The sequence below is a fragment of the Schistocerca serialis genome, chromosome 8 (assembly GCF_023864345.2).
Source record: "Schistocerca serialis cubense isolate TAMUIC-IGC-003099 chromosome 8, iqSchSeri2.2, whole genome shotgun sequence".
Lineage (NCBI taxonomy): Eukaryota > Metazoa > Arthropoda > Insecta > Orthoptera > Acrididae > Schistocerca > Schistocerca serialis.
The window spans coordinates 225,082,924-225,155,012 of record NC_064645.1 but is presented as its reverse complement, the minus strand read 5'-3'; the positions used below and the strand labels follow the sequence as shown (position 1 = coordinate 225,155,012).

Genomic DNA, 72,089 nt, shown 5'->3' with positions numbered 1-72,089 from the left:
TCCAACCTTCACAAACTGAATTTTGTATAAATATATAATATACCCATGAGTCTCCTGTGATGAGATCCTTCCTCTCCAGCATAGAGCAACCAATTTCTATACATTCTGTACACTGCCTTGAATCCCATAAATTGCTTAAATAAGAATATTCCACACACTGTCTAAATTGTTTAAACAATATTCCGTAAATTGTAATCGACTTCGTGACAAATTCTTCAACTAAATAAATAAACTATATTCCATACACTGCCACAAATATGTAAACAATAATCCATACATTGTATAAATTGTTTAAACAATATTCCATACACTGCAATCGAATTCCCTCCAAATGACCAAAAAACTGAGTCTATTTCCCACAAATTTATGGGTGGGAGTGTGGGTTTAGCAGAGGGGCAGAGGTTACTTAATTGATCACTTTAATTAAGTACCAATCAAACTGATAAGAGTGAGTGGGGCTATCCCAATAACTCAGACCAGAAAGGTACCTGTAGCAGCGAGGGGGAAAGGGTGGGTAGGAGGTTTCCTGAGTGCTGGGAGGGAAGGGAAAGGGCTTAAGGATCTGTCAATGAAAGGGAAGGGTCCTTTTAGCTGAACAATAGGTTAAGAACCTGTCAATCAAAAGCAAGGATCCTCTTAGCAGAGCAATAGATTAATGACCTGTCAGTCAAAGGAGAACAATAGGTGTGCCCCTGAGTTCACACCGGCCCTTGATGTAAGCAACCCGCATTAATAAAATGGTCTGATGTCCTTGTTGTCCTACTACTGACACTGACTGGAGATGGAGGTGGCAATGGATGTCACCTCATCATGTGTCAGGGAATCAGAGGAGAACGCACCATCAGTAGCAGGGTCATCATCCTGTGCAGACTTCTGATGGACGCAGTCATCAGAAGGGATGCAACGTTGTCTCTTCCCTTTCCTCAGAGACCGTCGCTTCGGAACATGTTGTTCTGTGTCAGATGGCGGGCAGCTATCATCTGACACGTGGCCATATGGCAGAAGGGCAGAGGTAGATAGAACTCCATGATCAACAATCATCAGTAGTCATTCAGTTGTATTGGCTCTGGAAGGGGTGTAGGAGATTAGATTAGATTATATTAATACTAGTTCCATGGATCATGAATACGATATTTCGTAATGATGTGGAACGAGTCGAATTTTCTAATACATGACATAATTAGGTTAATTTAACAACATACTTACGTTAATATAACAACTTTATTTTTTTGTGTTTTTTGTTTTTATTTATTTTTTTATTTATTTATTTTTTTTTCTTAATTTATATCTAAAAATTCCTCTATGGAGTAGAAGGAGTTGTCATTCAGAAATTCTTTTAATTTCTTCTTAAATACTTGTTGGTTATCTGTCAGACTTTTGATAATATTTGGTATGTGACCAAAGACTTTAGTGCCAGTATAATTCACCCCTTTCTGTGCCAAAGTTAGATTTTATCTTGAATAGTGAAGATCATCCTTTCTCCTAGTATTGTAGTTATGCACACTGCTATTACTTTTGAATTGGGTTTGGTTATTAATAACAAATTTCATAAGAGAGTATATATACTGAGAAGCTACTGTGAATATCCCTAGATCCTTAAATAAATGTCTGCAGGATGATCTTGGGTGGACTCCAGCTATTATTCTGATTACACGCTTTTGTGCAATAAATACTTTATTCCTCAGTGATGAATTCCCCCAAAATATGATGCCATATGAAAGCAATGAGTGAAATAGGCGTAGTAAGCTAATTTACTAAGATGTTTATCACCAAAATTTGCAATGACCCTTATTGCATAAGTAGCTGAACTCAAACGTTTCAGCAGATCATCAATGTGTTTCTTCCAATTTAATCTCTCATCAATGGACACATCTAAAAATTTGGAATATTCTACCGTAGCTGTATGCTTCTGATTAAGGTCTATATTTATTAATGGCGTCATACCATTCCCTGTACGGAACTGTATGTACTGTGTCTTATCAAAATTCAGTGAGAGTCCGTTTACAAGGAACCACTTAGTAATTTTCTGAAAGACAGTATTGACAATTTCATCAGTTAATTCTTGTTTCTCAGGTGTGATTACTATACTTTTATCATCAGCAAAGAGAACTAACTTTGCCTCTTCATGAATATAGAATGGCAAGTCATTAATATGTAATAAGAACAACAAAGGCCCCAAGACTGACCCTTGTGGAACCCCATTCTTGATAGTTCCCCAGTTTGAAGAATGTGCTGATCTTTGAATGTTACGAGAACTACTTATTTCAACTTTCTGCACTCTTCCTGTTAGGTACGAATTAAACCATTTGTGCACTGTCCCACTCATGCCACAATACTTGAGCTTGTCTAGCAGAATTTCATGATTTACACAATCAAAAGCCTTTGAGAGATCACAAAAAATCCCAATGGGTGGTGTTCGGTTATTCAGATCATTCAAAATTTGACTGGTGAAAGCATATATGGCATTTTCTGTTGAAAAACCTTTCTGGAAACCAAACTGACATTTTGTTAGTACTTCATTTTTACAGATATGTGAAGCTACTCTTGAATACATTACTTTCTCAAAAATTTTGGATAAAGCTGTTAGAAGGGAGATTGGACGGTAATTGTTGACGTCAGATCTATCCCCCTTTTTATGCAAAGGTATAACAATAGCATATTTCAGTCTATCAGGGAAAATGCCCTGTTCCAGAGAGCTATTACACAGGTGGCTGAGAATCTTACTTATCTGTTGAGAACAAGCTTTTAGTATTTTGCTGGAAATGCCATCAATTCCATGTGAGTTTTTGCTTTTAAGCAAGTTTATTATTTTCCTACTTTCAGAGGGAGAAGTGGGTGAGATTTCAATTGTATCAAATTGCATAGGTATGGCCTCTTCCATTAACAGCCTAGCATCTTCTAATGAACACCTGGATCCTAATATATCCACAACATTTAGAAAATGATTATTAAAAATATTTTCAACTTCTGACTTTTTATTCGTAAAGTTTTCATTCAATTTGATGGTAATTCTGTCTTCCTCTGCTCTTGGTTGACCTGTTTCTCTTTTAATAATATTCCAAATTGTTTTAATTTTATTATCAGAGTTGCTGATTTCATACATGATACACATACTCCTGGATTTTTTAATAACTTTTCTTAATATAACACAGTAGTTTTTATAATTTTTGATAGTTTCTGGGTCACTACTCTTTCTTGCTGTCAGATACATTTCCCTTTTCTGGTTACAAGATATTTTTATACCCTTAGTAAGCCATGGTTTGTTACAAGGTTTCTTACGAGTATATTTAACTATTTTCTTGGGGAAGCAGTTTTCAAATGCATTTACAAAAATGTCATGAAATAAATTATATTTTAAATTGGCAGCAGGATCACGGTACACCTCATCCCAGTCTAACTGCTGTAGGCTTTCCCTGAAATTTGCAATTGTTAAATCGTTGACTGAACGTACTATTTTGGAGGACTGTTTAGTATTGCTGAATGGAGCTATGTCATATATTGTAACTAGCTGTGCACCATGATCAGAAAGACCATTCTCAACAGGCTGAGCATATATCTGGTTAAACTTATCTTGGTCTATAAAGAAGTTATCTATCAGTGAGCTGCTATCCTTTACCACCCGAGTAGGAAAATCAATAACGGGTGTCAAATTGAAAGAACCGAGTAATACTTCAAGGTCATTTTTCCTATTACCCTCTTTCAGAGAATCTACATTGAAGTCCCCACAAATAATAATTTGCTTCCCCCTGTCTGACAGATAGCACAACAAGGAGTCCAAATTTTTCAGAAATAGATGAAAATTTCCTGATGGGGACCTATATACAGTTACAATTATAAATGTGCCTTCATTTAATTTAAGCTCACAGGCACATGCTTCTATATGTTTCTCTACACAAAACTTTTTTGTTTCTATACTTTTTGCACAATGATAACTTTTGACATATATGGCAACTCCTCCTTTCTCCATATTTTCTCTCATTACATGTGCAGAGAGCTTATATCCACTTACATTTACCTTATCCATATCAGTAACAATGTGATGCTCAGACAGGCATAGTATATCTATTTCATTCTCAGCTTCTAAATCTTCTAAACAAATCAGAAGCTCATCTACTTTATTCTTTAAACTCCCAATATTTTGATGAAATATACTTACATTATTTTTAATTATACTTTTATGAGAACCTTTCCTTATTCTAACATTTGCAGTACTCTCCTGTCTGAGTTTCTCATTGTGCTTAGGCCTAGTTCCTATACCAGTGGTCACATGGTGTTCAGAGAGGCAGATTATGTCAACTGGGTTGGGTGACTTTAATTCATCAATGCAATTACCTAGGACTGAGATACAACTTGGTGGAGATAAAATTTCTGGTGATTGGTGAAAATTTATAATTGATAGCTGTGATTGGTGATCAAATGTGCTAGAATTGTGCTGTTTAATTTCTTTCCTAAACTGAAGATTTGTTTCAATCCTGACCTCTCGTAGAACTTGACATCTTTCTGTCTTACCTATCCTAAAAAAGGTGCTGCTCCAACACCTGTAACCCTGGTATTTTACCATTCATGGCAGTGCCTCCCCCCCTTAAATTTCATGCTATTACCCCAGCCAGTTTCCCCTTCCCTTTCCTGTTGAGATGTAGGCCGTGCCTGGTATAGTCCCACCTACTGAGATAATCAACAGGAACCACACCAATATGAGCCCCCGCACCCGACCCAAGCAGCTGTTCCAACTCCAAATTAACTCTCCCAACAGAAGAGTTCAAATGAGGCCGGTCATGGCGTCTCAGGACGGCTACAAATTCAACATTGGTGTGTCTCGATGCCAACGCAATCTTTACCAGGTCACACTCTATACTGTACCCAGGATCTCTGTCGATGCTGTTCCCTGGCCCTCCCACAATAACCACGGTGTCTTCCCTGGTAAATCCTTTACAGAGTGAACCTAAATCCTCTGTCACCTGATCCAGACTAGCACTTGGTTTGAAAAAATTTGTGACCTGATATTCTGGTCCTAATTCCTCCTGCAGAAGTTGGCCTACACCTCTGGCATGAGAACTGCCTAACAACAAAACTTTCTTCCTTTTCGATGACTTTCCTGCATTCTTTTTCAATTTCCTATTGAAAGTTTGTTGTGTCCTGTCTACACCTACCTCTGCTTGAGGCTCATCAGTTTCTAACTGAAGCAACAGGTCAAACTTATTTTTGACATTCACCACAAAACTGTCAGACTTAGTTCTAGGCCTGTTCCTTCTGCTACCTGTTGCCACTTCCCACCTCTCTTTGCCCTTCTCCCTCCTTAACCTGTCCAGATCTTCCCTAGCCTGATCTAGCTCAGCCTGAAGGGCAACAATTTTCCCCTCCTGTTCCACTATCTTCCTATCTCTGCTGCAAATCCTACATAACCACTGATGAGCCTGATCCACTTTCCCAACACCCACGCCACTGCAGTCCCCCCCAGTGAAAAAAACTACTACATCCATCACACCAAACCCCGGAACTAACAATTCTACGGCAAGTCAGGCACTTCTCACTCATGACAAAAATAATACTTTAGCTAGAATAAATCAATTAAATTACCGAAAATCAAAAAAGACGTTACAAGAATTTAGCCTATTCACAAATGTATATAAGCAAGTTTCTGATTTAAAATTCCGCTGTTTTTCTGAGATCTGTATTAAAACAATGAAGGTATACGCTATTTACACTCCTGGAAATGGAAAAAAGAACACATTGACACCGGTGTGTCAGACCCACCATACTTGCTCCGGACACTGCGAGAGGGCTGTACAAGCAATGATCACACGCACGGCACAGCGGACACACCAGGAACCGCGGTGTTGGCCGTCGAATGGCGCTAGCTGCGCAGCATTTGCGCACCGCCGCCGTCACTGTCAGCCAGTTTGCCGTGGCATACGGAGCTCCATCGCAGTCTTTAACACTGGTAGCATGCCGCGACAGCGTGGACGTGAACCGTATGTGCAGTTGACGGACTTTGAGCGAGGGCGTATAGTGGGCATGCGGGAGGCCGGGTGGACGTACCGCCGAATTGCTCAACACGTGGGGCGTGAGGTTTCCACAGTACATCGATGTTGTCGCCAGTGGTCGGCGGAAGGTGCACGTGCCCGTCGACCTGGGACCGGACCGCAGAGACGCACGGATGCACTCCAAGACCGTAGGATCCTACGCAGTGCCGTAGGGGACCGCACCGCCACTTCCCAGCAAATTAGGGACACTGTTGCTCCTGGGGTATCGGCGAGGACCATTCGCAACCATCTCCATGAAGCTGGGCTACGGTCCCGCACACCGTTAGGCCGTCTTCCGCTCACGCCCCAACATCGTGCAGCCCGCCTCCAGTGGTGTCGCGACAGGCGTGAATGGAGGGACGAATGGAGACGTGTCGTCTTCAGCGATGATAGTCGCTTCTGCCTTGGTGCCAATGATGGTCGTATGCGTGTTTGGCGCCGTGCAGGTGAGCGCCACAATCAGGACTGCATACGACCGAGGCACACAGGGCCAACACCCGGCATCATGGTGTGGGGAGCGATCTCCTACACTGGCCGTACACCACTGGTGATCGTCGAGGGGACACTGAATAGTGCACGGTACATCCAAACCGTCATCGAACCCATCGTTCTACCATTCCTAGACCGGCAAGGGAACTTGCTTTTCCAACAGGACAATGCACGTCCGCATGTATCCCGTGCCACCCAACGTGCTCTAGAAGGAGTAAGTCAACTACCCTGGCCAGCAAGATCTCCGGATCTGTCCCCCATTGAGCATGTTTGGGACTGGATGAAGCGTCGTCTCACGCGGTCTGCACGTCCAGCACGAACGCTGGTCCAACTGAGGCGCCAGGTGGAAATGGCATGGCAAGCCGTTCCACAGGACTACATCCAGCATCTCTACGATCGTCTCCATGGGAGAATAGCAGCCTGCATTGCTGCGAAAGGTGGATATACACTGTACTAGTGCCGACATTGTGCATGCTCTGTTGCCTGTGTCTATGTGCCTGTGGTTCTGTCAGTGTGATCATGTGATGTATCTGACCCCAGGACTGTGTCAATAAAGTTTCCCCTTCCTGGGACAATGAATTCACGGTGTTCTTATTTCAATTTCCAGGAGTGTATTATATATTTCACTAGATGGAATGAAAAAAAAGGACAATTAAACAAGATACTTTAACTTTGATTCTCCAAAAACGTTACGAGAATTAGGCCTATAAACAAATGTATATAGGCAAGTTTCTGATATAAAGTTACGCTGTTTTTGTGAAATCTGTATTACAACAATGAAGTTATACGCTATTTACGGTAGTTTACTTATTTGTTACCGGGAAACTAGTTAAATTACCGTGAAACAAGAACAAACACGTTTACAAAATTTAAGCCTAAGTGCGACTTCGCGAAGTTACGATCTTTTCGTGTTTTCTGAAAAAATACACAAAGAAAAGTCAAACCTTTAATGGCAAGACTAAACGATACACTAATGCACGTATTTAATTTGTTGTCGGCGTTAAACTAAATTATATTCCTGTCTAAATCACTTAACTTTCTGGAAATGGTTTCTGGCGTCACTTACTCGGCGGTCATCGCGTCCATCGCGTCATCGAGAGGAACCGACACCAGTACCAACTGATTCAGAGGGGGCATAGCAGGAAGCAGAGGTAACACAGAGGGCGCCGCAGGAACAGCGATGTCTCCAATCGTCCTCTGAACCAGTCTACATCGGAGACATTCAGAACGGACATGGCCTTCCTGGTCACAACCTGAACAGGTGCGTGGCTGGTTGTTGTACATGCCAACAGCCCTGCTGCCGGCAATAACTAACTAGAAAGGCATGTGTTTCTGTAGTTCAACTTTTATCTGACAGACACTATCGGTATGTTTCGAACGTCTTTAGCGTTTCAGCCAAGTGACTGACGACGTTGCTGTAAAGTTTAAAGGCGGCCGCCACAGCATCCGAAGGTAATTCAAACAGGAGTTTGAAAGCCTGCAGTGTTCAGAGGCTAAAACCAGCGTGATCAACAACGACAGTCCCTATATGTCAGTCACAGTATTTGAACTTGAGATCATTGGCGTGGCGCCGCACAACATCGGCAAATATCTCGTCATTCACCAGTTTTATGTACACAGTAATTATGAGGATCACAAAAGGAATTCCGAGTACTTCTTAGAGTGCGGGACGCATTTCATCCCGTATAAAACGTTCAACTTCATACGCCTTCAGTCGTTCGTGATCTAATGGAAAAGTTCGTTTAATTGTGGCTTGGCGGTATGAAAACACTATGATGGTCGATGAAGTCAGTCTCTGAGACAAGCCGCTATACGGAAGTAAACAAACACGCGCTCGCTCGCAAGCAGTCCAACAGGCAAGGTGCGCACCTCACCACAGCCAAAGGCCTGACTAATATGATAGGAATCTCTTATCGACGCACCTAATTTGGACATCTGATAAGTGAGTGAGATATGCCTCATTGCACGATATAGGTGTTCGTATGAATGTGAATGTGATCACTCCCTAGGAAATAATTTAAACATGATAGTTTGTCACGTAAGCTGCATAACAATCGACGCAACAGTCGTTTTTGAAGTTGCGTGACATTTTGGAAGTCTTGACTCTTCAGTTCCTTTATCGTAACATAGTTCACTCATCTTTATTTGTTGTTTCCATGTCTTTGAGATGTCTATGTGATATCTCACCTGCTCTCACTATTCATCACATTTACTTCCAATGGTAACGTATTCTTACCACATGACTCATATTCTATAACCAATGTATATTATGACTACTGCCGAGACTACAGAATGGGAACTGGATGGACAGTTCAATGTCATGAAAAAAGAATAAAATAAAATAAATGGCATGAGTGAGTTCTGAACACGACTCGCCCAGTTGATATTCCAGCACCATGACCAATTGCCGACGACCTCGTTGCTGAGTTGGTTGGCTCTTTATTGCAGATCTGGTTGTTGGACCGTTCACTATTTCTATTTTGCTTTTTTCTCACAGGCTATCCACTGGCCCATCTTACTACTAAATCTCAGGGGGTGCAATGGGGAGTTTCCCTTGCAACTAAAGGTGGTGCAGTAGCATGGTCACTGCGGGCCTACAGAATATAAGACGGTACAGAAGACTCACGGGCGTGTGCAACTCATACCGATCAGCTGCAATGGTATAAACTTCAAATGGAAGTAACACTGATTCGTGAATGTCTTGAAAAGCTCTACATATTTCTAGCAAGGAAAATTGCATCCATTTAAGGCAGTTGTAGTTCAATTCAATGAATAGAAAAATATGACATTTGAAACGTTTAGTAAACATTTGTAACAGTGTGTCATACTGTGTGTGTGTGTGTGTGTGTGTGTGTGTGTGTGTGTGTATTGAAGGGACCTAGAAACGACGGAGAGGCTAAGTCCTGCAGTAGCCCTCAGTTGTTCACAACCCCACAACAGGCCCCAGCAGTCCTCCTACCCCACTGTCACCCCACAGCGAACCCAGGGTTATTGTAAATTACTGTTATCCATCAGTTAATCAGCTGCTCACACAAACAAACAACACTTCATCTGCCAGTTACAGGGTCACAACTTGGGGCAATCTAAAACAGAGAACAGTCAAAACGAAGCATTCTGAATGGTGGTGACTTTTTAATGATCAGCAGTTGGAGGCCAGTAGCCAACATACAGCGCACCTACTGTAGCTAGTTTATTGGGAGCTCATCATATACTAATTTATGTAGGTTACCAATTGATAATAAGGTCGTTACATATGTTGCCTGAGGTGCCACCTCAAAACGTCAGTACCAGCTCTTGAACAATGAAGTTTGACGAACAAGGCGAAGCATTGTAGTAAGTAGGGTGGATACAATGTTGATTCCAGTGTTTTGTCTGCCATTCGAGAAAGAGGCAGGGAGTGGTTTTCCACATTGCTCCCTCCCTCAATCATCACTCAACTAGGAATCGATCACATGCTTGTGCTCCCACTGTCCCCTGAAATTTATTTATTTATTTATTTTCTGTCCATATAACAAAAAGTTTTCGGACATTGTCAGGAAAATTTAGATTACGTTACACATATACAGTAAAATATTTACATTATACACTCCTGGAAATTGAAATAAGAACACCGTGAATTCATTGTCCCAGGAAGGGGAAACTTTATTGACACATTCCTGGGGTCAGATACATCACATGATCACACTGACAGAACCACAGGCACATAGACACAGGCAACAGAGCATGCACAATGTCGGCACTAGTACAGTGTATATCCACCTTTCACAGCAATGCAGGCTGCTATTCTCCCATGGAGACGATCGTAGAGATGCTGGATGTAGTCCTGTGGAACGGCTTGCCATGCCATTTCCACCTGGCGCCTCAGTTGGACCAGCGTTCGTGCTGGACGTGCAGACCGCGTGAGACGACGCTTCATCCAGTCCCAAACATGCTCATTGGGGGACAGATCCGGAGATCTTTCTGGTCAGGGTAGTTGACTTACACCTTCTAGAGCACGTTGGGTGGCACGGGATACATGCGGACGTGCATTGTCCTGTTGGAACAACAAGTTCCCTTGCCGGTCTAGGAATGGTAGAACGATGGGTTCGATGACGGTTTGGATGTACCGTGCACTGTTCAGTGTCCCCTCGACGATCACCAGTGGTGTGCGGCCAGTGTAGGAGATTGCTCCCCACACCATGATGCCGGGTGTTGGCCCTGTGTGCCTCGGTCGTATGCAGTCCTGATTGTGGCGCTCACCTGCACGGCACCAAACACGCATACGACCATCATTGGCACCAAGGCAGAAGCGACTCTCATCGCTGAAGACGACACGTCTCCATTCGTCCCTCCATTCACGCCTGTCGCGACACCACTGGAGGCGGGCTGCACGATGTTGGAGCGTGAGCAGAAGACGGCCTAACGGTGTGCGGGACCATAGCCCAGCTTCATGGAGACGGTTGCGAATGGTCCTCGCCGATACCCCAGGAGCAACAGTGTCCCTAATTTGCTGGGAAGTGGCGGTGCGGTCCCCTATGGCACTGCGTAGGATCCTACGGTCTTGGCGTGCATCCGTGCGTCGCTGCGGTCCGGTCCCAGGTCGACGGGCACGTGCACCTTCCGCCGACCACTGGCGACAACATCGATGTACTGTGGAGACCTCATGCCCCACGTGTTGAGCAATTCGGCGGTACGTCCACCCGGCCTCCCGCATGCCCACTATACGCTCTCGCTCAAAGTCCGTCAACTGCACATACGGTTCACGTCCACGCTGTCGCAGCATGCTACCAGTGTTAAAGACTGCGATGGAGCTCCGTATGCCATGGCAAACTGGCTGACACTGACGGCGGCGGTGCACAAATGCTGCGCAGCTAGCGCCATTCGACGGCCAACACCGCAGTTCCTGGTGTGTCCGCTGTGCCGTGCGTGTGATCATTGCTTGTACAGCCCTCTCGCAGTGTCCGGAGCAAGTATGGTGGGTCTGACACACCGGTGTCAATGTGTTCTTTTTTCCATTTCCAGGAGTGTACATGGAGTACACCGTAAGAATTTTATATTTTCTAAAGATGTCTCTACAAGGCTCTGTCTTCTTTACCTTGGCTACCATTCTTACTGCCTTTTTTTGTAATCTAAAAAGTCTATCTATATGAACTGCTGATGCCCCACCCCATATCTCAATACCATACTGAAGGTGCGGATGAATTAATCCAAAATATATTTGCCTTAAAGTATCATGGTCTAAGAAGGCTGAGACTCATTTCAGTAGATACACATTTCTACTGATTTTCTTGCAAATATTATCTACATGGTCTTTCCGTGATAAGTGTTCATCAACAATGATGCCCAAAAATTTATGTGAATTTGCATATGCAAGACCCAATGGAGATGTAAATACAGTATCAGTTATGGCAGCATTATAACTGTGGATGAACTTCATTATTACCGTTTTGTCTTTATTTACAAGAAGCTTGTTTGCTGTAAGGTATGCAGACAGAGTATTGAAACTGATCTCAGTACTGTTAGCTGCAGACTGCATGTCACTGCCACAGCTGATGAAGGATATGTCATTGGCATAGCTTACAACCATGCAATTTTGAGGTTCAAATAAGTTATTTACATATACAAGGAACAGAAAAGGCCCTAGTATGCTTCCTTTAGGCACGCCACATTGAAGTGTCCTGAAGTTTGATTTGGTTGTTAGGAGCTGCTCATTATTTTGATAAGTTAGCTTTACACACTGTTTCCTGTCTTTCAAATAGGAGGTGAGTAGTTTCAAGGCTAGTCCTCTCAACCTGTACTCTTCTAGCTTACACAGAAGAATGGTATGATTCACAATATCAGAGGTTTTACTCATATCTAGGAAATTGCCTATTACCTTGTCACTTTTGTCCAGCTTATTTAATATTTCATGTTTAAAAGATGCTACTGCTGTTGTAGTAAATCTCCCTTTTCTAAATCCATGTTGTAGGTTGTTTAACAGATTGTGTTTGGTGAAATATGATTCAACTTGATTTAGTATTACTCTCTCTAACAATTTGCCTAGTTCTGAGGTTAATGATATTGGCCTGTAGTTTTTAGTGTCAGTTTTTAATCCCTTTTTATGCACTGGTATAATTTCAGTAATTTTCAAAAGGTCAGGGAATACTCCATTTCTGAGGGAGGTATTTATCAAGTGAGTCAGGGGTTTCACTAATTCATCTATGCATTCCTTTAGCAGTTTAGGTGAAATGTCATCCCAGCCACAAGACATTTTTGGTCGAAGTGCTCATATTATTGCTAGGACGTCCCTCTCAGTAATGCCGTGGATATAAAAGGACTGGCTAGATTTTCCAAGACTAAAATTATGTGGCTTGACATGAGCTTCGTTTGTACCAACTGTGCTGAACTTTTGTATAAATTTCTCACACACTTCTTTTGGGTCATTTATTTCTTCACCAATTTCTTTTAATGTTATGTTGCTGTGTTCATAGGAATTCTGTTTCCCACTTTCTTTATGCATTATTTTCCAGGCAATTTTACTGATACAGCTAGAGTTCCTTATTTCAGAGGTATATTTCTGTGCTTTTAGGTTAGTCAAGGACTTTGTATGTATTTCTGAACAGTTTATATTTTGTTGAGAAATATTGTAGTTTAGTATCTCTAAAAAGTATATAGCAATCTTTCATTTTCTCCCTCAGTTCAATAATTTCAGAAGGGAGATTCTCGGCTTTGTAGTTTACAGCTTTATTTACTTTTTTAACTAAAGGACAGGTTTCATTTAAAGTGTTACTGAATAACTTATAGAAATATTCCCATTTTTCATTCCCTTCAGTTGCATTGTATAAAATAAATAAAATAAATAAATAAAAATATATTGTTATTTAGATATTGATTATTCTATCTGTATGATGGTGATTGTGATTGCAATTGTATTTGCTTATCTGGAACGTGGACGCTTAATTATTCGGTATCAGACGCTTGACAATGGCTTTTTCGTAAAGGCAATGTTACTCGTAGTTGACCGTGAAATAAAACTGAATAATCGGACTTCATAATTAAATCGTTTCCAAAGACTGCTGCGGTAGGTACGGACTCATAATCTAAATCTCAATATTACAATAATTTGCCAGCCATGCCAATACGTCGTACAGAGGTGATTGTCTACTAAACATAAAAGAGTTACACAGTTAGTTAAATCAGATATATTCAATGAATAAGCCTACAGTTCATAATCCTACTTACTTTTATAAATATAAATTCTTTACAGAATCGAGTGCCTAGTGTGGTTGCAACTCGCAGTATTCTTCTATAACATGAAATATGGCGGTGTGCCAGACAATAAAATAAAATATGTGCTTCTCACACCACTTCAACCAGAGCTCTCCCTTCTTAATCAAACATAAGAGTAACGTAATTGTGCTTTTGTTTTATCAGCGACACAGCGCTGCAGTTGTGTGCCATAGGCTTTATTTATTTGTCACTGATTATTTATTTAATTAATATTTCGCGTTTCCGCGGAAACTCACGCTCGGCATGCAAATGTGCCTTTATATTGCCCCCTGAATTGCGAGACGAAAGGACACACCTGCAGGCGAGCAATTCACCTAAAGGCACAAGAAAATCTAAGTTATCTACAACTATTTACATGACTTACATTACACATTATACACATTATATACAAAATTTGATTGACGCGGGTGCGCCGTAAAAGTTCTAATGTTGGCAGATAGAGTGCGCGCATGCGCAGAAGCGTCTGTGTAACTGTGGCACTGCCGTTATATCGTACAGTTAGATCACGCGGCACAGTATTGCAGATCATATTGTTCGTGTGCGCGCGTTTTTCAGTCGTTGCACAAAGAAAATATTCAACCAAGATTACATATGAAGACTACATTCTATGACAGGTAACTTAGTTTTAAATTTACAATATTTGTTATAACACAATACAATTTAGATTGTTGAATGTTCTTAGTTACATAGTATTGTTTTGAAATACTTCAAAGAAAATGTCCGTATTTTTCAGGTGCGTTGACCTATACACATCGTGTCGTTATTACAGTTCATATTCATCCGCTGCACAATAATTTTTTTACAGGTTAGTATCGTCGTGGTAAAGTTTTTTGATCACCGTAACATCGTTGTATAACAACGTGATTAATACATAAGCGTGTCCATTTCCCATTTCCATTATAGTCGTAGTGATGCAGTTCGTTGTGACTAAAAGCATTGCTTATTACAGATCAGACGTGACCCGTCGAGTAATTGGTCCACGTGCAGTTCGTTTTTTACATTCCGTGGAAGCTTGGTTGCAGAACCTTGGACGGCACATAGCTGGCGTCGATCCTTGGACAGTCCAGGTAAGAGTGTCCGTCACATTTCGAGAACATTTCATTCCCTGAAGTTCCAACCAAAATTCTTCCACCCGTCGTGTTGTTTTCTGGACAGGCACTTTGTGTCCATTTAATCCAGTTAACATCTTGAAGTTGGGTACTGTAGTAATGTCACTAGACGATGCACGAATTATGCACTTCACATTTTCAGTTTTTTTGCTGAATATAGCTCACCTAAATGTTCGTAGTTATTAATCAAGGAAATCGTTCATCGCGTTTACATTGATACGCTGCATAATGAATGGCATTAACAGTTTCTTTCACATAGGTTTCCGCGTAGTTGCAGAGTTAGTAATGTTCGTTAATGTCCGTGAACAGTGGTTCACTATGCAATGTCTTTTTGGCACTCGTTTTGTTCAAATTTTTACATAGTAACAGTTACACTATACATCAGTTAAAAAAATAAGTAATTATACATACACACGTCACATATTTTCTTAGCATAAACATAATATAGTTGCACATAAACATGTTTACATCATCATTACATCGCTATAGGTTATTACATTGTGCCACATTTGATTACATGAATTGCAGATATTTACATCCTCTTTAGCGGTTTTGCTGGGATATTATCGATGTCTTTTTGTGATGTCATCTGAAATTAAGATAGGTTAGACACAACATTCATTACATCAGTAGGCAAGACCAGGCGTTTTCACTACTCAATAAATATTCAAAATAGTAAGAGAGAGAAAATGTTCGATTCCTCGCGTTTTGTGCGTGTGTGTAGAGTGTCTGTGTGGCCTTGACTACTGATAGATGCTTTTCGTGTTGAGAGATGTGCGTCTAATCTATTTCTCAAAGTAAAAGATCGCTTCACAGATGACGTCTGTCAGTTCGTCAGGTGTCACACCAAGTCAGTGGTACCTTCAGTAACAAATGTTCCGTGAAAAATTAATATGTCATCCACTGCTACGTAATCATAAATTTTACTTTAATATTCCGTCTTTCAGGTGGAGGCGCGCGCTGAAAGAAGAGTTCTTCTGTCTTCAACTGCGTCACTGGAACCGCTGAAATGAAAATTTCTATACTACTTATTATCTGTGTTGTAACAACAGAGTTTTTCGAGTTGCTTAGCAATATTTTGATGGGTATGACTTTGACATTATTCAGCATGAAATGCTCTAAGATCTCGGTGTGCGTATAGCCCAATAATTTTGTTAGTTCTAGGATGTTGTAACAGATACGCACCAGGATGGGGTATGTTAACAATTATATACGGTCCTTCATATAGCAGACGCCACTTAGCGTTGCGTCGTTTGAGTGCTACAGATTTATGATGAGTACGAAGTAGTACAAGCATTCCTACCTCGAATTTTTGTTTTCTTTTTATTATGTTTCTGTGATGTTTGTTTCGTATTTGTGCGTGATGTGTCAATGTAGTCAATACTTCTTTTATTTTCTGTTCAGGTGTGATTTCCTTGTCTGACAACTTAGGTAATGGTTCTATCCACTGATCGTTCTGTTTGCAATTGAACATGATCTCGTTAGGTGTGTAATTCGTATCGTAAATATTTAAGTTATTGTGTACGTCTTCGAAAAGACTTAGGTAGGACACCCAATTAGTATGTTTTGATGAAATATAGGTCCTCATGAATCGATTTAATTCTCGGAAAAGTCTCTCAGTCGCGTTACATTGTGGACTAAACCTCGAAATAAATATACTTTTAATGTTATTGTCCTTCAAGAAATTTCTCCATTTGTACCCAGAGTAGTATGCTGCATTATCTGATAGAATTGCTTTAGGTTTTCCCACGTGCGTCAGGTAATCACTTGAGAATCTTCGTATTATAGCATTTGCAGTGGCGGATTTTAAAGCATAAAGTTTTACATGTTTAGAAAATATATCGTAAAAAGCTAAGATATATTTGACGCCTCCAGAGCTTGCTGGATGCGGTCCACTGATGTCAGTACACAGAATTTCCAGGGGTTTACTGGGTAAAATAGAATGTAAATCTGTTTTTGTGGATAAATTCTGAGGTTTTGATTTTTGACATATGACACATGTTTTCAGTTCCCTGTAAATTTTTCTTCTCATATTGCTAAAATAACAGTATGTGCTGAGCTTTGCCAAACACTTTTTCGTCCCATAATGACCCCAAACTAAGTGTGTGTGCCAAATTAGATTACGTTCAGACTCTTTGGGAATGCATACACACCAGTTAGTAGCATTTGGATGTCGGCGGTAAAATAACACATCATTGTGTAACTTGTAATACTTAGTCAAAGGATGATTGTGTTTTTCTACCAGTAATGTTATTATCTTATACCAGTGAGGATCAGATTTTTGTAATTCAGCCATGTTTCTGCACATATCAATATAATATTGGTGATACTGCTTGTCTTGCATTAAGAGAATCCTGTAGTCATTTATATTTTCTAAGTCACTGTTGGTATCATTCATACCTTGTGGAAGTCTAGACAAAGTGTCTGCAATGGTGTTGTCCTTACCTCTTATGTACTTAATTTCAAAAGAGTAGTTCTGAAGTGTAACTGCCCATCGTGCTAGTCTAGGATGTACAAGTTTACAAGTTAACAAAAATGTCAGGGCCTGGTGATCGGTGTAAATTACCGTATGTTTTCCAAATAAATAATAATTGAATTTCTTGAATGCCCATACTATGGAAAGTGTTTCTAACTCAGTAGTGGAGTATGTACGCTCACATTCAGTTAGAGTGCGACTCGCAAACCCAATAATTCTTATCTGTTCCTCCTCTTTATTCTTTACAACTTGAAATAAGCAACAGCCCAAGCCAGTACGTGAAGCGTCACAAGTCATACAAAAATCTAAATTGAAATCTGGATGGCTCAATATGTTAGCACCCACTAAAGCATGTTTAATTGTATTAAAGTCATTCTGGCACTGTTCCGACCAGATCCAAACTTGATTCTTTCTAAGTAGATTTAGCAGATGTTTACTGTTCAAAAGTGGTTGTGGCAAAAAACGTCTGAAAAATGAACATAGCCCAAGGAATGATTTTAACTGCTTTTTAGTTCGAGGGCTAGGAAAGTTTCTGATAGCATCTAATTTACTGGGATCCGGACGTATGCCCTGTGAATTAATGATATGTCCTAAATACTTTATCTCACTGCAACCAAATTTTGATTTTCTTAGGTTGGCTGTGACTCCAGCTTGTGCAAATTTTTCTAAAATTCTTTGAAGAGTGTCAACGTGTTCATTCCAAGATTGTGTAGCTATCAGTATATCATCTACATAGTGTGTGACTGTCTCAACTAAATCGTCGCCAAGCACGGTATCCAGGGCTGTAATGAATACCCCAGAGCTGACATTCAGTCCGAAGGGTAGAACACAAAACTGATAGGTTCGCCCCCCGAACATAAATGCAGTATATTTCCGAGAATCAGGAGTGATACCCACCTGCCAAAACGAATTAGCGAGATCTATTGTGGAAAAATATTTTGCATCTAGAAATTTCTGTAATTGCTCTTCTAAATTTTCAGGTTTTGTGTGAACCGGTAAAATTATTTCATTAATAGCTCGTGCGTCTAACACTAACCTAATGCTTCCATTTGATTTTTTGACAACAAGTAGAGGACTACAATAAGGTGAGGTGGATGGTCCAATGACCTTCCAGTCTAACATTTGTTTTAATTCTTGCCACACAGCAGGTCGTTGAGATAATGGTACGTTATATGTCTTATGGTAGAAGATCTTGTGAGGCTTAACTTCAATCTTGTACACATACGTGTTGATAACACCTAATCGTTTGGTAAAAACTTGTAAATATTTGGATAACACTTCCTGTAGTTTTATACGTTCATGTACACTGAGAGCTGTAGCTTCACTTATCTTATGATCAAGCAATGTTTTCAAGTCCATTATCTCTGTGTCAGATGAGTGTGTTTGCATGTCTTGAATGTCATTGTCAAGTACTAACTGAACCTTGTACCCTGTACAGTGTTTGTCATGCTTTAGAGTTCTCCTGTCCAAATCAATAATAATTACACTGCCTTTATCATTTAAAATACATTTACCTTTGGAGAAGTCTATAATGCAGTCCTTCTCGCTCATAATATCTATTCCTAATATGCAATTTGTCACAAGGTTTTGTACAACCAGGAATGGCCATTGTACGGTTCCATTACCTATTTTAACGTTTACAAAAACTTGCTTCGTAACCCTACATGACTTATTACCTAGTGCAGTAGTTATTTTACAGTTTTGGGCAGGAAACTCAGGCACAGGTTCCAATTCACACATCTTTTTATAGAAATTAAAAGACAAAACGCTCACAGCTGCACCTGTATCTAGGATAATAGTAGTTGGAATCCCACCTACTACACCAGTAGTAGATGCTAAAACAATTTCATTTGTGTTTAAACGACATTGTGTACTGTCTTGTAAAAGTTCATCTGATATATTGTTATTGTGGTTGTATCTTATAAATAAAACAGGTAGTTTTTGTTTAGAATTATTCGGCATATCATTATTCTGTTGTTCAAGTGTGGTGTCAAATAACTGATTAACATTGAAGTCGCCCCCCAAGAATTCTTCAGCCACGACCTGGGGCAAAGTAGTGACTGTTTCTAGTTTGTTGGATTATCATTTGTACTAGGTACTGACACAGATTGAGGTTGTGCATCAGGTGTCATTTCTATTATATTCACATTCGGATATTGCCTATTATGATCTCCAAACTTTTGCGGTTGTTGTTGCTGTTGCGCATTATAACTTACCTGTCGGTCGTAAGGTATGCTCCAATTTTGACCTGGTGGCTGCTGTGGTAAAGCAGAGTTTGAATGAAAGTACTGATCGTTACGAGTCCAACCTTGATGCTGTCTTGGCTCGTAGTTATTATTATTTCTATTTCTGTTTGTGTTTTTGTTATTACCTTTGTATCCGTTGTTACCGTTGTAGTTATTACCGCGGTGCCTTTTGTATGGATTGCCGCATGAAATGTTATTACTGTTGTAACTATTGTTTGTATTGGAATACGCGTGCTGATTTTGATTTCCGTACTGAGACGGCATGTGAGTTTGCTGTTTTTGTTGTACCGCGTATCCAACTGTGGGCGCGCCAGAATTGTGTTGGCAAGCCTGCATGTTTTGCATACCACTAGTGTAAACATTGTGGCTGCTGTTTTGCCGCGCGAAGCACTGATCTTCAAGTAACATGTCAACCGAATCTAAGGCTGTTAAAAAATAATCTGAATCGTCATCCGGGATATGTAGGAGTTTTTCTTTAATGTTGAAAGGCAATTTGGCCTTCAACGCACGGAGTATATCACGCGTTGCGACTGGTTCGTCTAAAAAAATGTCCCATGTTCAAGTATTTTTCAAAATATCTGCGTAAGTTACCATTTTTACTGTTAAAAGTTTCAGGTTCTAAAATTTGTCTTCTGAGTCGCTCCTGGACGGATTGCGACCAGAATTTGTTCAGAAAAGCACGCTCAAACTCACTGTACGTGGTACATACGTCAGCTTGACTGTATGCCCAGACAGCTGCATCACCTTGGATGTAACCGACAATATATGAAATCTTTTTCCGGTCACTCCAAGTGCGTGGAAACGCGTTACTAAAAGATTTAAGAAAAATCACCGGATGAATGGTTCGTTTTTCTGGGATAAAAATCTGAAATTGCCTGTGTTTCATTAAGCTTTCATCTTCCTTCGCATTGTGATATGGATTTATTCCACTGTAATTACTGGTATGTTCAGCTGGCGAGTAATTACGATAATGTTGCTGTGGTTTACCATGATAATAGCTTGTGTTTGTGTTTCCACATCGTGGTATGTGTTGTAGTCGTGGTGTGTTTTGTTCTTGTGTATTTGTCGTGTGCGGAATGTGTGTATCATACTCGAATGTATATTGGTTTCTGAACTGTACATTTTGACTGATATTTTCGTTACATTCAGACTGTAGTTGATCGGTGAATTGTCTCATGGGTGCAGTGACGGATTGTACTGCGTCACTGATCAGCTGTTTGTTATTAGTAATGTATTGCGCTACGGAGTCGTGCACAATTGTTGGTAAATTTTCACGTAAGCATCTATCAAAATGTTTGTCTTTTCTCAACCCAATCATGAAATTCTTTATTAATATTTTGAAAATGAGCTGTGGCATCTGATTGTAAGATGTCAGTCAGGTGTTGTTCAACATTGTCAAATTTATTCTGTACGTCAGTAATTCGTTTTTCAAGGCTGTCATGTACTGAAGGATATGTTTGAATTTGTTCAGTAAGAACTTCACACGTGACGTTAAGGTTTTTTACTTGTGTCTGTATAAGTGCTACGTCAGTTGTAGTCTTTTCTTGTCTCGTATTGAGCTGGGAAAATTTAGTACCGAGTTCGGTCATCTGTTTGGTCAGTGTGGCGTCTATAAGTTCCACACGTTTACACAAAGTGTCATTACCTATCTTGATTGCTATGAGATCAGATTTGATTTCGTCATTTTGTGTTTTTAACTGTTCATTTTGTGTCTCTAATTGTGCCTTTAAGGTTGCCATATTTTCGGCGTTCTGTTTCCTTATGGTTGCCATATTTTCTGCGTTTTGTTTCATTAGCATTTGTAACATGTCGGCAATGTTTACCGTTTGCAAGGTCTCTGCCCCCGCCGCGTCATTAGACGTGACGTCATGCATTAACATGGGCTCTGATTGAGATTTTGAAATTTTTGTAGTGGACGGCCTATCGTCAAAATTTTCGTCAACACTTGCGTCAATGTTTGATGAATCGTCACTACCGGTTGCTGTCGTAAAGTCATTTTCTAACACTTGTCTCACGTCCGAGTCGGATTGCGTCTGAATAGTACGTCCTTGCTGTTCCATTTTTGCGTATTGTTTTCTAGTTATTACCATGCCACACGTGATATATGTTTCAAGAAAATTTTTGACACTGATTTTAAAATAAAATGTAGTTGAGCATGAATCGCTCGTAGCAACAATGGCTGTCTGTTAATTTAAAAATATAAACTGAATTTGAGATTATTGGTAATGGCTGCTGGCCATGTTACATGATATCGTACAGAAGTCGGCCATATTGTACACTCGTGTATTGGTATTGTTGCATACGTTATTGTTTAGGGAAAAGTACTGAGAATGAAATTTATCACTGAAACTGTTATGCGGAAAAGAAACACTACAGAATTTAATGAAAAGCTAATACACTGAATTATACGTCTGGTCAAGCCTACCAATGCAAAGATGCTGCGTCTTACCTTATTTTGCTGGAAGTTTCATTGCGTCTTCCCGCAAAATTTCAGAATTGGAAAATATCTTCAGATTTTGTTATCTCTCATACATTGACGTCCAGGTCCAGAAAGTTGATTTTTTACATGAAACAAAGAGAACAATGTAACAAATGACAAAATAACAAGTCCGACACGCAGTCGCCAATATAAAATAAATAAATAAAAAAATATATATTGTTATTTAGATATTGATTATTCTATCTGTATGATGGTGATTGTGATTGCAATTGTATTTGCTTATCTGGAACGTGGACGCTTAATTATTCGGTATCAGACGCTTGACAATGGCTTTTTCGTAAAGGCAATGTTACTCGTAGTTGACCGTGAAATAAAACTGAATAATCGGACTTCGTAATTAAATCGTTTCCAAAGACTGCTGCGGTAGGTACGGACTCATAATCTAAATCTCAATATTACAATAATTTGCCAGCCATGCCAATACGTCGTACAGAGGTGATTGTCTACTAAACATAAAAGAGTTACACAGTTAGTTAAATCAGATATATTCAATGAATAAGCCTACAGTTCATAATCCTACTTACTTTTATAAATATAAATTCTTTACAGAATCGAGTGCCTAGTGTGGTTGCAACTCGCAGTATTCTTCTATAACATGAAATATGGCGGTGTGCCAGACAATAAAATAAAATACGTGCTTCTCGCACCACTTCAACCAGAGCTCTCCCTTCTTAATCAAACATAAGAGTAACGTAATTGTGCTTTTGTTTTATCAGCGACACAGCGCTGCAGTTGTGTGCCATAGGCTTTATTTATTTGTCACTGATTATTTATTTAATTAATATTTCGCGTTTCCGCGGAAACTCACGCTCGGCATGCAAATGTGCCTTTATAATTGTACACTGGTTCCCATTTTTCATTCCCTATTGCCATCTTAAGTTTAGTATATAAATTTTCCTTTATATATAACTGTATCAGTTTCAGTTACATCTATGCTCCCTACATCTGTGATCACAAATGTAGTTTTCTAAGGTGTTTACATTTACTTTCTCATTTCCTACATTTGTGAGAACATGGTCAATACGTGTCTTCGTATTTGCAGTGACTCTTGTAGGTTCTGAGTTCATTTGTTTAAAGTTATAACACTGTAATACATCCATATAGTGCAAATAGTTAACACTATTATTTAATGAGTCTATGTTGATGTCTCCAACAAGCAACAAGTGTTTTTTATACATTGCTGTCCCCTCCAGCAAGTCCTCTAGGCAACTTAGAAACTCTTCTGTGTTACTTGCAGGTGACTATACAGTGCTGCTATAACAAGGCTGTTGTTTACATACTTCAGGTTTACTGCTGCAACCTCAAATACCATTTCAGTACAAAGAGCATCTATCCATTTAACTTTTTCACGTTTTACATCATTTCTACTATAAATGCCTACCCCACCACTTTTGTGTGTCTTTCTGCAGTACAAGTTTGTAAGTTTGTAATTTTTTAGCCTGTAACCATATGCTTCCTCTTCCTTGCATCCCAATTGACTTGCTAGGAAGAGGTGTGGCTTAGTTTCATTTAGGTAAACACTCAGCTGCTCTGTTTTATTAGTTACATACTGGACATCCTGATATGTGAGGGTTAATTTATTATGCTTTCCTCTAAAAAAAACATCATTGTCTACTTTGTGACTGAGAATTCTGTTTAAATTGTATTTTTCTTTGATAATTTCCCATATTTTGTAACACAAGAATTTTTTGCCTTCAAAATTTAGGTGCATACCATGTCTGGTATGTAGGCTTCTTTTCAGTTAGCCAATATCTAATATTTTACATTTGCCAAAACGAGCACACATTTGTTTCATTTTAATGTTTGTTTTTTGAATCAACTTATTTACACACGAATTGTACATGAGATCATACCTGTGAGGCAGCATTGTAATAATGGTGTTTTGTGATTTATTTGCTTCTAGGAAGTTTTCCAGGCTTGCTAGGCAATTTCGTTCTTCATTTCTTCCGATGTCATTGGCACCAGCTATACACACTACATATTCTTTCTCTTCTTTCTTGTTTCCCTACAGGTCGACATCAGTAACAGATTTTATACTTGCTCCTGGTTTCACTATTCCTATTGATTGGATATCTTTGTAATTGTCCTGTAAAACACTAGCCAAATTTCTGCTGTGGCCATCTGTTAATAAGAGAACGTTGTACCTTTTTTCGACGGTTTGACGATCGTATTTTTTACCGTTTTTTTGTTTGTTTCTCCACTGCATAGTTTGCGAAATTCGTTTTTGCCACATTTCACACTTTCACATTTATCACTATTGGTTTCTGGTAAGAGCTGAGGCACAGGTAGGGCAAATCTAACTGTTCTGCGTGAGTTTTCACCTTTTTTGCTGTGAAGATTACTTTTTGTAACGTTTTCCATAGACACACTCGAATTTACCTCATATTTTGATCTTGTCACTTTACCACAGTTTTTGGAATAAAGGATATTAAAATTGTTTTCACACTTGAAACTTGGTTTACTCACTGTAGGTGACGTTTTTTCGCCTTGTGCTTTACATTTGCCGTTCACTGTCTTCCATTCCTTCGGTAGTGGTTAGAGGTCCGATGTACACTGCCTCCATCTGCAAGCAGATGACACAGTAATTAACCATTGCCATTCCACTATTTGAAGTCTGTATATTGTCTTCTACAGTCGATTAAATAATTTAGCGATGGCTAATAACATAAGCATAGTTTCCCTTTACTCTTCTTTATTCCTCCAATAGTAATTACAACAGGCTAGAAATTCTAGAGGCAGAAACACTAATAGGAGTAGTTCCTATGTGAGTTAATGTAACCAACAACTGCACTTTTATTATTAGATCTGTAGTCCTCATCTTACTATGTACTGATTAACAATGTTTCTTGAGTGAAAGTTGCTATGCCTTGACTAACAAGAGTATTTTTTAACTCCGTTGCATAGCAGTGGTATATCTATGGGACTTCTGGCCCAAGCTATAAGTACTTGTCACGACTCACACCCAAGTTGCCTACATGCAGGGGCACATTGGGTGACAAGTGTAGAGGTGTGCGGGAGGTGAGTTGGAACATTTGTGCACATGTGCACTCACACACACATATTGTGCTCTCAATTGTAGCCCTGTTTGGTGCAAGGCACAATGTACTCTCAAATTAAATGCCACAATGTTATATCCATGTCTAAATTGTCTTTATCTTTATCCTATAACAGTACAAAACACATATGACCCACTTTTTTGACTCTGCTGGTGTAACTTGCAGGTTAAGGTACAGTTTGCGTCCAAACATGACTATTGTTAGACCATTACGGCCCAAATCCCAAAATAACAGACCTTGTAAGCTATAACAAACGTATTTAGGTCTCCCAGTCTCAACTCAGTCTTTTACAGGCCATTAAAAGTGAAACAGCCAATCATCATTAACCCCAGAGCCTATTACCTTGCTCTCTGTACCCCAAGCACAACTGCATTTTGATCTGTGTACCCAGTTTGGTGGAAGACACAATAGACCATGAAGTTAAGTGTTGTAATGTTGTTTTCACATCTCACACCATCAATCATATCTTCCGAGATGGATTGCAGAGATCTTTGACCATGATGAAAACTCAGTCTCTGTACCAAAAGTAAAATGACACTTAAATGAAACTAAAAATTTTCTGTATTATTTATCAAAGTACATAAAGATTTGCTCTGACAGTACAAAGCAAAAATGTCTCACTTTCTTGACACTAGTTGAGTAACTTAGAGGATAAGGTACACGTGACACTTAAAAAACGACTGTGGATCCCCAAATTAATTGTGCAATGTATCACGTAAACTGCATATTTTCATAATAGAAAAGTGTAGCTACAAGAAACAGTAAACCTCACCAAGCTCCATTTCAGGAGGAAGGAGATAATGCATCATATTCTACACAAGAAAAATATAATTGACATTACTACCTGCCTAATAAGGCTTTTTATTACCTTTGATCTTAGGCCTGCTTGACGTTATGTTCACTTGTTGCTTCAATAAATGAACATTCATCACCTGACTTTTTGGAGGCTTTTCAGTAATGCTTCACCTCACCAACCACAATTTTAGTGGGAATAAGATAAGAGAAAGCTTTTGACAATGTTGACTGGAATACTCTCTTTCAAATTCTGAAGGTGGCAGGGGTAAAATACAGGGAGCAAATGGCTATTTACAATTTGTACAGAAACCAGATGGCAGTTATAAGAGTCGAGGGACACGAACGGGAAGCAGTGGTTGGGAAGGGAGTAAGACAGGGTTGTAGCCTCTCCCCAATGTTATTCAATCTGTATATTGAGCAAGCAGTGAAGGAAACAAAAGAAAAATTCGGAGTAGGTATTAAAATCCATGGAGAAGAAATAAAAACTTTGAGGTTCGCCGATGAAATTGTAATTCTGTCAGAGACAGCAAAGGACTTGGAAGAGCAGTTGAACGGAATGGATAGTGTCTTGAAAGGAGGATATAAGATGAACATCAACAAAAGCAAAACGAGGATCATGGAATGTAGTCAAATTAAGTCGGGTGATGCTGAGAGAATTAGATAAGGAAATGAGACACTTAAAGTAGTAAAGGAGTTTTGCTATTTGGGGAGCAAAATAACTGATGATGGTTGAAGTAGAGAGGATATAAAATGTAGACTGGCAATGGCAAGGAAAGCGTTTCTGAAGAAAAGAAATTTGTTAACATTGAGTATAGATTTAAGTGTCAGGAAATTGTTTCTGAAAGTATTTGTATGGAGTGTAACCATGTATGGAAGTGAAACATGGACAATAAATAGTTTGGACAAGAAGAGAATAGAAGCTTTCGAAATGAGGTGCTACAGAAGAATGCTGAAGATTAGATGGGTAGATCACATAACTAATGAGGAGGTATTGAATAGGATTGGGGAGAAGAGAAATTTGTGGCACAACTTGGCTAGAAGAAGGGATCGATTGCTAGGACATGTTCTGAGGCATCAAGGGATCACCAATTTAGTATTGGAGGGCAGCGTGGAGGGTAAAACTCATAGAGGGAGGCCAAGAGATGAATACACTAAGAAGATTCAGAAGGATGTAGGTTGCAGTAAGTACTAGGAGACGAAGAAGCTTGCACAGGATAGAGTAGCATGGAGAGCTGCATCAAACCAGTCTCAGGACTGAAGACCACAACAACAACAACAACAACAACAACAAGATAATGCACAACAATCTACAGTATAAAAATATAAATGACGTTATTGGACAACTAACATAATTTCTTCTTATTTTTGATCATATGCCTATGCAAGTTTATGTTAGCAGCGATACAGAAATCAGAAGGCTGCGACATTAACCAAATGGACTTGTGGTGCTAGGGCTCTCTAAAGTGTTTACAGACTGTGCCTCTTTTCCTTATCACAATCAGCTGCTAAATAATAGCAAGAGCTAACTTCAAGATAGGATCTTGGAGATTTCCTGACTCTTTAGAACAGCAATGCATACTAAAAATGATGCATTTCAGAGAGATTTTTAATGTGGTGTATCAATTCAAGTGCATACTTTCGTAATACACAAGTGTAACTACAAAAAGCACCGAATACCACATGTTAGCTTTGTAAACAATTAGATCAGCTTGGTGGAGGTTCAGTTTGCTTCTGTCAACTAATCACAGAGTAGGATCTGTACATCATAAAAACATCTTGTTTTGTCATACTGTTTATTCCTCAGTTTTAGACTCTGCAGATGGCTTTTCTGTTGCTATATGCACAATGTTGAGGTGACCCCTTTAATTACAATGTAACCATCCTTTTTAAGGGAATCCAAATGCCTTATACTGTAGTAAAGGCCTTGAATCCACCATTTTCTTTGAGTACTCCAACATATGACCATGTTGTATGGTATATAAAGTAAACACTGATATCTTGTATTCCTCAGTAATATCCATATTATTCCATATACACTCTAAGACAAAGAAAACAATGCACCACAAAGAAATTATCCAAACAGCGCGGAAATCGGTAGATGTGACATACATGTACAGACAAACAAATGATTACAATTTCAGAAAAACTGGATGATTTAATTAAGAGAATGACTTTCACAAATTAAGCAACTCAATAACATGTTGGTCCACCTCTGGCCTATATGCAAGCAGTTATTCGGCTTTGGGTTGTTGGATGGCCTCCTGAGGGATATCGTGCCAAATTTTGTCCAACTGGTGCGTTAGATTGTCAAAATCCTGAGCTGTTTGGGGAGCCCAGTTCCATAACACTCCCAATGTTTTCAATTAAGAGAGACCTAATTACCTCGCTGGCCAATGTAGGGCTTGGCAAGCATGAAGGCTAGCAGTAGAACCTCTCACTGTGTGCAGGTATACATTATCCTACTGAAATGTAAGCCCAGGATGGCTTTCCATAAAGTATAACAAACTGAGGAGTAGAATATCGTCTAAATACCATTGTGCTGTTTGGGTGCCATGAATGACAACCAAACGGGCCTGCTATGAAGTGAAATGGGAACCCAGACCATCACTCCTGGCTGTTAGGCAGCATTGAGGGTGACAGTCAGGTTGGTATCCCACTACTGTCTGGGTTGTCTCCATACATGTTTTTGCTGGTCATCGGGACCTGAAATCTCATTGACCAGAGTATAAATGTCTTCAGTGATGAGTCCCACTTCGAAATGAGCCCCAACAACCAGCAAAGACGTCTGGAGACACCACAGACAGTGGTGGGTTACCAACCTGACTGTCACCTGCTTTACAAACTGACAGCCAGGAGTGAGGGTCTGGAGTGCTATTTTTTTTCATAGCAGGACTCCTTTGGTTGTCTTCCACATCACCTTCATAGCACAGCAGTACATCAACAATATTCTATGCCCCAGACGTATACAAATTTCTGCATACGCTGTGTTTAAAGTAATTTGTAAGCTTTGTTTGCATGTCTGCAATAGTTTGTTCTGTTTTCAATAGCAGTTGAATTCTTCTGTATTAGCAATGTTTTTGCCAAATACTCAAGTTTCCTTTCTTTTCTTTTACTTTGACCTCTACCGTTTCCAGTTTTCTTTTGAGTGTATATGTTACTATAAAAGCCTGAATTTGGAGAATGTGAATTTTGTGAATGTGAACACATACCAAACACGTAGTTGAAAGAATGAATATTTAATGATATTCTCATGTATTCAGACCATTACCAGTGGTGGAAGTCGAAACGAGAAGCCAAGACAGAGAGGTGGCTGCCTGTCGCCAGTTCCTTTGTTCTGCTGTGACTAGGGTCACATGCCATCTGTTTGCTATACTCTGGAACACTGTTGTTTGTCAGTCTTTTGCAAGGTTTGGCAGTGTGTGTGACATTTTCTTAAATTTTATTTTGTTATCTGATAACCTAATGTAATTGAATGGATACTGCATTGAGCTCTGATCTTTTTTTTAAAAAAAAAGAAAGAAAGAAAAAAAGGTACGTACACTGATTGTGAGCAAACAAGAATACAGTTGTTTTGATTTTTCTCAAGAAAAGTGGTCTAAAATACTTTACAAAGTGATTTCTACTAAAACAAAGTGCAGCACATCTTGGGGTTACAGGTAATTAAAATGTTCTGACATCTTCAAAATTAGTGATGAAATAATATTAATTGCACCATGAAAACCAGAAGAAATGGATTGTTCAGTACACCATCTGAAACTCACACCGGAACAGGCCATGAGGGAAGATCACATATCCTTAAACAATTGCAAATTAAATACAAAAATATTACATATGAAGTTGTAGTGTTATATTTAAATTTATATAAATAATGGCAAATGAAAAAGAGTCCACCTAAAAAAAGCTATTGTTGTGGAACTAATGGTCAGTATGAAGTTAATGTCAAGTCTGTCTGATAGATCTGCAGTCACATGGAAGCAGCAAATATAAGTTCATAGTGCTATACCAAGATTATTTAATGGAGTTTGTCGAGCTACAACCTCCGAAAGCTAACACAGCTGAAGAAGTAGCGCATAACTGTTTGCAGAGCATGGCTAGGCATTGAAAAAGATAAGTTAACAGATTGTTCATAATACTTGTATTCTGATAATAGCACATTACATGTAGCACACTTAAGAGAGTGAACATCAAGAGCAAAGATAGTCTACTCATCATACTCGACATATCGTCGTGTGAGGATCAGAGGAACGTAACTCCATTTTATCTACTTTACAGGAGGTTAAAAAAAATGATGTTTTAAGAAGTATATTTCATTTTTTGGTGGCTAATACAAACTTTATTGAAAAATTTCTACACTACACATAAATACACTTAAAAATCTGTCAGATGGTAATGTATTTATAAAAATGGTTCTTACTGGACTACCACTATTAATTTTTAATATAGTGCTAAGGAGATACGTCTTTATGATCCTAAGTGGATAAATCTATATAAAGGTTTTACACTTTGGAGATACGCATTTGGTTTGCCAAAATATAGCTTACAAAGGTAATTTACTCATTAAAAACAGATAGGGTACAATAAAAGTAAAAACATATGAGCAGAATTTGTAACTTCATCACAACTGTTGCCACCACAGTATGAATATCCAGCTATTTCTTCTTGAAGACTCTAGGAAAATGTGTGGTACTGTTCCCTGATAATGCCACTGCGGCATAGATCCAGGAGGTCTTTCACCTTCTCTTCCTGAAGTTTCTGTGCTCCATGGTATTTCGGTTCCAACTGGAAGATTGTATCAGAATTTTGGGATTTTCTGGAAACTGGCAAAATCTGAATTGTTGATTATGGAAATGCTTGAAAAAGATGTGATTAACATCACTTTTGCGATATTGAAGTTGCGTCACTTTAAGCCATTGTACTTGATTTCCTTCACTGTCAATTTTAGTATTCTTAAACTTTTCCTTCTGCATAGCACCAAAATCCAAAAAGTCCTTCTGGTTCATTTCAATGACATCATACAGTCTCTGTTTTGTAGCAGTTTGAACAACAGTATACCACCCTGAAGGGTCATAAATATTAATATTTTTTGCAGCCCTCTCTATACGGGCATGGACTGAATCACACTTCATTAAAGAGCAGCCACGCTCAAAGAAGCACTGCTGTATCACTAGTATGTTCAATGTTTGGACAGCATGAAGGAACATGGTACTCAAGTTGACATTTTGGTTCTGTCCACCACAAGTGTCTGAGAACAAAACAACTGGATGGCCATCTGCAATCTTCTGGAGTTCTTGAAATACACATGATGCTACTTCAATTGAGCCATGTTTAGCCACACCTTCATGCCACATGTATTTTCTAGCTTTCCTGGTAACAGTATTGTATACTGTGAGGCTGTACACTGCCAGTCTTCTTTTGTAAAAAATGGCTTTAGCTGCTATGTGTGGACAGTATCTCACAGCTTCTAGGTCAAACTCCAGTAAGTGACATTCTCTTGCATTGACCCGCTCCTTCAATTCATTTTTTAGTATCCTAGCAGCCTCCTTTCTCTTGAGGTGTTCTGAGTGCTGGTCTTTCTCTGCTTCTTGATTTTCTTCAGAGAGATTTTGAAAGCGATAGCAGTGCCCACACATACATCTTTTCTTGGTACATGAAAGCCTAAGTTAAACTCTGTGTTGAATATTTCTCTGTAAAGCCAATATTTTTCAGCAATAACCTGTTCCTCTTCGCAACGTTTCTTATATAGTTTGTGCATTATTTGTATAGTCAAGTCTCCTGGTAAGAACTGTCGCACAGTGCTCTGTCGGCAGTAATGTGATGGAATCGTAGGAAATGATTTTATATGGTTCCTTATTCTCTCCCTTGCCTCGTCGGATCTCCTTATACCTGGTCGATGATGACCCCTCTTGTCAGCAGGCAGAATCATGTTGCTGCTGTCCCTTTTCTTCTGTATATATCACACAAATGTTTCTGATATGTTAAAAATGCTAAGGAAAAACCCTAGACACACTTGAACTTCACTACCATTTTTCAGGAGAACATACTTCTTTGTGAAATTTCTTCGAGACTGTCCACCTGCAGAACGTGACCTTGCTTTACGTACCACCTTAATAAGTGGAGATAAATACTGTCGCTGCTTTTCTAAATCTTTCATCATCCAGAATCCTTGGAACATCTGTCTCCCTTCAGTCTTGCTGATGTTCTTGCTTCACTTTCTTGGGCATTTGGAACAATCCTTGTACTTAAATGTTCTGGCTGGTACTTTTTTATTAGCAGTTGATTTGTACGCCTTTCCTGACTGCCTATTCATTTTTCTTATGTTCTTTTTCCACTTGTCAGTGTTCTTACTTCTTTTTCTCATTTTATTTTCCTTACCAACTTGATTTCCTCTGTCAGACTGCGGTGTTCTTGATCATTAGACCAACAGTTACTGGATTAACTTCTTCCTGTTGCATGTTCATTGTTGTTGTTGTTGTGGTCTTCAGTCCTGAGACTGGTTTGATGCAGCTCTCCATGCTACTCTATCCTGTGCAAGCTTTTTCATCTCCCAGTACCTACTGCAACCTACATCTTTCTGAATCTGCTTAGTGTATTCATCTCTTGGTCTCCCTCTACGATTTTTACCCTCCACGCTGCCCTCCAATACTAAATTGGTGATCCCTTGATGCCTCAGAACATGTCCTACCAACCGATCCCTTCTTCTGGTCAAGTTGTGCCACAAACTTCTCTTCTCCCCAATCCTATTCAATACTTCCTCATTAGTTATGTGATCTACCCATCTAATCTTCAGCATTCTTCTGTAGCACCACATTTCGAAAGCTTCTATTCTCTTCTTGTCCAAACTATTTATCGTCCATGTTTCACTTCCATACATGGCTACCTCCATACGAATACTTTCAGAAATGACTTCCTGACACTTAAATCAATACTGGATGTTAACAAATTTCTCTTCTTCAGAAACGCTTTCCTTGTCATTGCCAGCCTACATTTTATATCCTCTCCACTTCGACCATCATCAGTTATTTTGCTCCCCAAATAGCAAAACTCCTTTACTACTTTAAGTGCCTCATTTCCTAATCTAATTCCCTCAGCATCACCCGACTTAATTAGACTACATTCCATTATCTTTGTTTTGCTTTTGTTGATGTTCATCTTATATCCTCCTTTCAAGACACTGTCCATTCCATTCAACTGCTCTTCCAAGTCCTTTGCTGTCTCTGACAGAATTACAATGTCATTGGCGAACCTCAAAGTTTTTATTTCTTCTCCATGAATTTTAAAACCTACTCTGAATTTTTCTTTTGTTTCCTTTACTGCTTGCTCAATATACAGATTGAACAACATCGGGGAGAGGCTACAACCCTGTCTTACTCCGTTCCCAACCACTGCTTCCCTTTCATGTCCCTCGACTCTTATAACTGCCATCTGGTTTCTGTACAAATTGTAAATAGCCTTTCGCTCCCTGTATTTTACCCCTGCCACCTTTAGAATTTGAAAGAGAGTATTCCAGTCAACATTGTCAAAAGCTTTCTCTAAGTCTACAAATTCTAGAAACGTAGGTTTGCCTTTCCTTAATCTTTCTTCTAAGATAAGTCGTAAGGTCAGTATTGCCTCACGTGTTCCAGTGTTTCTACGGAATCCAAACTGATCTTCCCCGAGGTTGGCTTCTACTAGTTTTTCCATTCGTCTGTAAAGAATTCGTGTTAGTATTTTGCAGCTGTGACTTATTAAACTGATAGTTTGGTAATTTTCACATCTGTCAACACCTGCTTTCTTTGGGATTGGAATTATTATATTCTTCTTGAAGTCTGAGGGTATTTCGCCTGTTTCATACATCTTGCTCACCAGATGGTAGAGTTTTGTCAGGACTGGCTCTCCCAAGGCCGTCAGTAGTTCCAATGGAATGTTGTCTACTCCGGGGGACTTGTTTCGTCTCAGGTCTTTCAGTGCTCTGGTAAACTCTTCACGCAGTATCATATCTCCCATTTCATCTTCATCTACATCATCTTCCATTTCCATAATATTGTCCTCAAGTACATCGCCCTTGTATAAACCCTCTATATACTCCTTCCACCTTTCTGCCTTCCCTTCTTTGCTTAGAACTGGGTTTCCATCTAAGCTCTTGATATTCATACAAGTGGCTCTCTTTTCTCCAAAGGTCTCTTTAATTTTCCTGTAGGCAGTATCTATCTTACCCCTAGTGAGATAGGCCTCTACATCCTTACATTTGTCCTCTAGCCATCCCTGCTTAGCCATTTTGCACTTCCTGTCGATCTCATTTTTGAGACGTTTGTATTCCTTTTTGCCTGCTTCATTTACTGCATTTTTATATTTTCTCCTTTCATCAATTAAATTCAATATTTCTTCTGTTACCCAAGGATTTCTACTAGCCCTCGTCTTTTTACCTACTTGATCCTCTGCTGCCTTCGCTACTTCATCCCTCAAAGCTACCCATTCTTCTTCTACTGTATTTCTTTCCCCCATTCCTGTCAATTGTTCCCTTATGCTCTCCCTGAAACTCTGTACAACCTCTGGTTCTTTCAGTTTATCCAGGTCCCATCTCCTTAAATTCCCACCTTTTTGCAGTTTCTTCAGTTTTAATCTACAGGTCATAACCAATAGATTGTGGTCAGAGTCCACATCTGCCCCTGGAAATGTCTTACTATTTAAAACCTGGTTCCTAAATCTCTGTCTTACCATTATATAATCTATCTGATACCTTTTAGTATCTCCAGGGTTCTTCCATGTATACAACCTTCTTTCTTGATTCTTAAACCAAGTGTTAGTTATGATTATGTTGTGCTCTGTGCAAAATTCTACCAGGCGGCTTCCTCTTTCATTTCTTAGCCCGAATCCATATTCACCTACTATGTTTCCTTCTCTCCCTTTTCCTACACTCGAATTCCAGTCACCCATGACTATTAAATTTTCGTCTCCCTTCACAATCTGAATAATTTCTTTTATTTCATCATACATTTCTTCAATTTCTTCGTCATCTGCAGAGCCAGTTGGCATATAAACTTGTACTACTGTAGTAGGTGTGGGCTTCGTATCTATCTTGGCCACAATAATGCATTCACTATGCTGTTTGTAGTAGCTTACCCGCATTCCTATTTTTCTATTCATTATTAAACCTACACCTGCATTACCCCTATTTGATTTTGTGTTTATAACCCTGTAGTCACCTGACCAGAAGTCTTGTTCCTCCTGCCACCGAACTTCACTAATTCCCACTATATCTAACTTCAACCTATCCATTTCCCTTTTTAAATTTTCTAACCTACCTGCCCGATTAAGGGATCTGACATTCCATACTCCGATCCGTAGAACGCCAGTTTTCTTTCTCCTGATAACGACATCCTCTTGAGTAGTCCCCGCCCGGAGATCCGAATGGGGGACTATTTTACCTCCGGAATATTTTACCCAAGAGGACGCCATCATCATTTAATCATACAGTAAAGCTGCATGCCCTTGGGAAAAATTACGGCTATAGTTTCCCCTTGCTTTCAGCTGTTCGCAGTACCAGCACAGCAAGGACGTTTTGGTTACCGTATTTACTCGAATCTAAGCCGCACTCGAATCTAAGCCGCACATGAAAAATGAGACTCGAAATAAAGGAAAAAAAAAATTTCCCGAATCTAAGCCGCACCTGAAATCTGAGACTCGAAATTCAAGGGGAGAGAAAAGCTTTAGGCCGCACCTCCAAATCGAAACAAAGTTGATCCATTGTAATATGAGACACAATTTAGGTCGAATGAATGACGATACAGCTACAGTAGTTCGATTCGAGTTGTAAGCTTAGCAGTTAAGCTGTACCAGGTAGCCATTGCTATGTGTCAGGCGCTTCGTCCGTATTTATACGGGTACCCTTCCTTTTTCACGTGCTTCGTCTGGTTTGAATCAATTTCCTTATTTTGCTTTGATCTGATAAGTGCCATTTTCTTTGTTATAGGTGTTTACGTCACTCTAAGCTGAAAATGCGTTACTGTACTGTGTCATGAATTGTTTGTCGCATTCTGATCGTGCGTGTTTACGGCCTGTCACTGCTTGCGGGATGGCTCGCTTTAAAAAAAAAAAAAAAAAAAAAAGGAGAGAGAGAGAGAGAGAGAGAGGAATCGTCTCATTAGCGAAACAATGCCAAGAGACTGCTATTTGTTGTTACTTACTCCGCTGCTTTCTTTGATAATGATCAACAAGAACCAAATGATAGAGGATGTTCTGAATGAGAGTTTAGCGATAATTTTTCTCCATTTGAAAATCTTTGCAGCCGCTTCTTTAGTACATCAAATTCTGAACAGAAATTAGTCATCTTAGATTTAAAAATCTAGTCAGTTACCGTGCTTCATTTCTGACAGTATCACTATTACGCATAAGAATAATACAAATATAAACATGACATGATACAGATATTCTTCCACATTTGCTGTTGTCTCACTCTAGTTTCGTAGTTTATTGGGCAGGCAGGATTTAAATAAGATAGCAGCAAACACGAAAGAATACATGGCAAAATGTTTATATTCATATTATTCTTATGGTGAAGAGAATACTGCATGTGATTCACATTTCATCAGGTTCCTATTAGCAACCACCTCTTCTCACAGGTAGGAAAAAATTCTGAACGTAGAGTTGGCCATATTGACAAACATCCCAAACAGTCTTACCAGTTGGATTTTCATAGTACATTGAAATTCTGCTACATTCGAAAATGAACAATACGAAATTTGTATTTTCTTCGTTGGATAATGTATAAAAATCCAGTGGTCGAAACTCGGGGTGGAGAAAAAAAAGCTCGTCTTCCACCTTTTTTTAAATTTATTTACTGACGCAGAGGTTTTGGTGCCAGTATTTATCTTTGAGCCTACAAAGCATGCCTGTGTAGTGCTACATATATTCGACGGCAGAAGTTAGTTGTGGCGGCACCTACCAACATTTTTAAGAACCTCCGCTTGCTTTGCACTCGATTGTAAGCCGCAGGCTGTTTTTTGGATTACAAAAACTGGAAAAAAAGTGCGGCTTAGATTCGAGTAAATACGGTATTGTTACAAGGCCAGATCAGTCAATCATCCAGACTGTTGCCCTTGCAACTACTGAAAAGGCTGCTGCCCCTCTTCAGGAGCCACACGTTTGTCTGGCCTCTCAACAGATACCCCTCCGTTGTGGTTGCACCTACGGTACGGCTATCTGTATCGCTGAGGCACGCAAGCCTCCCCACCAACGGCAAGGTCCATGGTTCATGGGGGGGGGGGGGGGGGGGGGGGGGGCGGCATGTTCATTAACATCACAAAACCTTTTCCCACACAAATTGAAGAATAGCTGATTTGTTGGCGAATGTGGATTTTCGTATTGTATCTCCTTTGTGATATTGCTTGGAAAGGAGAAAATTATATTACTGACATTAGTGCCTTATCTAGCATAATATAGCACATTAATCAACTATGAATCTTACAGTCCCATTGTATTTTAAAAATTATGACGTGCGATAATTACGACAAAATGTACCACTTCACCCAAAGACAATAAATGTGGCCCTAGCTCTATTGAAATGCACATGTGTTGTTATTTTAGTAACATTGCAGTTAGAAGAAGAAATAAATCAGAATGTAATTAAGGACCACTAAGAAAATGCGTACACACAACCATATTCAAACGATAGTCCCAGTATATATATTTCGTTGGTCAAATAATTTGTGACTAAGAAATTAGTATTTGAAATGTTGAACAAGACCCACAGATTATCATTTTGCTTACCAAGGTTTTCTAAAGATAGTTGCAGTTTCTGTTGAACTGCAGCTCTCCTTTTCTTTGGCCTTGGAGATGGTGATGGTGATGGTGATGATGATGATGATGATGAATCCACGCTGTTTTCAGGTATGTAATCATCTGATGAACCTGAACTAAGCACTTTGAAATTATTGCAATCTTCTTCAGTTAACTCTTGCAGTCGTTTCATTTTGGGACAGTTTTGTTTAGCAGACGAGGTTCCACCATTCTTTTCTTCTGCTCCTGTAATTTCTATAATATGGTATACAAACAATGAATTGGAATCAAGTCAAACAAACTAATGATCTGTGTCTCTGTGGATGATTATCTCATAGATAAAATTAATAGTAATTCATCTTACCTTCATCGGATGTAGAATTGCTCTCACTGCGGTAATTTTGCATCACTAGCTCAACCATTCTCCTTACTCGCGAAGTCATTTTTTATCTAACAGAGAGTGCACACTAACAACAACCTCTTCACAGTGAATACCATACAAAACTAAACAAAATTTGACGTGACAATGACAGCAACGTGACTGTGTTGACAATGCTTACAAAGGACACTCCTTGTTTAGCGTTTCTCCACTTATTGAATCTTGCAAGGGAAATACAACGGCTTGAAACCTCGTACGTAAAGTATTTCAAGAACTGATGAACAGATGAATGATTCAGCAGGGAGGCATAATGCGAAGTTTCAACTTGGCGTCGCAAGCTTTGTTACTAACTGCTAGACAACATATAATACTATTTCAGCACACAGGAAAATAGTGCACAAATGCAGCAAAGTTGTGTTATACAAAACAAGCAGATAATGGTATCTGCTGAATAAAAATGTATTTCCAAATTTACTTCATGAAGTAAGCAATCAGAAGAACGTAAGCGCCCATATGTTTTGCTGATCTGAAAATAGAGATGCACTGACTTGAGACAGAAGAACGTAAGAGCCAATACTTACTCTGTTACTCACTCCTGTGAATGGGAATGTGTTATGCAGATCCTGGTGCCTCTCGCATCCATCTAGAAAAGATAACCTGAAGACGCCTAAATAAGGCAAAACACGTCACTGAAAAATAAAAAAATAAAATTGCAACCAAGACTGTTTTTAACCAATTCTTTGTAAATAAGGCACTATCACTGCCATCTTTGTCAAACTTGAGGTATTCTTCCACAATACCATTCAACAACTTTGCTTTGATATTTTCTGATGTAAAAATTTTGTCCATTGTACTGGACTCTATACCTATCAGGTATGGTAAACAAACTTTTGGTAAACCTCCAAGCATAATCAGTGCAATTATCCCATCATCAACTGGTTTGCCCATGCTCTGCAGTTTGTTGGCTACATCCAAAATGTGAGCAACGTAATTTTGAATATTTCCTTCGTATTTGGATAATGTAGAATCCAGCAGGACATCCCACAGATTCATACACATGGTTTTATTCTTACCAGCAAGCATGTTTTCCAAAGTATCCCAAGCTTCCTTTGCTTTTGTTGTGTTTTCAACATGTGCATACAGAGATTTATCCACATGCAAAAGAATAAGTGTCCACGCATCTACATCCTTCTCTGCATTTGTAGCAGTACTTGCACCTACGGTATAATCCCATAATTTCTCATACATTAGAATGAGTTTCATACTGAACTTCCACGTGTTATAATCATCCATGTTTCTCAGTTTGTCTACCACCGGAGTAGTGGTTTTTGACAAACTTACATTAGAAGCCATTTTCAGATACTCAAATTCAAAGCACTAGAATATGTGACGGATTTCTTCTGAAAAATGAGAGTTCAAATTCTGATGAAGTTGACAAAATGCAAATCAAAACAAGTATCACACACCACGCAGGCACATAACCTAACAGCCTTCTTCAGTTATTTATATTCCTAGCCACACAACAAATATAGTTCACCGCAAAGACTTGCCATTCTGGGCCCATAACCTGTTAGCAGAGAGTGGTTAGGCATTGAAAAAGATAAATAACAAATAGTTCATAATACCTATATTCTTATAACAACACATTAAATGTAGCACACTTAAGAGAGTGAACATCAAGAGCAAAGATACTCTACAGGTCGTACTCGACGTATACAAACAAAAGAACCAAGGAGCCAGATTACCAGCATAAAAATAACCCTCTTCAAATATTTTTAACTTTTGGTGTCCCAGCTTTATAACAATCAAATTGTAGAGAATTCTGTAATCAAGTCACATCTGAACACTGCACTTTTGCTGAAAGAGTTAAGATAGTTCATGGAAAGCTTCATCATAGTCAAACAGAAGGCTCAATTGAAAAGGCGAATCAGGGCATACAGAATACATTAACTGCATCAACAAATGACAGCCATATAAATTCATGGTGAGATGCTTTGCCATTGATTCAATTTCCCAAAGACAAAAACATATCATGGACAAACACGCCAAAGTCCTTTTGAAGCAATGTTTGGCGTTAAACCAAAAAGAGGCACAACATCTACAACTCTATCTGGCAAACAAACCGCAAATACTGAAACTGAAGAACAGGTTGAAGAAAGTTTTTGAAGACAATTTCAGTAGTGGCCTTACCGAAAACCATATTATAAAAGAAAATATTGAAGAGGATCTGCAACCCAAAACGTCTTCATATCAAGCCCTGAATGACCAAGTGAGTTTATTTCTGAGAAAGAGCTGCTGTGTAAGAGAATCTCCTCATGCAAGCAATGAAAATGTTACTAGTCTCAAAAAGAAAACTTCTTCTTGCTCATATTGGTGATACTGTATGAACGCAAGTCGACTATGGCTGTATACATACCTGAAGAGTGTTGGCGACCTATCAAGAATGTTACTGAGACAAGCAGTTGCTACCAGTTCAAGAAGAGGAGAGCAGGGCTATACAATACACTCTGTCATTGCAAGCAGAAGTACAGTTGTAAAGTAAAGGGACTCATGTGCATTTCAAAGTGTCTAACAGTTTAAATTGTTGCAATAAATAAGATTATATAATGACAGTCACATAATTAAGTAATTATATTGTCTTTTTTCTTGTAGATTTACTGTTCCTTTAAATTTCAACAATTTATTTGCATGTGCTATTACTTAAGCTTCCTCCTATTTTAACACACAACAAATTTTAATAATAAAGTGTGATTCAAAAATGTAACAAAAGTATTTTTATTCAACATTCACCATTAGTGCATGGTGAATAACGACATTTGCCTGTCCAAGTGAGCAATAAGAATGTTTAGCAAATATTTCAGACATACCAAGTGACTATATGAATCTTGAAATTCTTCACAAGTGACTAGGTGAATTTTGACATGCTCCAGTTTCGGTTTTTCATAATAACATATATAACACATAAGTGCACTTAACATAGAAATTTCTGCAGTAGGGGATAGTGTAAGTTTTTTGATATATTGCTTCTTTTTCTTAAGACCCGTGTAATAACATTATTTATGAGAACCAATCCTCCCTTCGCAATATTTATATTTGAATGTATTGTGGAGAAAAACATTTCAAATTAAAAAATATATTTTTCTCTACTTTTAATATAGCATTTACATTGTCCATGTTGGAATCTGTGTTTGTAATTTCCACATTTTTATAGATTAAAACTATAGGCAGATAAAAAAGTATAATCTTTTTTCGGTCTTAATTATGGTATCTGGAAGTTATTCTTGTAAAACAGTCAACTTTTGTATTCTCTTATTGCTTCAGTATAAACATTGTAGAACAATCTTTTAACAACTTAAACACACCATCAATTCTGTATTTATTACATAAAACATAGAGATTCCAGTCATAATACCACATTCTTTAGCCAAGGATGATGTAAAAATTTGTCTTAGACATGTATCAAGGCACTTTATAGCATCGATAAGAGGTTTAGCAATATTATTATTTACAACTGAGCTTGTGATTTGACATATATTTTCACTGCAAATCTTTATTCAACATCTGGAGTGCATACACATTCAACAGTCTATTCCAACTGCTTTATTATTGTTCACAGTAATATTGTTGTTTCCTTGTAGTCTTAGTGCACACAGAAATCACGGTTGGATGTTAGGTAATCATATATCCCCATTTTGTCAAAAATTCTGGGAAAATCTGGCATTATAACCTGGTATGTGGGGTAATTGTTGGCTGCATGGAGGTTTTATAATATCGCAGGAAGTTCATCCAGAAGAATGTACTATTTAGATAAAGTTAAATAGACCACACGTTTCCTTCTTTAACATTACAGGCCATCCACCTTATTCTTGGCAGTCCATTAGTACAGAACTATATCCCTCTCCTCATCCCCCTTCTCTGGCAACAGTTTCATACATCTGCATCTCAGTAATATGAGACATAAAACACATGCAAGTTTCAACTTCTCTAATAGTCTCAACTTGTCTGTGACCTTCCTGACTAAGCATAGGTATACATCTCAGCACAGTCCATTGACATCACATGCAAGCAGTTTCCTCCCACTCCATACACCTTCCTTCTTGCTGTATGTGTGTGACATTAGGGAGATTGTGCTAAGATGTGTAAGTAAGCTTAGTCAGCAAGCTCTCAGACAAACTGAAACTTGTTGAGATCTTCAAACTTGCAGGTATGTTATCATACTACAGACATGAGATACACTGCATTAAACATCTCTCCAGTCTTGGAGGTTATGAATAACAGTGTGTTTTTGTGTGTGAAATGTGGGAATAACATTGTGACACTTAATGTGAGTGTCCACTATCTCCTCCAACAGGTGGGATACAAAGTTTGAACTGTCATCTTGCAGTCAGAGATTGAACTTCCCATTATTTTGTCCAAAGACATTACTGCTTGTCAGACTGTGAAAACAACATTTTGGAACTTATTTTGAAGTCTATTGTGTCCAGAACCAAAGTAAGTGCAAAGATCATTCTACAGTTGTATATGGGTGTTATCAGTACCTTAAACTACAAGTTAAACCAGTAGTGTCAAGAAAGTGAGCCACATGTGTTTGTACTGTTGTAAAACAATAATACAGACAATTATACATGGAAAATACTTCGGTGCAATTAATTTGACGGTCTTCGTGCCTTGCACCAAAGTGAGTTCAAAGATCAAACTACAGTGACGTGGTTGTGCCAAGTGGATACAGAGAACAGGATCACGAGCTCTAGAGTACACACAATGATCAGCTGTATATAGTGGGCCAGAAGTCCAAGATATATTTCTCGTTTTTTTTTTTTTTTTTTTTTTTTTTTTTTTTTTTTTTTTTTTTAAAAAAAAAAAAGGAGGGAGGGCCATCAGTCTTCTTAATGGTTTGATGTAGACCATCACAAATTCCTCACCTAAGCCATCTTGTTTGTCTCAGAATAGCAATCCACTTTGTTTGATACATTCCAATCTCTTTCTTCCTCTACAGTTTATACCCATGGGACAGTGGTGCAGAGAACACTCGTCTACTCAATTGTGGGCATGTGCAGCTAGTATAGACTACTCGCCATTTAGTCCTATTGCATGCATTCTATGCCCTTGTCAACCACTTAGCCAGGCCTGCCTATGGATGCTTTGTAGTCCATGGCAGTAGGGACGCATACACTACAGCCCAGTTGCCTGACTGCCCACGTATCAGCCATTTGTCTGACCCGACCCTACCCACTGCTGGCTGTGGGTACCTGTCTGCTTGTGGATGGGCACATGAACTGGAACTGCCTGTGGTACTGCTCTCTCGAGTACCATGAACACACTTCTTGATTTCATAACAGGTCCCATCATCTTGTTCTATCTTCTTTACAGTGTTTTACAAATGTTCCTCTCATCACAGATTCTACAAACAACCCTTCATTTCTTATCAGTCCACATAATTTTCAGTAGCACCACATTTTAAGTACTTGGATTTCTTATTCTTTGGTTTCCACACATTCTGTTATTCATTTCCATACAATTTTTTGCTCCAAATGTAGATTCTCAGACATTTCTTCCTCAATGTACAACCAAAGTTTGATGGCAGTAGGCTTATTTCGGCCAGGATGCCCTCTTTTCCTGTGCTAATCAGTTTATTAAATCCTCCTTGTCTCATCAGCTACATGTTATTTCACTTCCAAGGTAGCAGAACTCCTTCAGTCCATCTGCTTCATTGTCCCCAATTTTCGTCATTCTTATTTCTGCTGCTCCTCATTACACTCATATTCTTTCTGTTTATTCTGTGTGCTCCTTATACCCTTATACTGCTTCTTAGACTGTTCATTTAACACTTCCTGCAATTCTTCCTCACTGTACGTGAGGAAAATAACGTCAGCAGAGAATCTTATCATTGATGTCCTTCCACACTGAATTTTAAGCCCACTTCTGAACCTTTCTTTTGTTTCCATAATTGTTTCTTTGATGTATAGATTGATCAGTATGGACAATAGACTACATCCTTGTGTTATGCCCTATCTGATCTGAGCACTTTATTCTTGGTAGTCAATTTTTATTTTTCCATCTTGGTTCTTGTGCATATTTTTTTAAAATTTAAGTTTAAATTTCCATAGCTGGAGATAATTGTTGATACTAATGAACTCTCCAGATCTGAATTTAAACAATCATGAAATATTTTCATAGTTGACTGCACTTCTAAAAATCTATTGCAAATTATTTTTAACACATTTTTACAGTCAATATTGTCTGCACATCCCAAGTAAACAGTATCATGATTCATATTTAATATCCTTCCCCACTATTTCACCTTCTACTTCTGTTTTTCCACTCATTTTCACTTAATTCAAAAGTACTTTATTCCTCAAAACGTTAAATTTCTATAAGTATCCACTTATTTGGTCTTTTCTTCCACAGTTCCTGGTGACAATCTCTGTATTTCTTGTTGATATTCGTTTAGTGTCCATGCAGGATATTGTAGCTGATGTGCAGTGAGCAGTTTTCATCCAAAGTGCAAGGCAAGTTCATTTGTTGGTTCAGAAGGAGAGGGCAAAATTATCAGTTTTTGGCTGCTCAGCAATAGGCTACGATGACTATTGAAGCACATGCCATGCAATCTTCCTCAAATAGTTTCATATACTTATAGCTTTATATATCAGCTTCAAGATGACATGCCCATAATTCCCTTAATAGACATAGTTATTGTGATATTTGCATTTAAATAAGACACTGCGAAAAAATTGAAAAAGTTTGCAATGAAAAATAGGGGTTGCTATGATTTTTCATTTGGTGCATATTACATAATATGTTGCTGCATATGAAATTTAGCTAACATATTGAAGTTTTGTTTAGACTTGAGTGGAGGTCTCTATCTGACACCAGTCTCGAGAAAATTGAAGTGAGGTAGCACACTCAATTGCGACCTCGTGTGAGGGGGTAAAGCCAGAAAGTTAACCACCACATTCCATATATTTCATAAATGGTTTGAGATATCGAAATGAGATTTTGGTAAATGTCAATGTGCAAAGAGGAAAGTATTTTGTCATTCGGTTACTATCCAAAACTTTATTATCTAAAGTGTTATTCTATTAACTTCAGACTTTTCCGATGAAAGAATATAATTTGTAGGGACCGTAGTACGTGAAATAATAAATGCTATGAGCTTTGGATTAATATAAGTGAAGGTGTTACACATTTATATTTATACTCATGATGTGCTTCTTCATGACCTATTGACCTGACTTTTCCTCAGTTCCTCACTTACTAAACCATTGTTTCATAATTCTCTGGTAACTGTGCCTTCACAACATTTTAATGAGATGACATTGTGTAAACTCGGCATGGCAACAAGAGAAATGTGTAATTTTTAATCAAAATTCACCACTCATGACACTTCTCTGAAAGTTATAAATGGTTAACAGGCCAGGTGAAAATAAATTGTTGCTTTTCTTGCCTTTTCCATGGAATCTTTTTAAAATACTAGCCAACGCAGAGATAACAGTGGATCTTTTCAAATGGTCAACATGCAAGTGTCTGCGTGGAGGGGCTCCACTTAATATTTAGAAAAAATGTGAGTGCAGGCTTCAGTTTAGAACGGCCCTTCTCCTCCAGCGCTTGGCATTTCCGCTACAAAGCCTGCCTGCAGCCCCTGCCATTGCCTCTCTCTCCATGCAAGCCCTGCTCATTGCACAGCTACTGGCTGTGTTATTTTGCATGTCCTGTACTCGTGGTCGTTCTACATATGAAATTCCTTTCCCGCTTCCAAAAGCAGGTCAGTGTTCTTTCAGCATCCAAATTCCATGTTTCTTCATAGCATATTGCATACATAAATTTGTCAATACATATTTTCCTTTTTTTGTTTTCCAATAATAGAAAAACTATTACTATTCCAGCCATGATAGTTTATAATCTTGGAGGCAGCCCCCACATATGATGGACCTCCCTTAGTTTGTTTGCCAAATCCCAGAGCTAGTAAACAGATCACACATTGATATAACAATATGTACTTATACATGCAAAAGTGAAAGTGTAGAGATAATGTTAGAGTCCAGCTACGACACTGTTAATCCCAGCTAACTCCCCGTGTATGCTGCACAATCCTTGTATATCGATTAAAACTCAAGTTTGATGGCCAATGCTTCTGAAATAAAACTGTTTTTTGGCAATGCATTCGTAAGTCTCAGATATAATATATCACATTTACAAAGATGTGGAACAGTTAACTTAACTTTGATATGACCTCACTATACAGTACAGAGAAACATTGTTGTGTAATATCCAGGTCCAGGGTTCTTGAACGGCTGAGGCTGTAGTTAATAGTTTGATAATCACAAATCATCATTCATCTATCCTTTCACATAAAATTTCATGTACATTTTTGAAAAGTCACAAGTGAAAATCAATAACAATGCTCTAAGCTTTTTCCTTTGTCTATGTCTATCACATTTTTCAAAGAGCTTTCCTAGGTGTTAAATCAAGTGGAAAACAGAATGATAACAGACTGAAGACTAAACCCAGACTGCACACAATCTAAAGACTAAAGGAGACTGATGACATAGACGCAAATAAATACAATAGAATACACAAAATTTGTTCTGGAGCATTCCAGAACAATCTGTGAGTCAAAATATAATTATGATAGATTCTGTTTCCTAGATTATTTAACAAATTTGGGTTATATAGAGTCTTTCAGTGATACTTATTTATGTGAAGATTTTTTGTTATAATATCAAATGACAAAGTTACAAAATTTATATATGTAAAGTTTAGAAACATCCTGTTATGTTGTAACATTGATTACAGATTGACCATAAAATAAATAAAAACATAAATAGGAACATATACTTTATGTACTTTTACAAGTGACTTATAAAAATGTCAAAATTAATGTAGAATTGTTTTCAGGGCATTTACTATTGCTTATTTTTCAGCTATTTTCATTGTGTAAGATTGAAGTTTGAAAATATGAAGGCTGTTGAATGGAAAATTATACTTACAGAAAAAGCACCTGATGTAGGAAAATTATGATAAATATTCACAAACATTAAATATACAATTTACTTAGGAAACCCTGTTCACATCTGCACCAGATGTGCACTCGGTGTGCTTGCCGGGGGGGTCTCGTCCGTAATGTGGAGGAGGCCCTTCCGGCAGCTATTGAACGCACTGGGTGTGACCGGCTGCAGATAGTAGCACATGTCGGAACGAATGACGCCTGCCGCTTGGGTTCTGAGGCCATCCTTGGTTCCTTCCGGCGGCTGGCTGATTTGGTGAAGACAACCAGCATCGCACGCGGAGTGCAAGCTGAGCTTAATATCTGCAGCATAGTGCCCAGAGTCGATCGCGGTCCTCTGGTTTGGAGCCGTGTGGAGGGTCTAAACCAGAGGCTCAGACGACTCTGCGACTATAATGGTTGCAAATTCATCGACCTCCGTTATTGGGTGGAGAACTGTAGGGCCCCCCTAGACAGGTCAGGCGTGCACTACACACCGGAAGCAGCTACTAGGGTAGCAGAGTACGTGTGGCGTGCACACGGGGGTTTTTTAGGTTAGAGGGACCCCCCCTTGGGCGAAACGATAAAATACCTGACGGCTTACCAGAGAGGACATTATCATCGTTGATAAAGAACGTCCGTCCTCAGAGACCAAAAACAGGAAAAGTTAACGTAATATTGGTAAACTGCAGGAGTATCCAGGGCAAGGTTCCTGAATTAGTATCTCTTATTGAAGGAAATAGTGCGCATATAGTATTAGGAACGGAAAGTTGGTTAAAACCGGAAGTGAACAGTAACGAAATCCTAGACACAGAATGGAATATATACCGCAAGGATAGGATAAACGCCAATGGTGGAGGAGTATTTATAGCAGTAAAGAATTCAATAATATCCAATGAAGTTATTAGCGAATGCGAATGTGAAATAATCTGGGTTAAGTTAAGTATCAAAGGTGGGTCAGATATGATAGTCGGATGCTTCTATAGACCACCTGCATCAGCAACCGTAGTAGTTGAGCGCCTCAGAGAGAACCTGCAGAACGTCGTGAAGAAGTTTCGTGATCATACTATTGTAATAGGGGGAGACTTCAATCTACCAGGTATAGAATGGGATAGTCACACAATCAGAACTGGAGCCAGGGACAGAGACTCTTGTGACATTATCCTGACTGCCTTGTCCGAGAATTACTTCGAGCAGATAGTTAGAGAACCAACTCGTGAAGCTAACGTTTTAGACCTCATAGCAACAAATAGACCGGAACTTTTCGACTCCGTGAATGTAGAAGAGGGTATCAGTGATCATAAGTCAGTGGTTGCATCAATGACTACAAGTGTAATAAGAAATGCCAAGAAAGGAAGGAAAATATATTTGCTTAACAAGAGTGATAGGGCACAAATTGCAGAATATCTGAGTGACCACCATCAAACGTTCATTTCTGAGGAAGAGGATGTGGAACAAAAATGGAAAAAATTCAGAAACATCGTCCAGTACGCCTTAGATAAGTTCGTACCGACTAAGGTCCAAAGCGAGGGGAAAGATCCACCGTGGTATAACAATCATGTACGAAAGGTACTACGGAAACAAAGAAAGCTTCATCATAGGTTTAAGAGTAGTCGAATCATAGCTGATAAGGAAAAGCTGAACGAAGCGAAAAAGAGCGTAAAGAGAGCAATGAGAGAAGCATTCAACGAATTCGAACATAAAACATTGGCAAACAATCTAAACAAGAACCCTAAAAAGTTTTGGTCATATGTAAAATCGGTAAGCGGATCTAAATCCCCTATTCAGTCACTCGTTGACCACGATGGCACCGAAACAGAGGACGACCGAAGAAAGGCAGAAATACTGAAGTCAGTGTTCCGAAACTGTTTCACTGCGGAAAATCGTAACACGGTCCCTGACTTCAGCCGTCGCACGGACGCCAAAATGGAAAATATTGAAATAAACGATATCGGAATTGAAAAACAACTGCTATCACTTAGTAGCGGAAAAGCATCCGGACCAGACGAGATACCCTTAAGATTCTACAGTGATTATGCTAAAGAACTTGCCCCCTTTCTATCAGCAATTTATCGTAGATCGCTGGAAGAACGTAAAGTACCTAGCGACTGGAAGAAAGCGCAGGTCGTTCCCATTTTCAAGAAGGGTCATAAATAAGATGCGAATAATTATAGGCCTATTTCGCTTACGTCAATCTGTTGTAGAATAATGGAACATGTTTTGTGTTCTCGTATTATGACGTTCTTAGATAATACAAATCTCCTTCATCATAACCAACATGGATTCCGCAAACAGAGATCATGTGAAACTCAGCTCGCCCTATTTGCCCAAGAAATTCACAGTGCCGTAGACAATGGCGAGCAGATTGATGCCGTATTCCTGGACTTCAGGAAGGCATTTGATACGGTTCCGCACTTACGTTTAGTGAAAAAAATACGAGCTTACGGAATATCGGACCAGGTTTGTGATTGGATTCAGGATTTCCTAGAAGAAAGAACACAACATGTCATTCTTAACGGTTCAAAATCTGCAGATGTAGAGGTAATTTCGGGAGTACCGCAGGGAAGCGTGATAGGACCTTTATTGTTTACAATATACATAAATGACTTAGTTGACAACATCGGTAGCTCCGTGAGGCTATTTGCAGATGACACGGTTGTCTACAAGAAAGTAGCAACATCAGAAGACTCGTACGTACTCCAGGAGGACCTGCAGAGGATTAATGCATGGTGCGACAGCTGGCAGCTTTCCCTAAACGTAGATAAATGTAATATAATGCGCATACATAGGGGCAGAAATCCATTCCAGTACGATTATGCCATAGGTGGTAAATCATTGGAAGCGGTAACGACCGTAAAATACTTAGGAGTTACTATCCGGAGCGATCTGAAGTGGAATGATCATATAAAACAAATAGTGGGAAAAGCAGGCGCCAGGTTGAGATTCATAGGAAGAATTCTAAGAAAGTGTGACTCATCGACGAAAGAAGTAGCTTACAAAACGCTTGTTCGTCCGATTCTTGAGTATTGCTCATCAGTATGGGACCCTTACCAGGTTGGATTAATAGAAGAGATAGACATGATCCAGCGAAAAGCAGCGCGATTCGTCATGGGGACATTTAGTCAGCGCGAGAGCGTTACGGAGATGCTGAACAAGCTCCAGTGGCGGACACTTCAAGAATGGCGTTACGCAATACGGAGAGGTTTATTATCGAAATTACGAGAGAGCACATTCCGGGAAGAGATGGGCAACATATTACTACCGCCCACATATATCTCGCGTAATGATCACAACGAAAAGATCCGAGAAATTAGAGCAAATACGGAGACTTACAAGCAGTCGTTCTTCCCACGCACAATTCGTGAATGGAACAGGGAAGGGGGGATCAGATAGTGGTACAATAAGTACCCTCCGCCACACACCGTAAGGTGGCTCGCGGAGTATAGATGTAGATGTAGATGTAGAATTTAGATGGTATCTTACAGTTCATTAATCAATCAAAAATTCTGGTAATACCTGATTCATTATTGTAGGAATCAAGGACAAAATGATTTCAGGATTATGTATATGAAAGGAATTAAAAAGAAAAAGAGGTATTTGTAATAAAATACAGAGAAACTAAAATGTTGATGAAAATTGGAAGCTCATAAAAATTTGTTGTTGTTGTTGTGGTCTTCAGTCCTGAGACTGGTTTGATGCAGCTCTCCATGCTACTCTATCCTGTGCAAGCTTCTTCATCTCCCAGTACCTACTGCAACCTACATCCTTCTGAATCTGCTTAGTGTATTCATCTCTTGGTCTCCCTCTACGAGTTTTACCCTCCGCGCTGCCCTCCAGTACTAAATTGGTGATCCCTTGATGCCTCAGAACAAGTCCTTCCAACTGATCCCTTCTTCTAGGCAAGTTGTGCCACAAATTTCTCTTCTCCCCAATTCTGTTCAGTACCTCCTCATTAGTTATGTGATTTATCCATCAAATCTTCAGCATTCTTCTGTTGCACCACATTTCGAAAGCTTCTATTCTCTTCTTGTCCAAACTATTTATCATCCATGTTTCACTTCCATACATGGCTACACTCCATACAAATACTTTCAGAAACGATTTCCTGACACTTAAATCTATACTTGATGTTAACAAATTTCTCTTCTTCAGAAACACTTTCCTTGCCATAGCCAGTCTACAGTTTATATCCTCTCTGCTTCGACCATCATCAGTTATTTTGCTGCCCAAATAGCAAAACTCATCTACTACTTTAAGTGTCTCGTTACCTAATCTAATTCCTGCAGCATTGCCTGATATAATTTGACTACATTCCATTATCCTTGTTTCTCTTTTGTTGATGATCATCTTATATCCTCCTTTCAAGACACTGTCCATTCCATTCAGCTGCTCCTCCAGGTCCTGTGTATCATAAGAAAGTACCAGTGACATTGATACTGGTGGCATCTCAACACTCAGTTCCTTGACATGATGGAACTGTGCCTGTGGTGAAGGTGCTGGCAGCTCAGTTGGGGGCCAGGGATGCTGGTGTTAAAGGAGCCAAAGGCAGTGGCCTCAAAAGCTGCAGACGGGGGCCAGAATCCACTTTAGATGGAAGCTGAATCCCCGAGCCCAGCCTCTGGAGCCAGTGCAGCCAGGAGTGAACTGCAGTGTGAGTCATGCCAACTGGCATTGGTGAGATGGCATGAGCAGATGTAGGAAGGTGCTTAGCTGAGACCAAGGAGCATCTCAAGTGGACTCCGATCCCCCACAGGCATAAACCCATAGGAACTCAAGAGGCATGTCAAGGCATTGTCCTTTGAGGGGTTCACAATGTACTTCTGAATGGGAAACTTGAACATGCAGACAAGACATTTGACCTTGCCATTAAATTGGGAGAGAAGAGGAGGAACAGTCAGATGATGAATGCCTTGACGGATGAAGTAATTGTGGGAGGTCTGAGACACAAATTATAGACCATTATCTGTAACAAGTGTGTAAGGGAATCCTTCAACAGAAAAATTTTTGAAGAAGCCCTGAATCATAGCCACAACTGATGGTGAATGACAGCAGATAACATATGGAAATTTAGAGAAAGACTTGACAACCAATAACTGGCAAGACTGTAAGAAGGGTCATGTGAAATCAACGTAGGCATGATTTCATGGATGCTGCAGAGAGCATTGCCTGTGACATGCCTGTTGGATAGCACACTGAGAACAGGCCACAACAAAATGTACAATATCACCATCAATGTCTGATCGATGCCAATAGGCCAATAATTCAATACACGAAACCTAATATCCCCAATGAAGGAGCTGAGGCTGAAGGGTGGCTGGGATCACAACCGAGGATGACAGCCCATCTGCAGCTAAGAGAAAAACACTGTCAAATACAGAGAGCCAGTAACAGAGCACAAAATAGTTACACAAACCATGCTGAATGAGGCAAATAACTTGACAAAAACCAGCTCGTCAGTGACAGGGTGCAAGCCAGGTGCCCATAATAGGAAGCCTTTCCACTGAGTGTTGCACCTCAACATCTAAGTGAAACAAAGTAGTTCACCCTAATCAAAAGTAGGATCAGCCCAATCAGAAACTGTGACAACACATTGGCATTGGCATGCTGCACAGTAGGCCAAATATGTATTTCATAGTTGTAGCGAGATAGAAACACAGCCCAATGTTGGAGGCCATGTACTGCTTTGTCAGGCAATAAAGCAGAAGGATTAAACAATGAAACCAAGGGCTTGTGGTCAGTAATGAGGTGGAACTTAGATCTGTACAAGAACACATGAAACTTTTTAAGGTCACAGATGACAGCAAGCATTTTCTTTTCAACCTGGGAAAAGTGCTACTGAGTGGAGATGAGCATCTTTAATGCACAATGTATCAGAGATTCAGAACCATGCTCTTATCAGTGTGTGAGAATAGCCTTGAATCCATACTGAGAGGTGTCTGTAGCCAAACCCAGGTAATGGAGGGGATGGAAAATAGCCAAACAAGGAGCAGAACATAATTTAGATTTCAAAAGTGTGAATGTGACTCACAGGTTGGTGTCCAGTGGAAAGGAGCATTCTTGTAGAGCAACTCATGTAGGGTAAGGGCCAGTGCAGCATCCATCCATAATAAGTTTCTGAGAGTAAGCAATTTTAGGTAAAAATGCCTGGAGTTCTTTGACATTTGTAGGGTGAGGCTGGACTGTGACTGTGGCAACATGATGATTAACACCATCCCAGGGAAACCTTGAAGACCTAATACACAACGGATAGCTGGAAAAAGTATGACTTGGCCAAATTGCATCTCAATTCTGCAGTATGTAAGACCATAAACAAGGTGCATAATTTGCATAAATACTCTTCTGTGGAGGCACCCATAAGGATGACGTCATTGAGATAGTTGACGTACCCCAGAACAGATACTGTTAATTGTTTCAAAAATCCTGAAAAATCACAGGGGCCGTAGCCATACTAAATGGGAGGCACAGATATTCATACAACCCAAAAGGCATGTTAACCACAAAGAACTGTTTTAATACTCATCCAATGGAACCAGTAAATAGACATCAGATATATCAATTTTGGAGAAAAACTGCCCCCCACTGAGTTTAGCCAATAACTCGTCCAGATGGGGCAAAGAGTAGGTGTCAGTGACAGATTGAGCATTAACAAAAAAATTTTAAAGTTTCCATGCAATCAGGAGGGTGTAGATCACTCACTCGATGTAATAGGCTGTATGACCACCAATGACGTCAAGCTCCAAATCTGACAATTTTGATTTCACTTTATCACATAAAGCCACTGGAATAGGGCATGTACAGAAAAAAAATAGCTGCATCATAGGGTTCAGGGTAATAAGTGCTGTAAAATTTGTGGCACAAACTAAACCTTTAGAGAAAAGAGATGAGAACACAGAACACAGAGAATCTAAATGCTGGTAAGGGACCTGGTCAGGAAATAGGAGTGCCAAATTCAAAATGGTAAAACCAAGCTGTTAAAGCATCTGGACTGAACAAATTTGAAGTACTAGCACCATCCCCTACAAGAAGTCAAGGAATGAACCATAGATTTATAATTAGCGAGGCCATAAATTTCCCCAAAATTGGAATATGCTTCTTGTTGTAACTCACCAAACATCAAGTACCTGGAGAAAATGTCAGAGATCCCAAATCCACATAAGTTTGTGAATTTAGCTAAGTAATAACTGCACACATATTCACTTGTAATCTCAGCAGTTTTTCCATTACTCACACTTTTTCAAACAGCTTGTTATGATTCACAAGCACTGGAGACACACAATTAATACCCATATCCATGTCTACAGGAGGGGGCTGGGAATGACATACAGACACTACGTGTCCTTTTTTCCTACAGTTGCTGTAAGTTGCCCAGCACTTACGGCACACAGTCCTGTCATGTTGCATAAAACAGTGTGGGCAAGATGGGAGTGCAGATTGCTGCTGTCACTGTGTTTTTTGTGGTGCAGAGGCCGTGGTTGTAGGGCTGCCATGTCATCCTCCCCCCCCCCCCCCCCCCCCCCCCCCCCCCGTCCTCCTGAGAAGTGACTGACACCTGATGACCGTAACAGGAGCCACCACATTGATGTCACATCACCCCTTAATCTGATCACTCACAGCACAAGGTACCTCGATAGACAGAAGTATTTCAGCATTTTTTAGTTGTAGGAAGGTGCTTAGCTGAGGCCATGGGGTGGAGGTGGGGGGTTTACTGGTTACTGAGAGCTTCAATGTTAGGCATGTTATGGAGCTCCTTAGGCAGATAGTATTCAGGGATGGAAAGAAAACCAATGTTCACTTGGTATGTCTGCCGGGGGTGCGGGGCTCATCCAAGATTTGGAGGCAGCCTTGCCGGTGGCTATCAAGCATGTAGGAAGCAGTCATCTGCAAGTTGTGGCTCACATTGGCACCAACAGTGCCTGTTGCATGGGTTCTTTGGTGATCCTCAGTTCATACTGGCAGGTGGTAGTTGTAAAGACTGCTGGCCTCGTCCATTGACTGCAAGCAGAGCTCACAATTTGTAGCATTGTTCCCAGAGTTGATCATGAAGCTTTGATTTGGAGCCGAGTGGATGGTCTCAACCAGAGGCTTTGTTGACTCTGTAACAGTTTTGACTGCAGATTTCTGGACCTGCATTATCATGTGGGGATTCGTAGGACTCCCCTTGATAGATTAGGTCAAGAGTGCACTACACAAAGGATGCAACTACAACAGTAGCAGAGTACTTGTAAGTACACATGAGGGTTTTTTAGGCTATGCGGTAGTTTGAGGTGCTCTGATGAACAGTTGCCAGTTGATTCACAGCAAAGGAAGACAAACAATGGTCAGAATAAAGTTAATTTCACTGCCACAATTTTATCAGTAAACCGTCGAAGTATTTGAAATAAAGTTTCTGAATTAACCCCCTCAGGAAAGTTCTCATGCTAAAAATATTATTGGGACTGAGAGCTGGCTGAAACCTAAAGAGGAAAGCTCTAAGATATTTAGTGAGTTATGGAACATATATTGGAAAGACAGATTAGAGGCCATAGAAGGGGGAGTTTTCATTGCAGTTGACAAAAATTTTGTCTGTATTGATGTTGAAGTTGAGTGTGACAGTGAAGTTGTCTGGATTTGCTGTGGCAGTTCTAGAGACATTCAAAGAAAGTCTACAGTCAATAGCACATAAATATTCCCATTATGCAATACTAGTTGGAGGCAATTTTAACCTGCCGAGTATAGACTGGGACGTTTATGGATTCACTGCAGGGGGTACAGACAGACAGACATGTAAAATACTTTTGAACACATTTTCTGAAAATTGTCTTGAGCAGTTAGCTCAGCAGCCTGCACACAGTGGAAATATCTTAGACCTCGTAGCTACAAATAGGCTGGACCTTATCGATAGTGTCAGTATGGAACCTGGAATTAGTGATCGTAACGTCATTATAGCAACTATGATTACTAAAGTTACTAAATCAGTCAAGAAGGCCAGGAGACTGTTGCTGCTAGACAGAGCGGATAAGCAGTTATTAACATCTTTCTTAGACAGTGAGTAGACATCACTTAGTACCAGTAAGATGGGTGTAGAGGTATTATGGACAAAGTTTAAGCAGATTGTAAATTGTGGTCAGGTAAGTTACGTGACTAGTAAGTGGATAAAGGATGAGAAAGACCCACCATGGTTTAATAACAAAATTTGTAACATGCTAAGGAAGCAGAGGCTGTTGCAATCCAGTTTCAAAAGGGATGCACAAATGACAACAAGTGAAGGTTAGTACAAAGAAGAGACCCAGTACCCTAGCAACTGAATCACATTCTCCGCCCGGGATTTGACTACCTCTCATCACACCCCTAAATGAGTGTTTTTCCACCACCCACTGATCCTACACAATATCCTCTTCCATCCCTACACAACTCCTGCTCCTAACATCTTGCCTCATGGCTCATGTCCCTGTAATAGACCTAGGTGCAAGATCTGTCCCATACATCCTCCCACCACCACCTGCTCCAGTCCTATCACAAGCATCACTTATCCTATCAAACTCAGGGCTACTGCTATGGTCGCAGGTTCGAATCCTGCCTCGGGCATGGATGTGTGTGATGTTGTTAGGTTAGTTAGGTTTAAGTAGTTCTACGTTATAGGGGACTGATGACCACAGATGTTAAGTCCCATAGTGCTCAGAGCCATTTGAGCCAAAGTCAGGGCTACCTGTGAAACCAGTCATGTGATCTACAATCTACAAGCTAATCGGCAACCACTTTGCTGCATTCTACATGGGTTGCAATCAATAACCTGTCTGTCCACATGAATGGCCACTGACAAACTGTCTCCAAATAACAGCTGCACACCCTCTTGCTGACCACCCCGCCCAACACAACATCGTTCATTTCAGTGACTGATTTACAGCCTGTGCCATCTGGATCCTTCCCCCCAACACCAACTTTTCTGAATTGTGCAAGTGAAAACTCTCCTTGCAAGATATGCCATGTTCTGGTAACCATCCTAGCCTCAACCTTCGCTAGTCATTGTCCTTACCCATCTAAGCCAATCCCTATTCCCATTCCAGCACTACACAGCCCTCCATTCCACCAATGCACCCACAGCCTTTTTACTTCTCTCCTTTTCTACTAACCCCTCCCTCTGCCCCCTGCCCCCTCTCCCCATGCAGCCCACAGTCTAACCTACTGAATGCACCTAGCTGCCCTACTTTTTCTCCACCTCTCTCCCACAAGCAGCACTTTTCCATCCCCAAACCCTACCCTGCTATTCCTCCCCCTCCCTGTCCTAGCCTCCTATTTACCCCCACCACCCTGTTGCTTCTCCCATCATGTGTGTGTGTGTGTGTGTGTGTGTGTGTGTGTGTGTGTGTGTGTGTGTGTGTGTGTGTGTTATTTATCAGCAACAAAGGCATTGTTGGCCAAAAACTCACTTTCTGACACTCTTTTTGTTGCACCTATCTGTGATTCAGGATCTCTGTTATATGGTGAGTAGCAACTATCCTTTTCATAGTATTGTTGTAATCCATTCTAGATTTTCCATTAATAAATTTAAAAATCATTCACAATGAGTCAGTTTTTCATGCATCTAGTGTTCTTTACAACACATCTTCTGAGCTATGTGTGGTACCATGATATGTATGTAGAGCATTTAATGGCATATTTGGATACTATAAGCAAAATCTATTGTGAATAGAGTTAGTACACAGAAATAATAAAATTAAACATCATAGACGATGTGGCAGTTTTTCATGCATCTCATTGTTTATGATGTCATATCTCCTCAACTATGGTATGTAAATGGTTCTTATCCCCACAGCATTTGTTGCCTGACAGTGAGGAATATATGTACTGAGTTTGGTTGAAATCAGTCCAGTGGTTTAGGAGAGTATGTGTAACATTCAGTCATACATACATACAGTCATACATACATCTTTACATAAGGGGTCCATGATAGTATCACATGTAGAGTTACCTCCAGATATTTCACAACCCCCTATGCTGCCTCATAAATGGTACTGCAGCATTTTTATTAGAACTAACACTTAGATCAGTTTTCCGCACCAGTTTTGCTCAATGTTTAGTGTACATTGTGCCATTGTTCTAACAGTACTAGCAACTTTTCCAAGTATTATTATAACTAAATCATCTGCATTTACTTGTCAAAAGTAGCCTCTTGTATTTAACTGTTAAATAAGTTCATTCATCACTAGGACAAAATCCCTCCTTGTGGATTCCCAATAAGAACTTATTTGAGTTAGTAACACTATCATTCAACTTAATTCCCACTGTAAAGTTCCCCACTAGGGTAGCCAATTGCTCACAAACAGCCATTGATAATATCTTTACAGAAAAGTCCAATGAACAAAATTATATTACAAAACCAATAGCCAATAGCCTCTGAGACCATGACATGCAGTTCCTTCTGTTAAATGTTAATACTGAACAGGATATGAAATCTGTTAAATCTGAGCTCAAAAGGGCAATCAATAAGCCAAAAATTGATTATTTTGGGACACTCCTCACAGACATTCACTGGAGCGATGTTTACAGTGCTCATTGTATGAATGAAAAACATAACACTTTTGCTAATAAAGCGTTTACCTTATTTGAACACTGTTTTCCCCCAAAACTAACCAAGGTTAGAGCATAGTCTACATAGAAGCCTTGGATTACTTAAGGAATAGAGGTATCTTATAAAACAAAAAGAAAACTGCATCCGTCAATCTGAAACAGTTCTGATGTTGATGCTTTATTCTTTTTTTGTCCATGGATCATTTCTTACAATGATATTGGACAATTTCATTTTTACATAAATCTTACATATACATAGCTAGTTACAAAAAAGGTAGTACATATGCATGTATTTTATAGAATATTTACAGAAAATGTCATTAAATTACATTACAAAAAATGTATACACACACACACACACTATTTAATTTTTTATTTCAAGATATTCTTTAACACTGTAAGAGCAAATATTGATCAGATGTCTTTTTAATTTTCTTTTAAAAAGAGACATACCTTCTATCATCGTTCTGCATTGTAGTAGACTGTTGTACAGTATGCACCCAGCATTTACAGGTTCTTTTTCTGTTAATTTTAGCCTGCTTCCTTCTATATGATAGTCATTTTTTATTCTTATAATATGGGTTCTCTAGGTGATACTTCTGTGATGCATCATACAGCTCTCTTTTGTAATCTTAATACCCTTTGTTTGTGCACATTTGCAGCATTTTCCAATGCCAGGCTGCCATATGAGAGGTGTGAATGGACTAGTCCATAGTACATTGTTTGTAGAGTGTGTCTGTTTACTAACTTTGACATTTTTCTCATCAGAAATATGCATGAACCTTTTGCTGCACCTGTTATTTATGTGATACCTATCCACTGTTACACCTAGAAATTTATAGCTGTCTGTCTCCTTTAGTTCTAGGTCTCCAAGCCTGACTGTGATGTTGTCCAAAGTGTGTTGTTTGTTTGCATGTATCTGTATATATGTTGCTTTGGTTCCATTTATAAAGATATTGTTTTCCCTGAAATAATTATTTCCACTTTTCATATGTAGCGAAGCTTTCTCTTGCAGATCATCTGTTGTAGAACTGGTAACAACAATTGAAGTGTCATCTGCATACATGACTACACTATCGAATACCGATTTGGTCACATCATTGACATACAAAATGAAAAGTAGTGGACCAAGGACGGATCCTTGGGGAACTCCATATTTAACAATTTCATAATTTGGAAAGACACTTGTAATATTATTTTTCACTTTTTGCTTTATTTCTACACACTACTTTCTATTTTCCAAAAATGATTTAATGATGGCTACTGCTTTCCCCCATATACCATAAAGATGAAGCTTTTCCAATAGGATGTCATGACATACACAATCAAATACTTTAGATAGGTCCAGGAACATACCACAGACTTTCTTCTGTTCATCAAGTGCTTTAGTTACCAGTGTTACAAATTCAGTTCTTGCTGTTTTGATTGATTCGCCCTTTCTGAATCCATGTTGTTCATCATTTAGAATATTGCATGTTTAAATAAAATTTAATATTCTGTCTTTTATTATGGTTTCTATTATTTTAAAGAATACAGATGTAATAGTTATATGTCTGTAGTTTCGTGGGTCTTTTTTGCAGCCTCCTTTATGTACAGGGATTCGCCCTTTCTGAATCCATGTTGTTCATCATTTAGAATATTGCATGTTTAAATAAAATTTAATATTCTGTCTTTTATTATGGTTTCTATTATTTTAAAGAATACAGATGTAATAGTTATATGTCTGTAGTTTCGTGGGTCTTTTTTGCAGCCTCCTTTATGTACAGGGATTACTTTACTCTTTTTCAGGCACATTGGAAATATTCCTTTTTCTATAGATAAGTTTATCAGACAGGCTAATGGCCTTACTAGCCATTGTGAACGGCATTTGATTAGTTTATTGGATGTAACATCAAGTCCCTCAGTGTTTTTAGTTTTTAGACTATGTATTATTTTTACAATTTCTGATTCATTAGTTGAGATCAGGAATAAGCTTTTTGTCTCACATAGAATTTTTATTGTGTTTATTTTGGAAATATTATTTTGAGTTATTAATTTGTCCACAACTTCAATATAGTGTTTGATTAAAGTATTGCTGACGTTTTGTGCATCCCTCAGTTCCCTCCCATTTACCTCAAGTGTTATGTTATCAGTGTTTACCACACCTACACCTTTCCTCTTTTCATTTATGAGAGGCCATATGGTCTTAGAGTTATTTGTTCAGGTTGCTATCTTGTTTTAATAATATGTCGATTTAGTCTGTTTTATCAGTTTGGTGTATGTTTTATTCTTTTCCCTATATGCATCCCTATTTTCTTGGGTTGGCCTTAACTGACACTTTTCATACATATTTTTCACCTCTTCCTTCTCCCTTTTTGCCTCTACTGTGACCCAATTTTTATTCTTATTCTTATTTATTTCTCTACATACTAATGGACATGCAACATCTATGTAATGGCATAATGTTTTGCAGAATAATTCCCATCTTTTGTCTACATTTTCTGTTAAGTATACTTCACTAAACTATTCGCTTTCCAATAGCCTTTGTAGCTTATCTATGTTTGTTTTCTTTGTTTGTCTATACTCTTTAAATATTTTTTCTGGCTTTCCTATGTTGCCTACTAATTCAGCTACTACCCCATAGTGGTCTGCTATGGTCGTGTTTATGACCTGTACTGTCTGCCTGTGTTGATGTTTTGATTTTCTATGACACCTTTCTTTTTACCTGCTGGTACAAAAAATCCTCCTCCTTGAGATGCTTTTGCTTCTTTGTTCTCTCACCCCTCCTGTATCTTGCCTGCAGGATCTCTGTCACAGCTTCTTCTGCTGGTGATGACATTGCTTCTTTTTCTGCTGGTGATGACACTGCTTCTTTTTCTGCTGGTGATGACACTGCTTTTCCCTCCTCTACAGGGCAGAGTGTAGTTTCCTCTTCTGTTCTTTCATCTTGTGTTGTTTTGAGTTTGATACTGGATACAGTATTGTATCTTCTATGCCTTCGCTCATTGACAGTGTATAGGCCTACGTACATGTTCTTGTGTCCTGCTAATTTTTTCTAATATTTCTTTGCACAGAATTTGTTTACCATAGTTGTTTCTGTGCAGGCCATGCTTTGTGAAATGTTCTCTCACTGAGCTTGTTGCTTCGTAAATGTAACATTAGAGAAATAGCTACATATCTTCCTGAGTTTTCTGTCTGTGTTGATGATTTCTCTGTTTACACATGAAGCATCAATCAGGTCATGCCTGTGTGGAATGCTTATGACATATTCACTGGAATGTTTAAGTTTTCCTAACGATTCTCTCAGAGATCTGGTTGCATTTACACTTTGATCCTTATATACATTGTTTCCTCCCCCAATAATAACACATTTGGAATCATATGTCACTGTTGTTTCACAATCTTTTAGAACTTCATTTAGCATATTACAAGAAATACGGCAAAATATTAAAGACTGCAATATGGACATCAAAGCAAATATATTGCAAGGAAAAAGATAGTCATATCAGATAACAAAATAAAGACAATATGGGATATAGTGAAGGAGGAGACCAGTAGAACCAGACATGAAGAGGGACAAATAGCATTAAGAGTAAATGATACACTGGTGACAGATGTGTATAGTGTTGCAGAACCTTTTAACAAACGTTTTCTTACTGTCACTGAAAAGATGAGGTTGTCAGGTTCTGTGGATGCTGCTATGAAATACCTTGGACCAGACATTTCAAGTAACTTCCGTAATATGAATTTGACCCTCACTACCCCAACAGAAATAATGTCCATCACAAAATCTTTAAAATCAGAAACATCTATTGGGTATGATGAAATATCAACAAAGTTTATTAAAGAATGTGGTTCTGAGTTAAGTAGCATAACCAGACGTTTATCAGTGGAATATTTCCTGAATGGTTGAAATATGCTCAAGTTAAGCCACTGTTTAAGAAGGGTGATAAAGAAATAACATCAAATTTCCGTCAAATTTCTGGCATTAGGAACTTGCTTACTTTGTACAAGAAATAGTAGTAAATAATAATAGTGATGCTGTCACTGTTTGTTGGTAATATTTACTGACAAAATGCAACCTAATGCTAGATTGCGTATTTATGGCTATCCTGTGTGGCCATTTTTTGTATGACTTAAAAAGACTGAGAGATTATTAATTGATCACCAATGTGTCGGTTCTTGATTGTGTTCAGGAGATGTACGGATTGATTACGTGAAGGAGTTTTCTTAATTGACCTTTTGACTCAGATTGCCTTCACGCAATCAGAATCTTTGATGAAAATACCTAAAGGACCTATTTAAATATAAAAATGGAAATGAAAGCAAATTAGTGGAATTTCATAAGAGAACGATTAATAGATCAGAAGTTGAACACATTAGTGATCTCCCAAGTACAATCGAGACACCACGATAAAGAGCGAACCTGTAACAAAGCTCTTATACAGTTTGAACATCATTTTTGGTTAGTGAAAGAAAAGAATAAGAAAAAAAATTACTGCATCATAAAATATTAATATATTTTCAACAAATTGGCTTTAAACTTCTAGACATTGACAAATACACAATAAATACATGATTTACATCTGATATTTCTTTTGTACGTGGCACATTCCAATAATCGCTGCCCTGTCAATCCGTTCCTTCTTAAAGTTAAATGTCCTTGCATGTGCGTAAGTACATTATATCTTCACCCGAGGTACCGAAACATTTGTTCATCATTTCACATAGTTTGTACACAAAATAAAAACACAACTTGTAAAGTGCTATGTAGCACATCTGAATATGGCGGTGACCAGAAGTACAAGGGATAATGAAGTCTCTAGAAAATTTCTCAACAAAAGATAGGTTGTTCTTTCTTCTGTTTCACAGCTTCTTGCTATCAAGTGCTGCAGCAATGATTTTAAATATCTGCGCCCAGTGGGTCATAGTGTTTATTTAGAGTACTTAAATGCTGGATGAGCGTCTTGGTACAGAAGTACACTAAAAAAAATTATTCTAATGAGGACTTTATGAAGTTTAGCACAGGTAACTAACTATACCTTCCACTTCCTCACAGAAGACCTTTCAGGGTGATAGCCTTACTAGTTCAGTCAAAAGACTGTATTTGACTAGGGCTTCACAATATTTGCTCATAGTCCTTTCTTTCTTGCAAGGTTGAATAAGCTTCTTATCTGCTACATCTGCAGTTCCAGATTGCTTTTACAACAAGGTACGGTCCTCTTTGTGTACTTCTTGTTGATTGAGCAGTTTTCTAAATATGACATCAGAATAGCAGATCCCATTTCATATGCTATTTCCTCAAATACTGTTGGGTTCCTTATTGAAGTTCTGGTTTCATATAAGCATGAGTTTAGGTCTTACCTGTATAAGTCCCAGTCCGTTTTCCTGGGATTCTTGCCATGGTCTGCTGAACTCCCATTCCAACCTCAATACACAAGTGGTCATATAAGGATGGTTCCACCATCACACAATATTGTTTGACATAACTATCCATAAGAGTGGGCCCAAAAAATATACCAGTTACATCTTTCCTTCTTCTACTTATGAAACACCAGGCTCTAGGCACTGCCATCATGAACAACCAACATTTGTTCTTTCTGCTGAGAGCAGCCGTCAGTCTACTCACCTCCTGGGAAGGAGGAGTATTGTTCCTGTAAGGCAGGTGAGATGAGGCCAGTATTACTTCCCTCAGGCCTCCTTCCTCACACTGTTTCATCCTAATGGTCACTAGGTCCCTGGAACAAAAGTTTTCCTTTGGCATCAATGAAATTCCTGTCTTGCCATAAATGCATGTTCTAGAGTTGTTTGGATTTCTAACATAAATAAACCAACCTCCAGTTCATAGATGGCTTGAAATGCCCTATTTATATAGACAGGGTTCCTAGATCAGGGCCATGTCCACCTCCTATCTTCTCAGAAGACAGCTCAAAGCAACAGTTGTCCTTTTACTGTGTTGCAGGTTTATCTGCAAAACTTTGTGATTAAGCAAGCTGGGATATTTTCACTTCCCCTCTTGTTTTGCCATCTGCTTCCTTAAAATTCATTTTTTCATTTTTGACTAATTACTGTTAACATACATGAGTATAATCTGCATTTCCATAAAAGAGAAAGGTTGGCCCTCAGTCTTAAAAAATATACCACCAGATCAAATTTTGTGATTACTTTTGTGTATATCATCAATTTTCTAATTTATTTCGACTATTCCTAGTTAATATCTTTTGTTATATGGTGAAATCAGTAATTGTTTTGTAACTTAAATTCTATGTTGACTTATAAATAAACATAAATCCTGTTTGAATTATGAACATTTGGAAGATGAAACACTGGCATTCTTTAAGTATTTATTTGGCTCTATTCGAAAATGTGTTAGCAAAGCCAGCCCTTAATTAATTCCACAGTAATTACCAGTTTCATAACAAGCATTTTTTGAATAACTATATCTGTTAATTTAATCATTTAAACAAATAATCTGGCTTGAACCTCATGGTAGAAGAAACTGTTAAAAAGAACCAATTTTTTGATGTATTCAGTTAATATAATGAGTGATATTTTAATTATAATTTCTGTAAATTAAACATCAAACAATGTATAGTTTCAGTCCCTATTATTGTGATGATATATAAGGGCCCAATTTTTGGTCCTGAGACAGTCAGTCCATGGACAATTTTCAGACGAAAAACCCTCGGTGGTTAGGTCAACAACAATGCATCAACTTAACTGTGAAATAAGCGTAACACAATTAGGCTGTGTGTTAAAACAATGAGAGTGTCTGTTCAGTACATACTGTATTATTCTGCATGAACTGTAAACTGTGTGGTTAGGTTTTTACTGCTCGTAGATGTTCAACAGTAAACTATTGTAGCAGTATGTTGATGTTTGCTTGCAACCTGTTGATGACACTTATCAGGAGAGGGGGGGGAGGGGAGGGTGTGTGTGAACAGTGAATGTAAAGAACTGTGAAACACAAATGTGCACCTGTTGGCTACATCATTTAAAGTAGTCAGTGTTGAACTTCCATCCCCATTTTTTGGACAGTATAGCAGTACAATACGTCAACACTGAGGACAATCAATGAGGAAATAAAGCAAGTGAGCATCACAACTTGCAGTGTCCAACTTGCCACTTGCCACCATGGTTGCTTCTGATGCCTTTGATTACTCTGATGGCAACCTGAGAGAAACCTAAGTACCGTTTCTGATGCCATTCTTGCATTGCCCTTAGGGATTTTTCACCGACTTCCACTGCAAGAGTCCAGCTGTCTGATACAACAGTTCGGTTTAGTAAGTAAAGTAAAGTTGTAAGGCATTAACAGACCCCAATCAGCAGGTTCAGCCCCCTACTTGGGAAGGTTTGCTCTATCCTTCACACTTTCAGGCACCTTTCCATTGTGAAGTATGTGAGTTGCGTGTTTATATAAACGCATCTGTTAAATGTTGTTGACTATAATGGTGTGTGTGTCTAGTGTAATGTCATGTTCATGTTCTATGATGATGGAACAAGGTAGAGAGTGAAACCCAGTGCCAGCACATAGCCTACTCCTCTCAAATAGTACCAAATGGGCTGCCAAGCATAATGTCCGCATGTGCCCAATGGCTCACCATCGACAGTGTCATACACCCTCACTTCAAATTGTAGAGAGGTGTAGAATCTAATCCAGGACATTTGCACAAAGACCGGTGATCAAAAACCTTATGCCACCACCTCTCCTTCCCTTGCTGACCAAATACTGGCAGCGAAAATTTCATCATTCCCCAGGACTCAAACCAGCTTACACCAAGTCGAGCACCACTACATAGGTGAGCATTAGCACCTTTGGCTAAGATGGTGGATAACCTTTCAGTTGATTATCCTCCAGTCCCCTGTGAAGGCCATCTGGTCCTCCACCGACAATTTATCAAACAGTGTCTTTGGAGGAGTATCCTTAAGAAGTTTCAGCATCCAAATTAATATATCTGTGGTACTGAAGAGCTCTGCTGCTGTGTTGACCAATAGCTTCACCTCCTCCCACAGGGATATCTTTGGCACCATCTCCTGAAGCCAATCCACTGCTCCCATCCCCTTGTCCAGATAGACCTCCTGAATTTGTAGTCTGGACTTGTGTCCTCCCTAGTCTTCTCAAAAAGACCAACTGAACAAGCTCCACCTGTTGCAAGGGTATGTTGATCAGTAGATATCCCTGTTGGCTAACCGCCATCCTAAAAATTGATACTGCAGTACTATCACCCTGTTTCCTTATTTCTTAACTTGGTTTTTTTCTGTATCTATTTTCTCTTGAGAAATGGGAGCATTAGTCTCCTCCCTTGCTCTCTTGTTCCCTGTCTTTGTGGTAGAAGGTGTCTGATTACCTCCTTCACCCTAAGACAGCCTTTTTTTTTTGGGAGGTCTTTGGTTCAAGCTCTTTTAACTCCCACTATTTGTGTTTAGGAAGTCATTCTTTACCTTACTTTTCTTTTTACTCTTTGAGAAGTTTTCTACTCTAAGTCCCAGACCCTGACTTAATCTTGACCTGGTCCAACTTCTCAGTGAAAATCCCAAGTTTTTGGATTGGTCTATGAACCAACCCATTTGTGGAAACAGCTTCCACTGATTCCAGCTCTGATGTTGTGGAGATTGAGGTGTTATCATGTCCCTCAGCTTTTGTTTTATCTTGTTCTGTCTTCTCCACTTTAGTTCCATGACAGTTGGAGATTCATTCAGTTGACACCACAGATCCCCACACAGTGCAAGGATAATTACTCAGCAAAGTCGCTCAGTATCCTAAGCTTCTGTTAAAAACACATCTTTCCACGTGCCATGCACTGCTTGGCATGGGTTGGATCACACTTCAGGTTGATAATCTAGGGAATTGGAAAAGGGTTATGGGAGTGGAAATGGTTCATCTACTGAGGCCTGTCTGGTATTGACATCCAGCCAGTAGCTACGCTGTACTCAACATTGCCCTCAGCTTCACATAAACATGCAAGCCTTTCTCCCTACACAGTCAGTAGTCAGTACTTATCATCTGCATCTATGTGTATATCTATATGACTACCCTGCAGTTCAGAATAAAGTGCTTGGCAGAGGGTTCACAAATGATCTTCAAGCTAGTTCTCTACCATTCCACTCTCAAATGATGCACAGGAAAAATTAGCACTTAAGTCTTTCTGTGTGAGCTCTGATTTCTCTTATTTTATCATGACCATTTCACCATGTAGTTGGGCTCTACCAGGATATTTTTGCAATCAGAAGAAAAAGTTGGTGATTGAGATGTCACAAGAAGATCCAGCTGCAATGAAAAATGCCTTTGTTTTAATGATTACCACCCGAGTTCACATTTCATGTCCATGTGCCTCTCTCCTACTTCACAATAATACAAAATGAGCTCCCTTCTTTGAACTTTTTCAATGTTCTCCATCATCCATCAGTCTCCCTTGATGTGAATTCCACACTGCACTGCAGTATTCCAGAAGAGGGTGGACAAGAATGGTGTAAGTAGTCTCTTTAGTAGACCTGCTTCACTTTCTATGTACCCTGCCACTAAATCGTAGTCTTTCGCTTGCTTTTTCCACAGCATTATCATTCAAATTTAAGTTATTGTAATCCCTAAGTATGTAACTGAATTTACAGCCTTTAGATTTCTGTGATTTATCATATAATCGAAATTTAGCAGATTTATTTTAGTACTCTTGTGGATGACTTTACACTTTTCATTGTTTAGAATCACTTCCCACTTTTTGTGCAATACAGATAACTTTTCTTCAACAAGATAGTTTCCCCTTGAGAGGATGGATAGGGATAGCACATAGTAATGGTTTACAAACCTACCTAATTGTGATGTAGTTAGCAAACAATGAGTATGTGTAATTTGGGGGGTTGGGGGGCGATGTTGGGAGTGGGTGGGTGGGTGGGGTTGGGGGGGGGGGGGGAGAAATCTATACTTCCACTGGTCAAATACCATTAGACAAGTAACTGGCATTACAATATTCATGTAATATCAGATACAAAAATTACTAAATGAAAGTTTATACTAGTGTGACGATAAATTTTTCTGTATGAGTGCCTTCAAATGTGAAAAGGCACCTTATCTAGAAAGGTCAGATCTACCTGCAGACTTTAAATATGCAAGACAGCTTAAAAAATTAATTTTCTACCTAATACAGAGACAGCAATGTTGAAAGCAACCTATCAATTCAATTTCTCTCATGTGAATGAATTAAACCATTACAATGACAGCATTATATTTTGTGACAAATATTGCTTTTAAATTCAGTCAAATAGCATACATAATTTGTAAGTATTTGAATTAGTCAGCCTCTGACAACAGGAAAGGGATCACATGCTAGCATACAGGTTATCAGAGAAAATGATAAGGAGTAGATATGTTAACACTGATTGATCAATTTCAATTAAACACTACACACAAATAAATTGTAAACAGAAACATTAAGTAGTGTTTTGTGGAATAGTTCAGTATTAGCGACAATTTTTTTATCTTTTTTTTCAGTATTGCATCCTGGAAGATGATGATGGTGTCATATCTCATGACATTTACCTGTATATACCATACAATTTCTTTTACATGATAATTCGATTTTTCTGTTTGATGTTGTTTGTAATGAGGATATGTGACTCTTTCCCACAGTCCCCTGCTTTTCATCTCACATTCCCAGCGAAGCTATTAATGACATGTTGTATGTAATATTTTGTAAATAAATTGAGGTAATTATGCAAAGTAGAATAAAGTATAATATTACTCTTTTTTCAGATCTTTTATGAATTTTGACTGCATAAATAACATATTTTTTTACTGATCTTGACAACTAAGGCAAAGGCAGTGTCTGTTGCATGTAAACACTCGAGCATCGATTGCCTCTTATGCACAACATATTGTATTTGTCCTGACACAACATTATTTTGTAAATAATTATGTCATCATCATTTCAGTATAATTTGATCTGGTGGAGATCTCTAGCAGATTTAAGTATACAGCCAAGGGACTTATATGTACAAAAGAGGCCAGATACTCTCTCACCAGCAAGATACAAAACACAAGAGAGGCAGATAAGAAAGAAATTTTTAACAGAATTTACTGAATTGAGAGTCCATGAAATTCTATGATCTTTTGGTGTAAACATAATGGAAGTAAGAACAATTCTGTACCAAACTTGTACAAGGGACACTTTGCAGAAAAAAAGTAAAGTTAGACTGGATTACTAACATTTTTATTAACTACTTTTGACTTTATTGTTTTCTTAAACACCATTTCTTGTAAGATTAGTAATGACTAGATTTATATATGATCAGTGCTTCAAATATAATGTGTGACTAGGATGTAATGTTTATCTTTTAAGCTGTTTTTATGGTTTAAGCATTTATACTAAAATATTCGTTTTACAATTTTGCTCTTTGAATTGTATTATTGTTCACAAAAACATTACTTTTACCATTACATTTAGTGACATAATGACTATAATTTAAAAAGTGCCGTATCATTACATCACACAGTATTATACATAAGAAATTATGTACATCAAAAAGTACAGCTGCCTTACAAAGTTTATTGTAAAAATTCTTCTTTCTGTTATGTTTTACACATATGTACTTTCATATGCTGACTTAATTCACTTGTTATATTCATACAGTATCTCATCTATAAATTTCATGCAAGAGATACAGGGATTTTGGGGGAGTGGGGTGAGGTGGGGGTATTGTATGGTGGATCAAGTTGAACATTATGATGAAGTGTGCTATTAAGAACTGTTGTCATACAAGATTTTGTATTTTTTTGAAACATAAATTACAAGGGTACCTCTTGCAAACTATAATGTTCAAGCCAAACTCATAAATAAGTGCAAAACTCAATAGACTGTTTAGCTGACATAGCAAATTTCAAAACTTCATGGCACACAAACTCCTATATTCACAATTTCTTTAATCTCAAATTGTTCTATTGAAAGTCAATTATGCAATTTAGACATACATGAGAACATACAGGAGTATGCATGTAAGCAACAAACAGCACTCTGTAATTAAAAAAATTGTAAATGTCATATTGTTTTTACATTCTAAACAACTGGGAAAAAATCAGTTTTCATGTAAAAATTTTTTATTTTACAAGACACTGCACTTCTTTGTAAATGCATCTGTAGTATGGTGGGCCACATTGGACATTATGAATTGTCCAATACTAACTATTAAGAAATGTTACAACATTAGATTTTGTCATGAAAGTATTGAAAACTCAGAATTTTCAATTCTAATTAGCTTATTTAATGAAACCAACAAGAGCTCTCTGTTTTCCATTTGTTGAAATACATAAAACGAGGGGCTGCAGAGACCATCATAGTAGTTTTATGTTCATCAAAATTTGGTAAGGGTGTACATTACTAGTATCCATACTTTTATCACATTCTCAAAGTTCTGTCTGTCTTTCTTCCATTCTGTTTTGTGCAAAGAAGTAAATTAAAAGGTATCAAAAGTTAAACTACAAACATGGTGTTGTCTACCTTATTTAGAGAACCAATCTCCTCATAGGTATTTTCCAGGCAGCAAACTGCAGGTAGGCCCAGACATCACAAATCATCATGGAGAACGACATCAAATAATAATGTGAGTATTTTTGGTAACAGATTAAATGTGAATACTGCTCAACCAACTATAATTTTATGGGATGTATACTTATAAAATGTTTGTCACTTGAATTTTGAACATACTCTTCATTATCAACCCAATAACAAGCACTATATGACACCAGTAACTGAATGGTCAGAGTAGATGGCTGCCATGCAGAAGATTTGGGGTCAATTCCCAGTACTGTAAAGAAGTTTTTCCTCTATGGGAGAACTGGTACAGGGTGCACTCAAACTTGTGATGCTAATTAAGGAGGTACTTGAATGAGTAGTAGTGGCTACCAGGCCCAAAAAGTCAGCAAAACAGCTAGGAAAATGGTGTACTGACCACATGCCCCACCTTACCGCATACACATGATGCCAAATGGCGGCCAGTCAATATCCCTTTGGCCTCCAGACCTGAAAAAGGAGTTTGTTAACAGTTGTGTCCACCTGCAACAGTGTAAGTTGATCTGTTCTGTGTTCCTGTAGACCCTCCTCCATTATGGGAGTTACAGAACACAATATCTGAATGAATTCATTAAAGAAATTACTCTAATAGCATTTTTATTGAATTTGTCAAGGCTTTTGAATGTGGAGAACAAAAAATTCTACAAAAGAAATTAAAATATTATGATCACAAAGACTATTCCCTTGCATACAGTGAATCATATTTTAATTACATTTGACAGAGGGCCACATTAACAAGTGATTAAGCAGGAATAAAACTAAATTCAGATAGGAAAAACTTGAAATATAGTGCCTTGCAAGGTTCAGTGTTTGCACCAGTCCTGTTCTTCACCCATATATATAATTTGATGAAAACTATTGAGGACTCTTCACAAACTGTGATGTTTGCTGATGACACTAGCATACTGAAAATTGGTCCAAATACTTACATACCAGTCACAGCCA

The 72,089-nt window shown here is 38.8% G+C and overlaps 1 long non-coding RNA gene across 3 annotated transcripts; it reads left to right on the top strand.

Annotated features, from left to right (window-relative positions):
• The first annotated feature begins 14,237 nt into the window (after positions 1-14,237).
• On the top strand, positions 14,238-69,905 carry LOC126416310 (uncharacterized). 3 transcript variants are annotated; one of them, XR_007575436.1, is made up of 4 exons: positions 14,238-14,374; positions 14,494-14,565; positions 14,710-14,827; positions 69,511-69,905. It is a non-coding gene; the product is annotated as an uncharacterized LOC126416310 (long non-coding RNA). The 3 variants fall into 3 exon arrangements; XR_007575435.1 differs by lacking the exon at positions 69,511-69,905 and adding an exon at positions 42,427-42,562; XR_007575434.1 differs by lacking the exon at positions 69,511-69,905 and adding an exon at positions 15,817-16,294.
• The last annotated feature ends 2,184 nt before the right edge of the window (positions 69,906-72,089 follow it).